The sequence below is a fragment of the Clarias gariepinus genome, chromosome 1 (assembly GCF_024256425.1).
Source record: "Clarias gariepinus isolate MV-2021 ecotype Netherlands chromosome 1, CGAR_prim_01v2, whole genome shotgun sequence".
In the NCBI taxonomy this organism is placed as follows: domain Eukaryota; kingdom Metazoa; phylum Chordata; class Actinopteri; order Siluriformes; family Clariidae; genus Clarias; species Clarias gariepinus.
The window spans coordinates 9,976,331-10,048,419 of NC_071100.1; the positions used below are offsets into that span (position 1 = coordinate 9,976,331).

At 39.3% G+C, this 72,089-nt stretch overlaps 3 protein-coding genes across 4 annotated transcripts; 1 reads left to right on the forward strand and 2 right to left on the reverse strand.

The window, feature by feature from the left end:
* Positions 1–10,220: 10,220 nt before the first annotated feature.
* ube3c (ubiquitin protein ligase E3C) lies at positions 10,221–40,111 on the reverse strand. 2 transcript variants are annotated; one of them, XM_053496588.1, is made up of 24 exons: positions 39,992–40,111; positions 38,646–38,752; positions 38,517–38,570; positions 38,354–38,428; positions 37,880–38,026; positions 37,075–37,190; positions 36,810–36,967; positions 36,517–36,670; positions 35,239–35,459; positions 34,945–35,096; positions 34,657–34,820; positions 29,672–29,758; positions 29,430–29,587; positions 29,066–29,292; positions 27,222–27,326; positions 26,329–26,416; positions 23,920–24,017; positions 23,679–23,811; positions 21,209–21,456; positions 15,775–15,987; positions 14,781–14,969; positions 13,693–13,759; positions 12,853–12,983; positions 10,221–10,645 (listed from the first exon to the last, which is right to left on the reverse strand). In XM_053496588.1, exons 2-24 carry the CDS (start codon positions 38,709–38,711, stop codon positions 10,475–10,477), a joined length of 3,222 nt encoding a protein of 1,073 aa, XP_053352563.1. In that variant the 5' UTR covers positions 38,712–38,752; positions 39,992–40,111; the 3' UTR covers positions 10,221–10,474. The 2 variants fall into 2 exon arrangements, with proteins under 2 accessions (XP_053352563.1, XP_053352560.1); XM_053496585.1 differs by having other exon boundaries at positions 34,657–34,844.
* Positions 40,112–48,997: 8,886 nt separating this feature from the next.
* mnx1 (motor neuron and pancreas homeobox 1) lies at positions 48,998–53,653 on the forward strand. The gene is made up of 3 exons (XM_053504183.1): positions 48,998–49,423; positions 52,579–52,742; positions 53,022–53,653. Exons 1-3 carry the CDS (start codon positions 49,030–49,032, stop codon positions 53,286–53,288), a joined length of 825 nt encoding a protein of 274 aa, XP_053360158.1. The 5' UTR covers positions 48,998–49,029; the 3' UTR covers positions 53,289–53,653.
* A 9,563-nt stretch (positions 53,654–63,216) lies between these two features.
* Positions 63,217–70,874, reverse strand: nom1 (nucleolar protein with MIF4G domain 1). Its single transcript, XM_053497023.1, has 12 exons — positions 69,727–70,874; positions 68,703–68,815; positions 68,482–68,619; positions 68,333–68,390; positions 67,340–67,666; positions 66,979–67,089; positions 66,651–66,815; positions 66,449–66,570; positions 66,231–66,363; positions 66,000–66,131; positions 65,718–65,827; positions 63,217–63,975 (listed from the first exon to the last, which is right to left on the reverse strand). The coding sequence occupies exons 1-12, from the start codon at positions 70,756–70,758 to the stop codon at positions 63,813–63,815; spliced, it is 2,604 nt and encodes an 867-aa protein (XP_053352998.1). The 5' UTR covers positions 70,759–70,874; the 3' UTR covers positions 63,217–63,812.
* Between the last annotated feature and the right edge of the window lie 1,215 nt (positions 70,875–72,089).

The window sequence follows — 72,089 nt, forward strand, 5'->3', positions numbered from 1 at the left end:
AGAATTGAGTATGCAGTTATAGAGGATTGAGCAAAATCCCTGAATAAAAAGAGGATGCAATCTGTTTTTTTAGGAGTATTTTGGGGATTTAATTAGGAATAATACTGACTTATTGTTTTAATACCATGCTCTTAACCCTCATGTTGTGTTCATTTTGGGCTCACAATCATAATGTTCCCAGTCACTTTTGACAGGAGCAATTTATTTCATTATAAATCCTCAATACTACATCTATTCTCATATAATGTTGTATTTGATCTTTTTTTATCAACTTCAGCTCTTGTGATCATTACAATTTTTGAACTTGTATTTGCTGTGTACGCCCTGCAGGCCTTATGAGCTCATACCACTCGTTTTTTAAAAGGAAAAAACATTATATGAAACCTTATTTTCTGTTTATTACAGGGTACTTTAACTGTGGCACAAAAATAACTTTTGTGTTCCTGGTCAAAACTGATTTATTGAAAAGAAAAACCCAAATATACAGAGGGAAAACTTAACTAAATTACAAATATAATGCTTGACCGATCTCATTTCTACTACTCTCCCACTTCCCCTGATTTTCTCACCATCAGCCGGTTTGCCTGTGAACACTTGCATGTTCCAGGTATAACATGTCTGCACATCACATGCTATCCATATCTTTATACTATACTTAGATGGTTTGTTTGGCATATACTGCTTAAATGGGCACTGTCACCTAAAACCGATGAGATGCTCATTAACAGTGATGAGTGAGTGTGTGTGTGTGTGTGTGTGTGTGTGTGTGTGTGTGTGTGTGTGTGTGTGTGTGTGTGTGTGTGTGTGTGTGTGTATGTATCAGCTTAAAGACACCTTCATGTTTAGGTGGGGGATATGAGTGTAAAAATGAGCTTGAACTATATTTTTTACACTAATTGTAGTCTTACCTATTTATTTCCAAAGGCCGGTCATTTTTGACCGGGAACACAATGCATGTATAAACACTCCATAAAACACACACATTTTAATTTAAAAAAGTTATTTTAAAATTCATTTTATGTGTTTAAATGCAAACAAAGTCAATGAGCCTCATGAGAAATTGATCAAATTTACTGCACTTTTTTTGGAAGATTTGACCAGAACACAGCATGAGGGTTAATAATATAGTCTTTTATAGACAATTTTGTTTTTCTGAATAAGTTTGTTTAGCTAAAGCTGGCAAATGTTGCTAATGTAAAGTAATGTAACAGTAGTGGTCCTGGGGTGTAATGGTAAGGACTCTGGCCTGTGAATTGAACAATCCGAACTAAAAATTTCAGTGTGTTTTGATGTGTTTCTTTGGGGGCAGAGGTTTACATGGGTAATGCTCTGAGTTACCTTTTTGCCAAGCTGCCACTGTCGGGCCCTTGACCTGTTCAAAATAAACAGTGAATATAAGTTATTCATGATTTAAAAGTCTTTTTCTTTTAATTATACAGTACTCTCTACCAGTTTTAATCACGTGCTAGTAATGAATACAAACTGGTATCAATTGTAGGAAAGACTACCACAGAGAAACACACATTTAAATTAGCTACACAAAAAAACTGAACATTAGTAAAATGATTTTAAAGGTGCACAGAAACACCACGAATAATGCATGCAGGGCAGAATGAGGCTGATATTCGTTACTGATAATTGTTTGGGAATCACAGACTAAACTGCAGAGTAAGACACAGTGGTATCTGGGCCTAAACACACACTACAGCATGGCAGACTATCTGAGCACGGTGACAGACCCAAAGCATAGAAACACCCTCAGGAGTACAGACTCAGTGAGCAGCGTCTGGGCGTAGAGACGGGGAGACACAGACAGACCTGCTGCCCTGAGAGAAGAGACTGTGCCAGACATTCATGCTCGATAACACAGAGACAGAGCTATAAAGCACCTTTAAATCATGAATTTGGAATCTTGATATGTGGTCCTATATCGCCACCTAGTGGTCATAATGTTGCATGCGCACACTTTCAAAAAACAAAAGAGAAACAAAAGGAGGTAAAAAATTTTAATAAATTTAAAGGTGGTTGTTCTTTGGAGATGTTCCTTTATTTTTATTATGTATAAAACTGAGAAATTATTCAATAAATGTGAAAGGAGAAGAGACAAAAAAACACACCCATACTACACTGGATAGTGAACGTTACTGTCCTACACACAGGTATCAGTTCAAGGGGGTGTATTCCAGAAAGCAGGTTATGTGACATACCCGGGTAAGTTTAAAAGTAAGTTAGTGGATACCCTTAACTTTCGGTTCCAAAAACGGAGGTAACTTTCTGGGTATGTATGTAACCATAGCAACTTACTCTCTGAAGATTACCTGCTCGGTAGTACTGTATTTTGCAAAAGTCACAAACGGCGGGTCTGCCTTAGAACAGAAAACATTCTGTACATACTGTAGCACTTCGTTTTTTAGCATCAGGGCATTTTTTGTACAATGTAGGGCATGTGATGCAGAGCATGTGGGAAAGGCAACTGTATGTCTGGCACTTAAACACTTCTCACACACATGTGTACACTTCCCTGGTCATAAACCTCTGCATGTTATTAGAGGAGTGGCAGGTTTGTCTTTTGTAGTAAAATCGATGACATATTTAATATGTAGTCATACTATTTACATACATGTATTCATCCTGCACACACACACTTGATCCTTCCATATATGACTAGCTATTTCGAGGTTTCCAAATGTAATTGGGTCCATTGATGGCACCCACATTCCTTTTAAAGCTCCTTCAATAAATGAGGGAGACGATGTTAATAGGAAATCAATTCATAGTAGCAATGTTCAGGTAACAACCTAATTTTGTGTCCTTAATTTTTTTTGCCTTGTTAAAATCATTAAACCCATTACTTTTTTTATATGTGAGGCAACTCACATCATTACTAATGATGATGCAAAATGGCCAGGATCTGTGCATGATGCCAGAATTTTCCACAAGTCATCATTATGCCAGACATTTCAGCAGGATATGTTTTGCTCTATACAATGTTTTTTTTTTTTTTTTTTTTTTAATATATTTGTACACTTGAATAATTACAGGACAGTACAATGGTTACTTGCTGGGGGACAGAGGACACCCTTGTCTGCCCTATTTAATGACACCCTACCCTGAACCTGATCCTGGACCACAGACAAGCTTTAACCTGGCTCACAGCCGAACACTGGCCAAGGTGGAGATGACCATAGGGATCCTCAAGTCTAAGTTTTAGGGTCTGCAGTGGGTCAGTGGGCTCTGGGCCAGTCCAGAGAGGGCATGCAACATCATAGTGGCTTGTGTTGTGCTTCACAGCATTGCCACTATAAGAGGTGAGAGCCACCCTCCTTGTATTGAAGAAGTTGGCCCAGAGGAACCTCTACAGATTTTTGCACACAACAGAGATGGAAGACTTTTGAGAGACAGGATGTGTCAAAATTACTTTTATTAAATAGTTTGCACTGGTCTGCTGTGCAGTTCATTTCTTTATTTCCCAAAAAACAATGAAAGAAAAATGAAATAAAATGTGTTTTTTTTTTTATTACAGTGCTTTATATACACACCACTTTTAACATGCAACAGATTAATATATGCACAAGTTCTCACCTTAAGGCGATGCTCCAGTGATTCCTGTTAATATTTCGTTATATTTACTTAAAACTAACTAAGTAAAAAGATTTAACCTTCTGTATGTATTTGTCTACTACATTTTTTAATATGAGAAACAATGTCATGAATGTTCCGATGTAGAAATGGAAACTAGCTTTGCTTGAATCTGGCCGTTCAGTCATTAAACAACAACAGACAACAACAACAACAACAACAACAACAATAATAATAATAATAATAATAATAATAATACCTGCATGGTGCTTGTTGCATTTTGACCACTAGGTGTAGTAATAACTGTCGAATCAAAGTAAGGAAAAAAAAAACATATCAGTCTTATCCTAGGTAGGAGACCAGAAAAACCACTACAGAGGTCCAGAAACGCAATGAGTTCATACACGTTGGAAGTTACCCGAACCTGGGATCTCCCACTGCCCTGTCCCCCATCAACTTCTATTTATCGCAAAAAACCTGTTTGTTCGGTTATTTTCTTTTTTAAAAGATTTAAGTTTATATTTTCCTGCCTTTCATATTCATATAGGCCTATCCATACAAAATAAATAATACTATTAGGGATGTTGAGTGTGGATCTCCTTTAACAACCCCATGAACAGGAGTGTCACATTTACTTTTATGCAACAGTTCTCACTCACTCATTTATCTTCTATACCACTTTATCCTGTATTCAGGGTCACGGGGGCCTGGAGCCAATCCTAGGAGGCTTAGGGGCGCGAGGCGGGCTACACCCTGGACACGGTGCCAATCCATCGCAGGGCACACACACATACGGGCAATTTGGGAACACCAGTTAGCCTAAACTACATGTCTTTGAACTGTGGGAGGAAACCGGAGTAACCGGAGGCACACAGAGACTGGCCAGGTATCAAACCCTGACCCTGGAGGTGCGAAGCGAGAGTCCTAACCACTACACCACCGTGCATATATATGTGTGTGTGTGTGTGTATATGTATGTTTATATGTAGGTATTTCATTTTTGTTTGTTTGTTTGTTTTTAATGAAATGCCTTTTCTTCTCATTGGAAATTATAAAGTAGCAGAGGAGTGATGAGGGGTATATCGGGAGGAGAATGTTAGAGATGGAGCTGCCAGGCAGGAGGAGAAAAGGGGGAACCACGAGGAGGTTTATGGATGTGGTGAGGGAAGGTTGAAGTTACGAAGAATGGAAAAAAATAGACAAATGGTCCACTGTGGTGACCCGCAACGGGAGCAGTCGAAAGCAGAAGAAAATTTTGTTTCTTTAATCTCCACTCTGGTACAGGTTTTAGAGTCATACGTTTAAAAACTACCAAGCAACTGAAACTTTATTCACCTCCTAGAAAAGTTGATTGAGAGGCTAACGTTTGCTCATTAATTTGTAGACTTAAGTGAAGGCAATGTTTCAAGTTAAGTCGTACATTCCTCCTAATTAATTTTCTGACTCGACAATTGTCAAATGTATCCTGAATCCTGAAATGAATGGAATGTTGACGTCCTATGATTCAAAGTGTGAAGTTTATCCAATGTGGAGTGAGTCTGAGTGAGGTTGTACCAGGATGTCCTTACTCATAGAATGTCCCTGTCATGTTATTTGAACAGACCTAACAGCAGTACTGTTCTTGTATAATTTCACAATGGCCAACATTATTTTCTGGAGATAACAACAAAACTTGATCACGATGTTAAACTGCAGGACGAAGTCTATAATAAAGTGTACATCATAGATTAGTTTTAACTTTAATCAGAGCCTGACACCATCTGTACCATACTCTGTAACTGTACCACCGTGATCCTGAGGGGTGATTAGTTACAGTACACTGTCTGTCAACTAGGTGAGGGGCTGAAACAGAGATGACCTGGGACTGGACAGAGTTTGTCCAAGCAAATTTCTTCCGATGAAGGCTCCAGAACTGATAGGATACTACCTGCCTAAGAACGCTTAACGTGTTTATAATATATGAAGTGTTCATTTGAAAAACACCTAGTTCTATTGTCACAAATCAAATTTTTATTGTGCACCCCAGGAAATATCAGTGTGAGGTTGTTTTGATTTAAAAAAAAAAAAAAAAAACTCAACTGATTCATGATTCAGAATTAAAGATTTTATGTTATGTTCACGTTTAAAGATTTATATATGGTAGTCAGTTTACTTTATTTAAAGAATGGCATTTATATGCCTTAGCAGAAGAACACTACAGTATCACCCAAATGTCTGGATTCACAGACAATTTTTTTTTTAATATAAAGGCATAAATTACTACAAAAGCTGAAACTGACAGCATCTAAATTCCAAAACATGTATTAATGTATCAGTACTACTCGTACATCCTCGACTGTATAGTGTATTGTACACTCACAACTTACCTGTGATGCACATCAATGTTCTTTGCACAACCATGTACAATCACACTTAATGTACATATCTGATCTGGTACATTCTCTCTATACTGTGGTCTTTATTTGATCATTGTAGTTATTGATTGTTGTTTAGTACCACAATATTTATGTCTGTACTTTTGAGAGTCACCAACAGCTGGGACCAAATCGCGCTGATTGTTCTGGGCTGATTCTAATAGACATCAGATGACAACAAAGAAAAATGCCAAGTGGTGTTCAGTGTAGTTTTGTTCCATCTTTTATTGGCAAATTTAAAGTCAAATTGGTTCTGAAATGTACAAATTATCCAGTTTTACTGTACATGTCTGTGTAAATAGTCAACATTAGGATTATCTGTTCGTCTATGAACTTGTCGGTCATTTTAAAATGTCCTTTTGTGTCTACAAATGTATGCTACAAGTGTATGTGTATATTTCGTGTAGTTAATTATAGATGGATGCGCTTTCTTAATATTTGTTTGCTTTACTTGCTACCACCTGGAGTAAAAACAAGTTGTTGTAATTTTTTTTTGTTAAATATACACTGACCAGCCGACAGAAAAATGTCACAGATTCCAAGACATCATTGAGCGCCTTTAGCTTTGGTGAATCGATGTGTGGGAATGATTCTTTACAAGATTCTCACAATTCAAGTCCTGAAATACACCCGTTCCATCAGGGAAGAAGAAAACCTCCATAGACATGATACTCTGGTGATTCACTACATTCAGGTGGTCAGCTGACTTCATTTTATTGCCACATAACGTTGCTGAGTCTAGACCTGAGTAACTGAATCAAGATCATAACACTGTCTCCAGAGGCTTGTACAGTGGACACAATGCATGATGGGAGCCTCGCTTTGAGCTTCCCTTCTTATCCTGACGCTCTGGAATAGGCTCAATCTGGACTCATCAGATCACATGATCTTTTTCCATCGCTCCAAAGTCCAATCTTTATGCTTCCTACCAAACCTAAGCCTTTTTTTCTGATTAGTCTTACAAAGTGGTTTTCTATAGCCACCAACCCTGTGAGTTCTCATCATTGTAAAAAACAGCTATGGTTTATACAGTCGTACATCTTTAATAAATGTTAAAGTGATCTCCATTCGTAGACATTTTTAAGCTAAGGGTTCATCGCTATCCTTACAGGTTTTAATAATGTGTCGGACAGCTCTTAACTCAACTCCAGTTATTTCAAATCTCCTTAATTGTTCTCGGTACTTAATACAGGCGAATAATTCAACCCTAATGAAGTGGTGACTTCATTGAAGCGATTTCCCCTTACTGTTCCGCATAAACACCACTGTGGTGAGCAAAACATCTTTCTTTCAGCATTAATGTACGATTACACTCTCCTGAAAGATAAAAAATATATATATACTCCAGTGAAATAACCGGACAACGTGTCAAGCTTAATGAATCCTCCTGGATTAAATGCTTTAATTCTCATTTTCCTGCGTTAAAGAAGTTGACCCGGAGAGCTGTGACGATGCCAGGAAATACCCGGCGTGTGTGTGTGTCTGTGTGTAAGTGCGGCGTGATTCATGGCCGCCAGCATTAGGTTTGTGAGCTGTAATCCATTATAAGGTAACGGGCGCAGATAAATCTCGCCATAATTGAAATCAATCCCTCATAGCAGCGGGACAAGTCGGCTTTTTAAGACCCAATTAGCCCTTTCTGTGCGCCACACGTCTGAGAGAGAGAGAGAGAGAGAGATGATTTGGAGATGCTCCAAGGATGAATAAAGAAATATCCTCAGTTTCTCATCTCACACTCACTTTTTTGCACTAATAGATTTATGAGAAGCACGCGCAGGCTTAATTTGTGTCCTCGCGCCATGTTTCATCACTGGATGTTTCTTTAATTATATGTCAGAGGCCATAAAACTTGGAAACGACTTCTTCAATATATATGTATATACACTGGACGTCCACACACTCCTTTTGAAGTGCACACACAGAAGAAAATAATAATAACAATTAAATCTCACATCTTGATTGCAAATAAAATTCCTCAAAACATATTTAATTTTTTTTTACATACACTCTGATACATAGATATTTTACTCTGTGCTCAGAACATGTTTTTTTTTTTTTTAGTCATTATTATTAACATTATGATAATGATGTAGATCCGTCATGGCACGATGGCTGTTCAGTCACGTCACACAGCGTCAGATTTTTGAGGTGCTTTTATTTATTTTATTTATTTATTTTAAACGAACGTATTGCGGAGTTCACCTCTAGCTGGGATTGTTGACGGGACGGCGGAGTCGATGCTGCGTGTCTGTGGTTTGTGTTTATGCTCCTGCTATAGGTGTAAAGGAGTAAAAGGTAAGAAACGAAGGAAGGAAGGAAGGAAGGAAAAAACAGACACACGCAGTCTTGTGCATTCAGAGAGAAAGAGAGAGAGAGAGAGAGAGAGAGAGAGAGAGAGAGACACCAAAAGCCGAGAAAGAGCAGAGAAATGAACGGACGTGCAAATCGTAATACTTCTTGCGTGGTTTGCGATGGTGTTGATTATTGCACAGGTTTTAGTGCCGACGGTTCAAGAAGACGTGCAGCTTGTTCAGTGCACATGGCCATGCTGAGGCAAAGAAGAAAAAAAAAGTGACCATGTAGAAAGAGAGGAACAAAAAAAAGCTCACACGTTTATATATTTAAAAAAAAAAAAACAATTACATACAATCGAACTAACTTCGGAAAAAGTTATAAACTTTCTAAAACTTGTCACTTGACCACTATTTTACACCGTCTGTCAAATGCTTAACCAGGAGGGATGGACAAATCATGAGGAAATCGAGCAAGCGTTAATGCTGGATGATAAGAATGGTGTGAATAATTCTGGGAAGTTCCTGCTTTAGGAACGATTCTGCGTCCTCGGCAGTCTGTTTGCATGTGGTTGATCTTATTTTATTTATTTATTTTGTTAGCATTTCGCTCAAGTTTGTCACTATTCTCCTTTTTTTGTCATTCTCTACGGCGGATTTATCCTGGACAGGGTCGTGAGAGTCCTGGTGCCTCTGGGGGTATCACTGTAGGCGGGAGTTACCCGGAGGTCACATGGGAAAACGAACCCTCGACCCTGAAAGTGCGCATCAACAGTGTTTGAACACAACGCCAACATGCCGTCATTTTGATCTGTAAAATGATGGAAATGCATCCTTGGTGTAGAGTGCAAGCAGGTGTTGGGTTTAAACCCCTAATCAGTTGGGAAAAAAAAAAAAAAAAAAAAAAACAGAACACAACTGAATCGTTTAAACGTAAACACGTAGTTAAAAATGTGCGCAAGTCTGTAATGTGTTCGTTTAAACGCTCGATGACTAAATATTTTGCTGATTTGTCCATCCCTGATATCACACACACACACACACACACACACACACACATACTCTTACACGCAAGTATTAGTGCTTGAAACCTTCATAGGTCATCACGTAAAGGGAAACTCCAAGCGAAACAATGAAAAAAAAAAACATACTTTTTTTGTTTTTTATGACATCACCTCACCACTTTGCTTGAATACCACATGGCCGTTCTGTTACACCCTTAACGTTAGATGATGAACTGTAGAAGCGCAAATTATCCAGAAGAAGAACGAATGATACCCAGAAGGCACTGCGAGATGACGAAGTGGGTGAAGCTGTGTAGGAATGTACAAGCAAAAAATAAAAAAAGGAAAGAAGGCTAACACTTTTAATCATAGACTCAAAGAGTTCAAATTGTGTTTGACTTGCTAGCAGGTGGCTAGTTATTGAATGTAGCTGTACAGTTTAAAAAATACTACCTGCTAGCTTTAGGAAGGAAAGACACGGGAAGTTTAGGGTCAGTGATTAGCTGGAAATAAAACGCAAATGTATTTAGAAGAGAAATAACAAACAAACAAACAAAAAAAACCCTCCGATGAGCCAATCACGGGCTACGTGGTGCAGAGCCGGTGGTTCTTCACAATCGAAAGCTGGAGTTTTCCCGCTAGCTACGGCGCCACCCTGTTATTAGCAAAGCTGAAAATCCTATCATGACGCGCTGTTGCTTACGCTAAAACTATTAAACCGCGGTAGGTTTATCAGCATAGCTGTGAGATCTTGGAGCGAAGCTAAATCCTCGCGTTAGCGTAAATGACCCCTCGGACTTTATTGACGGAGCTACGGTCACGTGAGGGAGCACCGCGAGCGTCCCCGCTACGTCCCCTTCTCGACCGTCCAGCACCAGCACTACAAAAATAACCTAGCAAAATTCTTTGGTGAGTTATGCATCGCATGTTCGTTTTAATAAGATGTGCAGTGCTCCGAGCGTTCCGGCTATTTCCGTCTCCCTGGACACCTTTTCTGACGTTCTGTCCACGTTCGGGATTGAAATAAAAACAAAAAACATTTCGCTCATAAATCCCATCATCGGGATTTTCAGCATCGCTCGTCCAAACATGTCAAATCGTTTATTTTTTGTTGTTCTTCTTTTTTTTCCATCTTACAGGTGTGAATAAGGACCCGCCCCTTGTCCGGTCACCGAGGCGACGGCTCTCAGCTGAGCTCGAAGCCCGAGGACGACTCGATGGCGTAGAGCAGTTTGTTCCTCATCAGCTGCTCGTCGCAGAACTCGGGCAGTTTGAGGAGGTTCATGCAGGTGCTGGCGGTGGGCAGACGCTCCAGGTCGTTCCCTCCGTTATGGATGCAGAAGGCGGGATAGAGCTCCTGAGGAGGAACCACAGAGGAACCACAGGAGAACCACAGATCAACAACAAGGCGGTGGTGCGGGTAACAGACAAACAGAAAAACAACCGAGGACAATTAAAGGGCAAACAACTGTGTCACGTGATGTACATTCCTTCCTCACACCTTTTGTAACATTTTACTCTTTCTTCCTTTCTGTTTTGCTTTTTTTCCTTCACTGTCTTCTTTCTTTTCCTCCATGTATTTTTTCTTTTTCCCAATGAACCTTTTTTACTTTTTATCTTTTTTGTCATTCCTTCTTTTCACCACCTTATCTTTCTTTGTCCCCGCTTTCCTTTCCTTCTCTCATTTGTTCGCCACTAGTTTCCTTCCCTCATTTCCTTTCTTTCATTTTTGTATTTTTCCTTCAATTCTTTCTTCATCCTTCATTCACTGAAGAAATCAACTCTCTCTTTAACTCACTCTCTTCCTTTCTTTTCCTCTTCCTTTTGTTTCCTGCTTGTTTTTCTCTCCTTTTTTAATTTTTTTCTATCCTTCCATTTCTTCTTTTTATTTGATACTTATTCAAATAGTAATCTAATCCCTTCCTTTTTTATTTTTCCTCTCCTTCCTTCTTTATTCTTCTTTTCTCATTGTACATTTTTTCTTTACTTCCTTGATTCATTCTTTTTATTCCTCTCTTCATTTCCTTTTTCCCTTTTTCATTATTTCTTTCTTCTTTCCTTACTTACTTCCCTAATTCTTTCCTTTCATTCCTTTCCTTTCACTATTTCTTCCTTTTATTATTTCATCTTTATTTCCGACCTTCCTCCTTTTCTTCCTTTGTTTATTCATGTATTTCTTCTGTTCGCCACATGTTGATCAAACACGTGTAGAAGTGAATAATTTTTCAAAAATACGTTAGTTTTTAAAGTCACATGACAGGTTGTTATTTATATCCCGCCCCCTCGACCAGATCGCGGACACGACCGTGTGAGAGTCGCAAATCTCCTCGGGTTGTTAGCCCTATCCACCTCCCCCCCTCCCCTTAATCACCGCGCTTGACGGCTAACAACTACACAGGAGGTCGTCGCCGTCGCCGAGTCCCACACGCCGGGGTTAGAACCCGATTAAAACCCATCTCAGGGTTCTGTTTTAACGGCGCCATTTCCCCAACAATTAGCGTATTAAAGTATCATTGCTTATGGAGGGAGTGTCAGCGCGGGAGCCATCATCTCTCCGAGAAAAGGGTTTCCATCATCGTTTTAAAGCGGCTTCCTCTGACAGGGCCGTTTCTCCCTTAATGAATTCCCGGGTGTTTAACGGCACCTAATTAAGACCGGCATGGCTGGAGAGGAGCGGGAGGTGAGAGGGCAGCACGGCTTGGACCGTCTCTCTCTCTCTCTTCTGCTGCTCGCTCCGTGTGCCAGCTCTCCCTCCATCTTTCTCTCTCCCTGTCGCTCTGTTCCAAAGTCAAATTCATTAAAAAGCCTCTCTTCATTCTTGCCAGGTAAAGTTTAATTTGAGAAAGTTTTCCTCTGCTGTTTATGTCGAGAGCCAGAAGGTGAAGCTACTAACAGGTGAAGTGAGAACACGTTAGAGAGTTTAAAGTCAGAAATTATTATTTAAATAACAATTTATTCATTATTTCCTTCCATTTTTTCTTCACCCTTCCCTTCCTCCCTCTATTCATGTCTTTATTTCATCTCTTCCTGAGCAACACATTCAGGCCTTCAGTGAAGACATTATTCTTAAATTAAAACTATTAAAAATTTAAATAATAAAGAAATTTTTTTTTTAAGTTTGCTTAGTGCCACAGTCGCCGTGTGGGAGTTTTTGAAGCAGAAGGAAGAACATCTGTGAAACCTTTTTTCATATTTAATAAACTTTACATCTTTAAAACATCTGTTTTGGGTGAAATTTTAAGATCTAAAGGCCAATTCTTTTTTCTTATTTCCTTTTGTCTCTTCATTTATTTTTTTCCTTCCTCCCTTTCCTCTGCCCATCTTGACATCTTTTTTCTTTGCCTCATTTTTATTTCTTTCCTTCCTTCCTAGATTTTTCATTTCCATATTTTTTTTCTTTTCATTCCTTTATTTTGTTTAATGTTTAAAATAATTATTCATTATAGTCTCTAAAGAAACCTGTGCTATACACACACAAAAAAACTTATCAGATGAATAAATGTAGTTGATAAATAAACAATTGGTTAAAGAAATAAATGTGTGTGTGTGTGTGTGTAGACTAACTTTGAAGCCCAGCAGAGGAGGACGTGAGCAGCTGGTGACGAACTTGAGCAGCTTGCGTTTCTCCTCCTCACCGAAGCTCTCCACCACCTCCCAGAAGATCTTGATGACAGGGTGTGTGGGAGAGTAGCCTCCTGCACACAGTCACTCAGATCAGTCAGGGGTGAGTGTAAACCGTATCGAAGGGGGTGGGGGGTTGAGGATCTCCAACACTCACCGACAAAATAATAATAATAATAAAAAAACATCTAATGGATAGTAAATCCATGATTGACTGATTAAAGAGACGTGATGTCAAAATCTAGGGACGGGAATCACCAGGGACCAGCTGACATCATCATGACACCACCTGGGTGTTGGTTCCATTTATTTCATTTATATTATAACATTATTATTATTATTATTATTATTTTTGGGGTTATAATATTTGTACTCCTGAGATAATTCTCTCCTGTCCTACATGACGCTGCGCTGCCTGCTAATGTGTGAACAGTTTAAACGGCTCCACCTGTAGGATTACTGAGGAACTGCAACATCCAACAACCTCAAATGAAGACCTCTATGAATATAAAATCATTTAATTTAATAAAATACACAATTCGAAGCCAGCGTAACGATACATGAATGGCCACACCAAAGAATCAGGGTACATAACTGAATTGTTTTTATTCCCCCTCATCTCTTAAAATTAATAAACGTCAATCATTTTTATTTCCTGCAGTGATGATGTGGGAGAAGTCCTCTAAACCATGTCTCAGTCATCAGGAGGGAAAAGCATGGAATCAGTGTTCAGAAGAGTGTGTGTGTGTGTGTGTGTGTGTGTGTGTGTATGTGTGTGTATACCTGAGTAATTGGTGAACTTCTTCAGGTCGTCCAGACAAATAGGCACATGTGCACCGGAGATCAAAACCTAAAACAGAGTATATAACAGGATCACTCAGTGCACACACACACACACACACACACACACACACACACACACACACACACACACACACACACACACAGGGAGGTAAAGTGTCCATGACCGTGTCCACTATAGCAGGACTGCGGGTTTGATCCTGTATGTTGATGTATTTCCTTTTAAAACAGGAAGTCATGAGTAACGATGATTTAAACAGTTACATAATGAACCTCTTTACTTTACAGACACACACACTTTTTTTTCTGAACAATAGCAAACTGCTGTCACACACACCACATTTTTACTCTTCTATATTTTTCAATTTTAAACATTTTAGTTAACTTTGTGCATTCTGTAAATCTTGTGTAATTCATATAATTTTTATATTTCTATTTTTTATTCAATTCTATATTGTAAATTTTTGCACATTTGTAAATTTGAATAATGTTGACAATTTTTTATTAGAAATTCTACTTTAAATTTATTTTCCAGTGCATAAGTTTTGTGTGACAAAATCTGAATTCGAAACATAATTTTTATTAGAAAATAATTTTTTGTGGAGAAAAAAGTATAATAATAATAATAATAATAATAATAAAGATGTAGTAAAACTCCAAGACTATTTCCAACTGCAGAGATACTTAAACACACCTTTATAAAGAGTTTTATTAAAAAACTGCCCTCACTGCTGATCCTCAACTGCATCCTTGACTGTTTTTTTGTTTTTTTTTAATGTTTAATCGTTATATTTCTTTCTATTTATTGTTTTATTACTCATGCTGTCGAGCGTTTACTTTCCTCATACGTCATCCTCTTTAACAGTTCGCTCCATTATATCCGATATTTATCATCTTACCTCATCTCGTTTTAATTAGACCTCCTGTTTTTGTGTGTGCAAGTGTGTGTGTGTGTGTGGGAAAATCATTTTACTTGTTCTCTAAAACCTAGATATAAATTCGGCTGTATTTTCACTGCGTTAGGAAGCAGTGTGTGTGTGTGTGTGTGTTCACACTCGGCTGAGCTTCACCTGTAGCTCCTGCTGGTCAAACATGCAGAGCCACTCGAGGTTGAGCACGTTGGCCAGGCCCTGTCTGAACGCCAGGCAGTGAGCGCGGATCTGTTTGTTCAGCCGGTAATCGGCCACTAAATGGATGTAGGCGATGCGGTTCGCCGTGGTAACCGGGATGTCCTTCCCTCCCGGCTTCAGCTCAACCACCTGGAAAAGCACAGAGAGTGAGGGGGGTGGGGGGTGAATTTATGTGAGAGTGACAGAGGAACTGTTTCATATAGAACAGAAATAACAGCGTCGGATGTCTAATAATCTGGGGGGGCACCTTCACTGGGATCATCACTCACTAAATCCCAAATTTTTTTCTAATTAACAGAAGGTGAAAAAATGTGAGACACAGCATACACACACCCTGAATATCACTAACCAACAACAATTTATTATCACGACTGTTTAGATAGTTGACGTTATTGTGGTTAATACTGATGATATCATTCACATCTCATACAAACTTGAATAATTCTTTTGATTGTGTAAAGCTGCTGTGCGACAATGACAATTATTAAAAACACTTTACAAATAAATTTGAATTGAATGCTTTATAGTTATTATTATTATTATTGTGTTTGTTTTGTTGGGGTGGTTTTGTTTTGTTTGTGTCTACTTTATATGATATTCCTTCATATCCAACATGTTTATAATGTTTATGCATGTTTATAAATTCAGATCTATGTTATTTATTTATAACTTAATTAATGTTTTATAACTGCTTTCCCATTTGACAGAGTAAGGGAGATAAAGAAAGACAAAAAATGAGGGAGAAAAATAGACAGGGAGACACAGAAGAGAGAAACAGAGAAGGTGACAAAAAAAAACAAAGACAGAGTTGAAGAGAGAGAGATAGAGAGAAAGTCAAACCTGATGGACAGAAAAACAAGAAAAACAGAAAAACAAAGAGAGAGAGAGAGAGAGAGAGAGAGAGAGAGAGTGTGTTATTGGTGTGGTATGTAACCTGAGCCTCTCCCAGGTCGTTGTTGACGATGGTGAAGTTCAGACCCAGGTCCTCCACGTCTCCCTCGTAGCTCTTGAGGAACAGGAGGTTGCGGTACATCTCGGGGTCGAGCGAGGACAGGTGATGAATGTCCACATCGGCACTCGTCCCCAGCAGCTTGGACAGAAAGAAACTGGCAAACGGCAGCTCCACCAACATGTTCTCATACAGAGCCTGAGGAATTCGAAGAAGAAGAAGAAGAAGAAGAGGAGGAGGAGGAAGAGAGACACATTAGCGATGTGATGAAGAATGGACATGGACTATATGGACGATATAAGACCAGGAAACCACAAAAACACTTTTATGGTAAACACTTTTTTTTTGGTTATGCAACACTTATAATCGTTCTTGGAAGAAAGAAAAAAAAGAAACAGCTGGTAGTAACCAAGCCCGAGTGTGTGTAGTGTAATTGATCCTAATTAAACAAAAAAAAAAGGGGGGGGGGGCTATTACTTATTACTTAAGTAATGTTTTTAAAAAAAGGTTGAAAGGCCGAGGTTGACTTTGTCTAATGTTACATTTTATTTTTATTTTATCTTAAAACAGTTCAGTCTTGTTTAATGTTTAAATAAAAATTAAATAAAAAAAAAAAAAATCAGGAACAAATACAGTAAGTCCCCAACATCCGCTTTTTTTGTTCGTTTGTAAGTCCAATTTGTCCGCAAGTCCAACAAACATCATCCAGGTACTAAGACACGAACACAATCAACTACACACAGTATATTCCAGTTGAATTCGAGTTAAAACGTATGCCATCTTCTCACCTCTGCTCTGTTCTTTCAACTAATTTTTACTTTAGTCTCCATCGTTATTGCTTACGGACGTCCTGGGAGTTTAGTACTGCATTTTTTGAAGATGCACACTGCAAAAAGTTTGTAACCTGGATGTTCATATGTTGGGGACTTAAGTGTGATGAAGAATTCGGATGTAAGAAGTGGCTTTTTTTTTGTTTGTTTCACTAAACTGTATTGTAAAAGCTTTCTAAAAGCAGAGCTTAAAACTCAGCCTGAGAGTGTTTTCTAAATCGTACCCGCGCAGCACCACACGACCCCCACGGGACTGATGAAGACGTATTCAATTCAATTAGATTCAATGAAGACAATCTACAAACTTCTCTCTATGGACAATTAACAAATCCCAGCAGAACCACGTTCGCTTTTTACAGGATGGACAGACGAATCGTCGATCCCCCCGCGTCAGCCGTGACCTTGACCCGGACCGGGCCCGGTCGTAAACAAGCCGCGGCTAATGCAGTGCGCCGGTGCTAAAAAAGCCCATTTCAGGACATTAAACTATGCAGAGCTCGTATAAAGAATTGCACTCACCCTCCTCGGCCACATCAACTAAATGGATTATAAATTTCCCCAAATCTCCATAATGCACGCATCGAAAACATACAGGCAGCTCGTAAATCAGGGCATTTTTCTAAACACGGGTTAATTGTGGCTGGCTCCTGAAAGGAGGAGGAGGGGGAGGGGGAGGACAAAACATTTTTTATGCAAAAATAATCCACTTAGAGGCAGCTTCAGCCGTCACTCCGGTGTCAAAGCGGGCGCGTACGCTGGCGCACGAGGGGTCCCTGGAAACCCATCAATAACAGCGCTACCGGGAACGAGCGGCGATTAGAACGGTGCACCGTGGCCGGCCGTTCTTCGAGCGGCTGCGTTATTTATCGCTGTTTATCGCTAGAAATTGTGCCAAAATGACTCGGGATGAAAAAAAAAAGAAAAAGATTAACAGCATTGGTGGCTTTTAATACCGGTGAGTGCACCGGCCGGGTAATTAATGCAAATCGCGGCTCCATCAACCGCGGCGACGCTAAAGCGCCTGCCTTCTGGTCGCTGCCAGGTGAATTTGTTAATTTACAGCATTAAGAATCGATGAAAGAAAAAATGAAAGAAAAATACGAGAACGTTTCGAGAACGTCGAGTCCATCAGTCTGCGTGCGACCTTGTCGTTCCTAGAGAAACTTTTCTCTGTTAAAGAATGCGAGTGTAAAGATCTGCAAACTAAGTCGGTATTAAATCTGTGATGTATAACGGCATGAGTGAAAGAGATCGCAATGTGCGGTCCTGCGACTCGTAGTACGATTGTGACTCTTAAACCAGTGTTTCTGGGAGTGATACTGATACGGGCAAACCATAGGTATGTACCTTAGTTTCTCCAAGGTACGCATTCTGTCTTTCTTTTTTATTTTTATTTTAATTAACTATTATAAAAGACGAATACATCGTTGCTTTTCACTACTGTTCGTCCACAATTTTACAAGTTTTCGTATTCGGATGAACCGCTGTCTTCAGTTCTTCATCAGAAGTGACTCTTCGTCCGCGTAGTTCTGATTTCAGGGGACCTAAATTTCCCCACAAATCAAGACAGATAGGGCAAGATCCGGACAACAGTGAGGACACTTTAACACCTCAAAACAAAGTCGACAGTGTGAGGAGAAGTGTGCAGACGTGCATCGTCATGCGAGATGATGTGACGTTTAGTCTTCAGCGCGTCAATAAGCGTCTTATTGTAACGAGCGCCGTTGATCGTATCTTCTGATGCCGTTCCAATATTTCTGGCCCTCGAGAATCCCAGAAAACTTTAAGCGTTGATGAATTATCCAGCTGATGGACGACTTTTTTAGCTTTTTCTCGGTTGGTGATTGAGGATGTTGCTGTTCCACTCTCCTTAGAGCATCGAAATCCAAATTGTGTTAACTGCAGATATACAAACACTTCTGTTTATGCTCTTCGGCACCAGGTGTACACCCACAGACCACCATATAACCGAAATGCGGATCATTTTTAACTCGACTTCATACATAAAACCAGTGAGTGCCTAATGTCCTAAGCGCTATCCGCCCACTTCCACCTACCTGTCCTTTAAAGGTTCTAACATTTTCACCGTAACTTCTGGACAAACTGAGACGAGAGTGTGAAGATGAACTCTGCAGGTCCTCTGTGAGCAGTGTCGCGCCTGGGGTCTGAATATTAGCATAGTCGATTAATCCCAGCAATAAACAAAGTCGTGGGGGCTGAAGAACCTGAACGTCGTGATGATGTTATCATTTAAAACAAAGCGGTAATAAATCAGTGAGTAGTTTCGATGCTTTGCTCGAGTCCATCAAAGCTTAAAAGTGGAGCGTATCGCATTAGCCTCGGGCAACACTAACAGACCTTAATCATGAATTAGTATAATGAATCCTTAATGTGTGTGTGTGCGCATGTGTGTGTGTTTGTTTGATACAGTAACAGTGATGTAATTCTAATCTACATCAGGTGCCTTTCTAAAGGCGCTAAACAAATATCAATAGCGCACTCGTCCTGCCACTCTCTGGCGTATTTATGGAGAGACAAAGAGGGTTAATTGAAAGTCAAATTCTAATTAATCTCCTGGACCTTAATTGCCTGAGCCATTAGCGGCCATGTGAGTGGGGGAGGGGCTCGTTCCTCACTGTAAGAACTAAACAGGGGGATGTGACGTGTCTAATAAACGGGGCAGAGTTGCCTCGTCGGGAAATGTGCGGACGCTCGAGACTGTAAAACAGATCAAAACTCTATTACTGGAAGGACGGGTGCAGGTTATTTACGGTGCTAGCTGATTTAGCTTGGAAAAAACGTGGGCCAGAGTGTGTGTGTGTTTGAGTGTGAGGTCATTTATTTAAGCAGATGATGTTATATGTGAACTCCGAAGGCGAAGGTGCGTTAATGAAACTTTTAAAAAGATCAGGTTTGTAAATCAGAGCGTTCAGACACGTGTGACGGTAACTGGATCGATACAGATCTGATACTCAGCAGCAGACAATCAGGTTGTTTTTCCGCTGTAGAATGATCGGAACTCTGACATTCATCGTTTTGTTCTCGATCCTCTTCAGCAGGAGAACGCTCGAGCCAAGAGCTGGAGTTTTTGTAAAATCTTGTAAAATGAAATATTTATTTCGTACGGTGTGTTCAGACAGCGCTCGGCTTTAGAACAATAATTGAAAATGATCTTTGACCCTCATCAACCGATTGACCTGAGCTCCTAGAACCTGTGTGGGCACGCGGGACGCAGAAAAAAGAAAGGAGGATTAAGGTAATGATTAAGGTTGTAAAAATAAAAAGGAGAGTAAGAATAAAAAGAATGATAAGGGAAAGAAAATTATAGGACAGAACAGGACAAGTTGGACAAGAAGAAATAGCGAGTAGTTTCATTTGTAAAGATGTGATTAAAAAAACAAGTAAAAAAACAGAAGGAAATGAAAAGAGAGGAAGACAAGAAAAGGAAGAGAGAGCAAATGAAGGGAGAGACAGGAAAAGGAGTTGGGAAGAAAGAAAAAAGAAAGAAGAGGAAAAGAAATGAGAGGAAATAAAAGAAAAAATGAAGAGGAAAAGAAAAAAAGGAGAGAAAATGAAAGAATAAATAAAGAAGAGGGAAAGGAGAGAAAATGAAAGGAAAAAAGAAAGAGGAAAAGAAAGAAAAGGAGAGAAAATGAAAGGAAAAAATAAATAAGAGGAAATAAAGAAAAGGGGAGAAACTGAAAGGAAAAAATAAATAAGAAAAAAAAGAAAGAAAAGGAGAGAAAATGAAAGGAAAATAAAGAAGAGGAAAGTAGAGGAAAGGGCAGTGAGCGAAAAAAAAAAAGTACAAATGTTACTTTTGTTTTTTTACATGTTTCATGTTACAAGTTTTGATTTTAAAGGACAGGGCGGGACAGGACAAGAAAATACAGGACAGGAAAGGAATGGACGAAGAGAAGAAAATGAGGAGATGACAGGAAAGGGAAGGCAAGGCAATGACAAATGAGGACGACAAAATCAAAGGAGAGAAAACGAGAGATGGGAGAGGAGGAGGGGAGAGGAAAGAATTCACAGAAGGATGAAAAACCTTTTTTTTTTAAAGCTAAAACAAATAACAGCAGAGAAGAGAAAACAGTAGTGGGCAAAACAGGGCAGGTAGCAGTGACTACTGATCAGAAGGTCCTGGGTTTAGACCCCAGGTCTGATTAAACACTGTGCAAATCTCTCGTGGTGTTGAAAGCCGGTCTAGACTGGAGCTAATCTTAGAGAAGTGATACTGAGCGTTGTTGACTTTTACAATCTATTCATCATCATTTGCTCATTTCTTGGTTTAATAAAAGCCTGAGGATCGAGTCAACACAACCCTGTGCCTTATCACCGGCTCGCTGCGCTCCAGAACGCTGCCTTTATTCCTCCTGTCTGACTCGGGCGCTTAATAATTCATTCAGACCATGTTATTCATGTTAGCCACGTAGCCGAGGACCTGCTGTGACACAAGAGATAACTAAAGGACCAGACAAAAACATTTACTAATACGAGATAAGACGGAGGAGGCCGAGCTCCAGACTCGTATCTTAGCATTTTGTTGAACGAAACTAGTTAAAATGCAGCGTCACACACACACACACCTTGCCGAGTATCCGTCCCAGGAAGTAGTAGTGGCGCGTGAAGTTGTCGCCGATGAGCATCTTGGCCGTGGGACTCGGGAACAGCAGACCCTCGTTGGTGGTCCTGAAGAAGCCCTGGTTGGGGTTGAAGGCCGTCTTGAGCAGCTCGCTGAGGAACTCGCGGAAGATCCCTCCGCCGTCGATGCCGGCCTCGTCCAGGCCGTGAGCGTTCAGCAGGTGCACCCTGATGCGCTTCTTCAGGTCGGGCTCTGAAAAACGACGGCACAACAAGGAAAAAATAAACACAATCATTAGGTTTATTTCCCAACACACACCTAAAAATAATGATGATGATGATGACTGCACTAAAATTAACAACATCAACGACGATAACAACTACAGACCTGCTGCTAAATATCATAACTGCCTTAACATGCAGATGTTTAAGCCACGACCCTTACTGACCCAAACAATTTGCTGAGAAAGTAAGTCAGTAGACGTGTCTTATCTTGGGGGCCAAATCTACGTGCACTTTGTGTTCTTTGTTTGTTTGTTTGTTTGTTTTTTTATTAGGATTTATTGCCATATCAGCTTCTTAGGCTACTTCATGGCAAAATTCATGTTAAATATTAAGCTGGTTTATTCGAACCAATTTTATATTATGTTATAACGTAAGCGATTAAAAGAGTTGTGGGAAAGTAAAAAAGGATATAATAATAATAATAATAATAGATAAAAATAAATATCACATTATAACATGGTCTTGGCCAGAAGGAAAAGATTTTACATTAGATTCTTTAGGTGCACTTTAGATAACAATTATAAAAGTTTTTCTGGTTTTGTCTTGTAGAATATGTTTTTTTTTTTTTTTATCTTGTTCTGGTAGAAATTGTTTTCTTATGGTATTAAAACTTGGGCAGGTCAAAAGTATGTGTTTATGGTTAGAGTAATTCTGCAGCGCTGAGATTTTAGAGCTTTAGAACCTTTAAGAAATACGCATGGGTAATATTTGTATGGTCTATACGGCACCTTGTATATACAACCTGGTCGTGTCTGGATTCAAAGTGGTGATAGCATCTTTTTCCCACCACTGGGTTTATTTTAAATAATGTGTTGTTTTGGTACTTTTCCCATTCTGCTTGCCATTTATTTGATATATATTGATTCATCAGTGGTTTGAGGTCAGAGGGTGGGATTTGGCATACGCTTATTGTTTCTGTAAGGGCTTGTCCTGCTGCCATGTCAGCTTTCCCGTTACTCCACCATGTCCTGGAATCCAGCAGAAGATAATATTGTGATCGGTCTTCTGTAGTTGCTTTGCCTTGATTAATATAATATATCAGTGATTATTGGGTCATCGTAGTCTTCGTTTGCTTGTGGCCTTTATGAACCCCGTAGACGACAAATGCGAAAAGCGAGGGTTTCCATGTTTCAGATTGTGGCTGATTACATTTCAAATTTAAATTAAAATTTTATTTGTCACATACACAGTGACATTAAAAAATAAAAGCTTATACATTAAAAATAAATATGAATAAGGAGAAGAGAAACACGATAATAAATTTAACTAGTAAAATATACTGTACAAATAAGGAAATAGCAAAATATAGAAATCTAGAAGAAAAAATGGAAATTTGTAAGAATTTTTAAATGACTGGGGGTGTGCAAATATGTATAAAAAGTGACTTGTTAAAGTGTCTTATTAAAGTAATTTATTTACTTATAAATTAGTAATTATACAAACAGCCGCGGCTGAAAGTTTTGAAACTGGCACAAATATTTAATTTCCACAAAGTCTGCTGCTTCAGTGTTTTTTTTTTTTTTTTAGATCTTTTTGTCAGATGTTACTCTGGTATAATTACAAGCATTTCAAAGTGACATAAATGTGTCAAAGGCTTTTATTGACAATTACGTCAAGTTCATGCAAAGAGTCCATATTTCCAGTGGGGATCCGCCTTTATCACGACCCCTGCAATTCATCCCTGACATGCTGTCAATCAACATTCAGGTCCACACCCTGACTAATGGCAGTCCATTCTTGCATAATCAGTGCTTGGAGTTTGTATCTTTGATTGTCCACCCACCTCTTGAGGACTGACCCCAAGTTCTTAATGATTAAGGTCTGGAGATTTACCTGACCATGGACTCTAAAATTTCGATGTTTTGTTCCCCGAGCCACTTAGTTATCACCTTTACCTCATGGTGAGGCGGTCTCCCAACCATCCAAGCAGAGTTTGGTAATGAAGTTGCTCTCCATGACACAGGACTGATGGTAGAGCTCAAAATAATTTTTTTCTAATTTGTCTTATTCTCAAAACTTTTGCCAACAGCTGTACTACTTTATAATACTGATCCTAATCGCCCAGAAGGTGTTAGTACACCTGCAAATCACAAGTCTACAGTAATATCAAGGTGCTCCCTCAAATACTTTACTGTTGCTGTAGCAACAGACCACCCGACAGGCCTATGTCTCGCGTTTTTGCTGCGTTACCGTTCTCCGGAGACAGTTTGTCGTAGGCGTCCTCGTAGATGTAATTCCTCCGGATGGTGACGTTGATGTTGTGTAGGAAAGGCCTGCGCCCCTGTACGTCCTGTTTATCAGCGTCGATCAGCCTCTGGAAGACCTACAGCAGAGAGTACGAGCGTGAGAGAACCGTGGAGTAAAGATTTGTTTACTCTTTAAACGTTTGTCCGTCAATAGGAAGAAAACCAAGAGGACTGGGCTTCCTTACCTTAACTCTCTCCTCAAAGGGAACGACAAAGGGCAGCTCGGTGAGGATGGCCAGGTGTCTCTCCTCTGAAACGGACAGCGGCGGAGCCTCCAAGGGAACTGTGGAGAGTTATGCCGTTTAATCATCCGTGTATACTTTTCTTTTTATTCTTAACTTCCTACACAAACATTACGATTTAAATAGGACTTAAAGAAGTTTCCAAATAGTTCATGTGATTTCATTTTGTTAAAAACATAATCAGTTCTGGTTATAGCTTCCATCACTTTTTAAATGTGTGCCAATAATTTTGCAGCAGAGCATATATAAAATGTAATAAAATACATATTTAGGTTTGGTTGGCTGGATTCAGCGTCCGTCTCGGGCGCTGCTCGCTTTTAATTAACTCCTGCGTCCGCGCGGCTGTCTGCTGCGTCCATTACGAGGACGTTTGTTTGGGGATTAAAGCTCGGTCCTGTTTGATGGACACTCGAAGGAGGGGAGGGAGGAAAGGGACAGAAAGTGCCGGAACAGCAGCAAAGAGGCATCATTTGTCTGCCACGCTGCTAATACAGCGCAATTATTCTGCTCAATTAGTCAAGCCCACCTCTCCGTCTCCCCGATCGGGCCATCAACGCGCCATCTCGGAGAGAGAGTTATGGCGCGGCGTGGTCAATGAGCGCGCCGTTCATCACCCGCGCGAACGTCCATTTAGGGAAATGAAAGCGCTCCGGACAAACAGGGGGCCAGATGTGACCTGCCTTAGGCTAATTGAATTTTTAAGCACCTATGCCCAGGAGAACCGCACGAGACGCTGTTATTGGGGAGTTTTTCACACCGAACAAACACAAACGGGCCACTAGGCTAATACACACTCGCGCGGTATATCCACTCAGGGCTGCGTCTCGCTTATCTCAGCTCTATTTATTAGGGGTGCGTCGATACTGAGTGACTCCGCGGTCTAGGTTTGGGTCTGATAGCACGATGTAGATATATAATAACAGCATCACAATACGTAGGGACGGGAAACACCAGGGACATCCCGATACGGTATTATCCCAATACCTACAGGCCGATTTCATTTGTACTGCGATTCAGTTATTATCATGATTTTATAAATATCACGATATTTTATTTCAGATTTTTTAACAATTCTAAACTAATTCAACAATAATTCACCAATACTGCGTGGGGCGCTCTTGGACATTCCAACATGACAGCGATCCAAAGCACAAGGCCAAGTTGAGTCTCCAATGGCTGCAGCAGACCATCACAATGACTGAGCCACTTTGGGGGAATCTCACACGTGTAGTTCATGCAAGACAACCAGCAAGTGTACAGGAACTGGGGGCATTTTATCAATAAGAATGGGCAGCTGTACCACCTGAGAGAATTAACGTACAATTATCACAAAAGACCGCATGCCATCATTGATGCTAAAAGGGGTGTAATAGACACAACAAAATTAGATCTAAAAGGTATGCAAACCTTTTCTTTATTGGCATGTTTTGTTTGATGATTGTGCCCTTCTGGTAGTCCTTACATATGAACTTGAGTCATATGAGAAATTGGTTCAGACGAAAGGGTAGAGACAGGTGCAGAGGTATGGGTAGGGGTAAGGGTAAGGACCTGGGTAGGGGCTGAATTGGGGGCAGAGATAGGGCTAGGGGTACAGGTAGAGACAGGTGTAGTGGCTGGGGTAGGTGTAGGGGTAGGAGTAGGAGCAGAACTAGGGGCAGGGGTAAGTCTAGGGGCAGGGTTGGGGCAGGGGTACGAGTTGGTTTAGGGGCAGTGTTATGGGTAGGTTTAGGTGTAGTGGCAGGGGTATGGGTAAGGGTAATGGCAGGGTTATGGGTAGGGGTATGAGTTGGTTTAGGGGCAGTGTTATGGGTAGGTTTAGGGGTAGTGGCAGGGTTAGGGGCAGGGGTAGGTGTAGTGGCAGGGGGAAGCTCTGTGGTTAAGGTGTTAGACCACTGATTGATGCTGTTGGGCCCTTGAGTGAGGCCCTTAACGCTTTACTGCTCAGATGTAAAATTACATAAAAATGTAAAGGTGTCTGGATAAGAGCATCTGCCAAAATGCCATAGATTAAATAATTCTTTATCAAAGTAAAGGAGACTCTGTGCTACGATCGCTCAAATGATGGACAGATGGACTTTATATCCCTACCAGCATTCATTCATATCAGTATTCATATCCAAACCAGTAGAACATGGTGTTAAGACACGACTCCGTTAATCACTGATGCACCGGTGTTCAAACGAGACAGACTGAGAAGCGAACTAGAGCTCAGCATTAACTCCGAGTTAATTAACTAATTAGCTCCGACTACATCGATAACTCGTCAAGCGTGGTGTTATCAGTAAAGCGGTAAAGCGGTGAATGATGCGGTCGGGACTCGGCGATGACTCTGCGAACACAGCAGGACCTCACCGTCTAACGTGGACTGGAGCGGTAAGATCCGACTCATAAGCCTCGTCCTCCAGTCGTGTCGCGCAGACGGCACGTACAGCTGAGTCACCTGCGGTAAACAGAGGAATAATAAGTCAAAACTTATTTAACTTAGTTATTCAAGTTAACTGAAACATATTGAAATACTTTGGTACGAGGGTGAGTCAAAAATTATCCGCACTCTGGCTGCACAATGTGTTTCAATTAACTTTCATAACAGACGGATACATGGTTGCTTTTCACTACACTTTGTCCACAAGAAAATGCGTTAGCCAGGAATGCGCCGCTGTCTTTAGTTCTTCATCCGCGTCCGCATGGTTCTGATTTCAGGAAACCAGACAGGTGCAAGTCTGATGGAGCGAGATCAGGATTATAGTGAGGACACTTTAATACCGCAAAACAAAGTCGACAGAGTGATGGACGACGTTTAGTCTTAAGTTCTTCAATAAGCGTCTCACTGTAACAAGCGCTGTTGATTGTTAAACCTTTTTTCCTGATAATGTTCCAATACTTCTGGCAGATTAAAACATCATCGGTGAAGGCGTTTACATTTCCGACATTTCTCTAATTTTTAATGATCGCACTACAACATTAGAATATAAAATTTGAACTCGCTTCTTTTTAATTTTAACAACCATGTTACATTTATGAATGTAACAGAAACCTTTACCATATCAGTAAAATTTTTTTTTTTTTAAACGAGCGTGTTCACATTAATATAAAACCCTGTACACCTTGTAGAGCTAAACTAATCGTCGCCTTCTGACCAATCAGAATCCAGATCTCCGGAGTTCTGCCTGTTCACACACAGACACACACACACACATAGACACACACACACATAGACACACACACATAGACACACACACACACACCGTGTCGGCCCTGATGTTGACCTCGTCCGACAGCCAGTGTCCCTCCGGGCAGAACGGCCTCCTGATGTCGCGCGCCTTCAACATCTTCACCAGGTTTGTGATCACCTGAAGAAAGAAAAGGAAAAAAAGAAAAGAAAAAAAAAACAGATTCCAGTATCGCTTTCAAACAATCAGAGCGTGTGTGTGTGTGTGTGTGTGTGTGTGTGTTGTCTGTTCTGTTTAGCAGCAGATTGTCCTCCGTCTGATCGCCTCCTCAATCGAGGCGTAAAGAGATCGAGGCACGATTTATTTGTCTTTCGGATGGAATGGCCGAGTTAAAAGGGCAGCATTAGGGTCATTAGCGGGCGATTGCTGGTGGACGGAGAAGACGGATGAGCTGTCAGGGAGCGACCACACTGATAATTAACCCCACACACACACACGGGATGCACTGGCACTGGTGTTTGCTGTCCTGCCGGCTTTTATTTATAATTAAGTCCACGAGAGAAGAGAAGAAGGAGGCTGATCGATTGGAGAAACACCTGAGATCAGCAAATTACCCATAATGCTCCATGTTGTTGCTCTGTTTGGACTGAATTAAGGAATATTACAGCATGCTGAGGTAATTCTCCTGCTCCTTTGGGAGTTGATTTGATTTTGAACTTAAATTCAGGACAAAAAGCAGCAACGATATTAATACTATCACCCCACACCCCCCCACACCCCCCACCCTGGTGTGTAAACGAGCGCTGGTTAATGATCCTATCAGGTTAAGTGCAGGCCGTAACTGTGCCTCTGCGCTTCCTCCCGAGCCCCGGGCCCCTGCGCCTCTCCAAACACGGCCGCGAGACGTCCTTCCATTAGCGATATTAATACGAGCTTAGTTGATCATTTTCATTCAATTAGCTTCTTTCCATTAAATGGATGGCCGGGACAATAGGGGCGATAAAACACGGCGACGGGACACACGCGCGCCAGGGGCTAACTTTAGCGTGGGCGGGGTCGGCCGGCCGGCCGTAAATCCCGCCCTTCACTTTGGGAAATGCGTTTGTGCTGCTTTCAGCGGCTCGTTTCGGCTGACGAGAGCCAGCTAGTGATCGTCGTCATTATTAATAGAAGAAGAAAAAAAACATTCAGGGAGGAAAAAAAAAACAGGGAGACAGAGAGGGAGACAAGAAGCGAGGCAATCAGAGAGACAGAAAGAAAGAGACAGAATGAAAAAGACTGCCGGACATAAATAAAAAGACAGGTGACAGAGAGAGAGACAGATGGACAAAAGGCAAGAGAGAGAGAGACACAGACAGCTAAAGAGAGACAGAAAAACAGAAAGGGGGAGAGACGGAGAGAATTAAAGACACGGCACACGCAGCCAAACAGCTAGAAATAAAAAGACAAAAAAAAAAAAAAGGAAACGAGCGAGACAGGCAGACAGACAGAAAGACAGTCGGACAGTAAGAGAAAATAAAGAAATAAGAGAGGGGGACATACAACTATAAATAAAAAGACAGAAGACAGAGAGCAAGAGGGAGCCAGAGAGAGAGAGACAGAAAAACAGTGACAGAAGAGAGAGAGAAAGAGACAGACAGACAGAAAGACAGCTAGAGAGAGAGAGACATAAGGAATAAGAGGGACAGCAGGAAAAATTAAAGCAAGAGAGAGAGACAGACAGGCGGACAAACAAACAGAAAAACATGACATCAGGAATGAGAGAGACAGACAGAGAACAAGAGACAGACAGACAGACAGAGAGAGAGACATGTTTATGATGATGTACTGAATGTCAGAGATGATACGCTGTGTGTGTGTGGTGTGTGTGTGGTGTGTGTGTGGTGTGTGTGTGGTGTGTGTGTGGTGTGTGTCCTGACCTTGAAGAGCTGGACCCAGTGTTTCTGCTGGTTCTGGATGCGCTGCTGCACCTGACTGCTGGTCTTGACGCGGACGCTGCGGAAGGCGGCGGCGTACTCCTCCGTGTGTCCACTCTTGGTCTCGGGGTGAGCCAGCTTGATGATCCCCAGACAGGCGTCGCGGAGACACCGAGACAGAGTCACCAGCTCCGGGAGGGAGAACGGCATCATGGACGCCTGCTTCTGACCTGCAAACACACACACACACACACACACACACACAAACACACTTATAAGTGTTCACACAGTGATTCATTTCTGAGAGACAGACAGAGAGACAGACAGAGAGACAGACAGAGAAGACAGACAGAGAGACGCTGGTTACCGTTCATGGCTTCCCCGAAGAACTCGGTGTCGTGGATGGAGATAAGCGAGTGGCTGAACAGAGAGCTGAACAGGTAGAACAGGGGGATGATCTTACTCGAGTCCTCGGGGGACATGGGAAAGCCGCGAGACATCAACTGCAGCAACGGAACCAGAGACCTGACCCCACACACACACACACAGAGTTATTATCGCCCTGTAACTGTGCAGCTCCTCATGAACCACATCAGCACTAACACTCACCCTGTGATCATTTTGGTCCTCATGGACGTGATTAAGTGCCACAGGTGTCTGAGGAAGCGGGCGTTGAAGGCCAAACTGTACAGGAGCCTGGAGAGGACAAGGAGGACATTTCAACATCAAGTTAGCATGTTCCGCTGTGGTTCAAACCAAACCGCGAGTTTATTTTCTGTAAATCTGAGTGATGGATCTATTTATCTATCTGACACAAAGTTTGTGGACGGACAACGACATTCAGACTGAGAAAAAGATTGAGGAGACTGAAGTTCAGTAGCAGACGATTAAATTCAGGAACAGATGAGAACATTCGGTAGCAGACAAAGGGAAAAAACAAAGAAATTACAGTTTAGGGACGGATGTGAAGGAGAAGGAAATTTATGGATAGATGAGGGTATTTGGTAGATGAAAAAAAAACAAATAATAATAATAATAATAATAATAGACATTGGAACAAACAACAATGTGAACAGACGACTAAATTCAGAGACAGATGAGGAAATTTTAGACAGAAAAAGAAAAATTTAGAAACAGAAATTAAATTAAAGTAACCTGAAGCTAAATTTTCTAACAGACAAAAAGTAAACAGATGACATCATTTAGTTATTAAATAAAATATTAAAACACCGACCTGGTTAGTTAACTGTATATACACATTAATATGTAGTTAATATTCACTATTTTATATATAAACTAATATTAACTGTTACATGTCGCATACGATAAAGAAACAATTAAAGAAAAAACAAATCTGATGCCAACGATTGAAGAGCAAAAAAAAAAAAAAACATTATTTTTTTATCTTATTTATTTATTGAAACTGAAACTGTTTTTTAAAAATAGATGTGACAGGTTCGACCGGCAGTGAGGATCAGGATGAACTTTTACTGCACTTACGCTTCACTGAATATATTTACAACGTTCTTTGTGAATGAAAGCTTTAAACTTCAAAGTGCTTCTGTTGTAGATTAGAAACTTGAAAGAAAAGAAAAGCGCGAGCTTCGTATCTGCTTCACGTCTGTTTCCATCAAGCTTTCAGCATCAGTACTTTATTTTCTCTTGAGGAAAAGTGGGCTTGTGTGAACATCTCTAACTAAAAGACTTCACGACCTGCTGATACTGGAAATAATCAACAACCAGGTGCTTGTGTGTGTGCGTGTGTGTGTGTGTGTATGATTTAATACTGATTCATCACTGCAGATTAACACACGTGATTCTCCCTGCGTGCCTTACTCATCATCATCATCATCATCATGGTCTAATCAGCGCTCTTCCTGCCTGTGACGAGCCCCCGGGACCCTAAAGCACTGAACGAGCCCAGAGGGTTCGGAAAGGTGGAAAAACAAACGGTCTCGCTCGGCCGCTCCGTCCTTAAATTAAAGGAGCCGTTAAGCTTTATTAAGGCGCCCATTAGTGAAGCCGCGAAGCCGCTCGGGCTCGTAAAAAGCGGCCGCGGTTTCCTGAGAGGCCCCGTTTAACTCGATGACCTGCGGAGAGACACAATGGCTCGGTGAGAGAGACCCGCGCGGGGACACGGGGCGTGTGAGGAGAGACGCACCGAGTCACGGAGCTGACAGAGAGGTGTGAGAAAACACAGAGAGAAAGGGAGCGAGCACGAGCGATTAACTCAGGAGAAAGGACAATAACCAGAGTGTGTGTGTGTGTGTACACTACGAAAGGCCTAGTTTGCTCCTATTACACAGTCTGATAGCCCTTACACAAAGGGCGACACAAAGAGCTCAATTAGCAGAGAGAGTGAACATTCCAGCCTCCCGCGTTTCTGTTTAATTAACCTTCGAGTTGTGACTGAAAAATATTTCGTAAAATAAACAAAAAAAAATTTTTAATTTTCAGGTTTTAGTTCTAAAATGTTAATCTACATGTTGGCGAAAACAAAACAAACAAACATAATCTCTGTTAGAAGACGAAGCGATCCACGGAAACGACTCCTAAATTAAATTAAATTAAAGTAATAAGACGCTGTTTATGATTCCAGCTGTTGGTAACAGGAGGAGGCGGAGCTTCGGCTTTTTATGGAAGACGACTGTGTATGTGTGTGTGTGTGTGTGTGTGTGTGTGCGCGTGTGTGTGATTGAAATGAGACAAAAAGCCCTAAAGAGCTGATTTACTGCCTGTGAGGACAAAAAAAACCTTTCACTTCAATTACCAAATGAAGTGCTGATAAATACACACACACACACACACACACAGAGTAGTGATGAGAGGGGGGTGAAAAGGACCTTGATGAATGAATGAGCAGTGACCACGCAGGCCTTCTGTTAGAAAAGAGAGAGAGACAGAGAGAGATAGACAGAGAAAGTGAGACAGAGAGAGAAAGAGAGAGACAGAGAAAGAGAGAGAGAGAGACAGAGACAGACAGATAGAGAGAGAGAGACAGAGAGAGGGAGACAGACAGATAGAGAGAGAGAGAGAGAGAGAGAGAGAGAGACTGTTGTTCTGTTTGACAGATTAGATTTGGTGTTGAGACATGTTAACTTATTTTGTACATTTTTAAGGGTTTCCTTTATTGGAATGTAAAGAGCCAAAAAATATTTATCAAAACAAAAATGTATATTTCACTCATTTATTAAAGAAATCCAGTAAACTCACTTCAAATTACTGATTTATTCAAATCTAATGTGATAGCCTTGTTTAAGTGTTTTAGTGAAACTTGTTTGTTTATTTGATCCATCTGCTTACTTATGCAACTCTCCATCCTTACATAAATCCAGACACCTACCCATCACCCCATCCATCCATCTACGAGTCCTATCCATCCATTGATTCATTCATTCATTCACTCACTCACTCATCCAAACATCCATCACGTGAGCTAACTGCCAGAGATTCAGTTAGTGACGAGCGATTCAGGATTCATCGCGGATGAAATAACCTCATCCTTTATACGACTCACAGAGCACAAGTCCTTCTCCTCATTTACTCAGATCAGTTCAAAGTCTTACGTTAGCTTGTTGCTAACATCATAAATAAATACAAACTGATAATTACAGAATTCAGATCTTCTCAGTAGTTGTTAGCTAGTAACTGTAGGGACAGGTAGCTGACCGAGTTCTTCAGAAAACCCCTTCTTCAGGGTCAGAGGACACTGAGAAGAGACTCAGAGGACAATGCAGTCAGAATCCCAAGTGACTCCCTCTTACGCATGAGACTCTGTTCAGTGAGTGATTTGGAGGGATTTAAACCCGATAATGGACCTGGGATTTCTCTTCTCTAGATTTACTGACCCATCAAAATTCTTTTATGCTGCAATTCACGTATCTCCACACTGACTGCAAAATCAATTATTACAAATCCAATTTTCAAAAAACATTCGAGGTGGTAACATGTAGTAGTTCCTCTATCATCCTACAGGTGGGGCGCTCTGAACTATTCACATGTTTACAGGCAGCGCGGCATCATGAGTGGTATTGTTTTGCAGATTTTTTTAGAAATGTAAAATAATAATAATAATAATAATAATAATAATGTTGACTTGAGATATTTATAAAATGGATATTTATAAAAATCCACCTACATATCCATCTATCAATCCAATCATTGATCCATCAAACCTCCCTCTTATCTATTATTCATCCTTCCCGTTCTACTCATTTCACCATCCCGCCACCCACCTGTTTATCTATTTATTTATCTCTGTATGTATCTATCCATGTATCTAATCATGAAATAATATATTCGACCATCTCTCCCTCTATCCACTCATCTATCAGTCCATAAGCCCAGCTTTAAAACTCAATATTTATCCATCCATCCCTTTAAACCTTCTATCCATCCACAACATACAGACCAAAATATAAAATCATAATTTCTATTTATTTACTTATTTCATGTTTTATTTTATGTTCCATAATAAAAACAGGGTTCTTTTTTTTATTCCAAGCAGGGCTGCAACTAACGACTATGTTGATAATTGAATTTATTAATCGGTCAAACTGGACTTCAGACAGAACAATCACTCAGCAGATCTTATTTAGCCATCAGCTTTTACATTTAGCTTGAAGCTGTTTTTTTGCATGTGGTAACCAACAACAACAAAAAATAATAATAAAGACGAATACCTCATTAAAAATATGTATTTTAATGAACTTTCCTGAGGAAAAATGATCTAAAACGAAGGAAAAGCAAAGCAGCAGCTAGAACGTTAAGAGAACTGAGATCGAGTCTGAAATGGTGAAGGGGTTGGGGGCGGGGTCAAGTGAAGTGAGGTGTAAGGAGTGTAAGAGTGAGGTGGGAGAAGGACACGCACCTGAGGAGAATTTGGATAATTAGTGTGTGTGTGTGTGTGTGTGTCACTGTGTTCCACAGCGTGTAAGTGAGAGAGATTAAACCTGCTGCACCTCTAATTTAAAATATAAGCATAACTACATAGATAATAAACTGTAAGCGTGTGTTGTCCTTTCTGAAAACCAAACGTGAAGACGGTGACGACTTTATTTCTGATTGTTAGAAATATTTTAAAAGTAAATTTAGGACTTAAAAAAAAAAACTTTCTTAAATATTTTCAGTATCAGATTAGACTCTTTAACCACATAACCATTTTAACATATCTGGGTGCCAATAATTCTGAAACTAAGAAGCAGAGACACTAAATCGATCGTAAATGACAGGAGAGGCTGCGATCAGCTCCCCTCCGACTCTTGTAAAACTGTCTCTGAAATAAATCTGAGCAGGAGAGCCGATCATTCCCTATAGACATCCCATAATAACAAAAACCTCCTGGAGAGAAAGACAGGAAAAAACAGTCCCGTCCCGATACAACGATATCACGATACCTCTGTGCTGTTCGACTTAAACTGCGATTCTACACCATCATGACTTTATAAACATTTAGACTCGATATCTGTTACAGTTTTAAACCTTTAAACTAAAACATTTAACGATGAACTAAATGTAGTCCGGTCCTTTAAAACCTTAAACCCAACTTCACAGACTGTGTGTGTGTGTGTGTGTGTGTGTGTGTGTGCGCTGACCTGACTCTGGGCACCATCACGCGGTGCTGCACCATGAGCGTGTGGCAGATGGACGCCATCATGGTGAAGACGTCCTCGCTGGCCGAGTCCCTCCACACCAGGGACAGCAGGGCGTTCGTCTGCTGCTTCGAGTCCAACTTCTGCACGCACAGCTGTGTGACCAACTGCAGAGACAACCTGTTATCATTCTAAACACACACACACACACGTGTAAAATAAATGTAGGATCCAATCCAGGGGAAGTGTGTGAACAGAAATGACGGGGTGTGTGTGTGTGTGTGTGTGTACCTGTACAGAACGAGGGTGTGTGGAGGGATCGTCCTCGTCCTCCGAGTCGCTGTTGGCGTTGGCTCTGGTGAGGCTCTCGCTCCCGGGGAGCAGAGGGAGAAGAGACTGCAGAGCGCTCAGGTACAACTGCAGACCCTCTTCTGATAGAGAGCCTAAAACGCACACACACACACACACACACACACACACACACACACACAGGTCAGTGTACCAGACTACGGTACAGAAATACACCAACAGGGCTTTATTTTGCAGTACACACACACACACACACACACACACACTCGACCTCACCGAGCCCCGTGTCCCCTAACGACAGTACGAAGTATAAGAGCCATGGGGCGTGGCACTGGGCGCGGTCCGACGAGGACACGGTGGCCTGCAGCGAGAACAGGAAGTCGTGGAACGGGAAGCAGAGTCTGGGGTCGGTCAGCGCCGGGACGAAGAAGTGATAGATCTGCTCCGTGAAGGGGGGAGAGATGAAGTCCTCTGTGAAGGCTGAGAACACAGACTGTCTGTGAGGGACAGAGAGAGACACAGTTTATTATTATTATCATTACTATTATCATTATTATAATGCACATATATGTATCTATTTTTTTCCATTTTTATATTTGTTCACGAGTCACTTTATCTTCAACTAAATGTCTGTACGCTTTAATTTTACATACATTTCATTATTACTCTTTCTATATATTTTGGGTTTATTTTGTTGTTGTTGTTGTTTTTATTATCTACTCCTGACTTTTTAAGCATTTGGCAATACAAATGTAAACACTTATCATAACAATAAAGCACCTAGGAATCTTGAGAAAGAGAGAGATGAGATGAGAGAGACAGAAATAGAGAGATAGAAAAAGAGGCAGAGATAAAGAGAGAGAGAGATGAAGACAAACAGAGGTGAGAGAGTAAAAATAAAATGGAGGGAGAGACACAGAGATAAGGAGTAAGACAGTAAGTGAGGGAGTTGAGGAGAGAGGCCAAAAAAAAAGACGGATGAACGAGAACAAAGAAAGAGAAGATGCCAGGAAGAGATAGATACAGAGGCATTGATGAGCGAGAGAGAGAGAGAGAGAGATGAAAAGAAAGAGATGAGGAGAGAGAAAATAAGATAGGGAGGGGAGACAGAAATGGGGGTAAAACACAAAAAAAACAGAAAGTTGGAGTCATAGTCAAGTAGAGAGGGGGAGACAGATGAGGAGAGACAGATGAGGAGAGACAGATGAGGACAGACAGATGAGGACAGAGAGGGAGACAGGTAAAGAGGCATAGATAAAGAGAAAAAGGATAAGACACAGAGATAAGGAAGAGAGGATGTGAGAGAGGGAGTTGAGGAGAGAGTCTAAAAGAAAAAAAAGACAGATGTAGAGACATAGAGAGACAAATAAGAAGGCAAAGACAAAAGAGAGAGAAAGAGAGACATAAAAAAGCAGAGATACAGCGATAAAGAGAGAAAGACAGAGAGGACATGAGATAAGATTGGATTCCATTCGTTCTTTAGTGATATCATTAACAGTGTGTATTTACTGTATCAGTGCGTGTGTGTGTGTGTGTGTGCGCGTGTGTGTCTACCTTGCGCCGGCAGGACAGGAGCTGTAGGTAAAGTGCAGTGGTCTGAGTGTGTGTTCCAGCAGTGTGTGTGCGAGGGGAAGTGAGGGGGCGTCGCTGTAGTCCAGACTGGACGGAAGCTTGTGATTGGCCAAGACGTACAGCATCCTGTAGTAACCTGCAAAGTACACACACACACACACACACACACACACACACACACACATACAGAAAGACGTGAGATCAGGACACCTCATCAGTGTGGAATAAAAACAAAACAGGGCGGGGCAGAGGGGAGGGGGGGGGTGATGCGGTACCTTTCTGAACCATATAGAGCGACACCTGCTCGGTGAGCGCGGCGGCAGCGCTGGCGTCCTGTAGGGGGGGCAGGTACGTCCTCTCTGAGGAGAACACCTCCAGCATGCGCATGGGGACCGCCACGTTCCCGCCGTCATCCTGATACAGCTGCAGCAGTCTGACACACACACACACAAATAAATAGTTGATGGAGATGATCACATGAGCTCACACTGCCACACAAAAAAAAAAAAACATTAGAAAAGTATGCAAAAGTTCTGGCACCTGCAGCAGTGTCCGAGAAGCCTCTTGATTTGGAACACACAGGTGCCTCTATCGGGTCCGGCGAGGAGCTTCACAAACTGGGCGTGGTGCTTCACTACGCTCTGACACAGCGAGATCTGGGACAGGAAACACAACACGAGAGTCAGAGAATCATATACTGTAAGAGACAGGACAACAAGCGGTTATTCTTAGTCTTAAATATTAAATACAGCATGACAGTGACACTAGTGGATTGGTGGACTAACAGACTAATGGACTAGTGGCCCACCGGACTACTGCAGAGGTTCTCAAACTGCCCTACACACTTTAGTGTTTCCCCTTTGCTCTGGCACACACACTTCTAGTCAAAGAAGGCTGTTAATTACCCGAGTAGTTAAATCGGGTGTTCTGGGAGCAGAGAAAACACTCAACTGTCCACAACCAGGATCAGGAACGACTGGCCTACTGGTCTACCAGACCAATGGACCAATGTAAAAGTGGCCTATTGGATAACTGGTCTGCAGAACTGGCCTACTGAACCAATGAGCCATTAACCAAGTGTCCTATTGGACTAATGAACCAATACACAAATGTCCCACTGGCCTACTGGACCAATGGACAAGTGGCCTACCTGTCCAATAAACCAATGGTCAAGTGGCCTACTGGACTATGAGTCACCTGGCCTACCAGGCCAATGAACCAAAGAACCAAGTGTTGTTCTGAACTACTGGACACTAGTGTCATTTTGGCTTTTGTGTTTTGCTTGAAAAGGTAAATTTTACCAAAAAAAATGCTTTATGAACTGAAGTAATGAATAAGTCCTGACCAGCCGGTGTGTATCCTCGCTATGGCGGTAGAAGAAGAGAAGACGGCGGATGAGCAGACTGAGCGGTGCAGGGTCTGGGAGCGTGGATCCGGAGAAACCCTGACACTCGCACAGGCAGCGGTCGAAGTGACTTCGCTGAATGCCATGCTACACACACACACATAAAAACATACATTCGTCTGAAATATTATTAAACACAGCAGAGCCCCGACCTCATCCCAATTTTGTGGGAGTTGTCACAGTAACTTGCTTCCCACTCATTATCATGGCTTTCTATTATATATATATTTTTATAACATTATATTACATTACATTATATTATGTAATATCATATCATATTATATATCATATCATATTTCTCCCTCTACTAAAGCAGACTTTTGGGATTCGTCTCCGGCTCGCATAGCCAGGAGGGCGCATACTTTTCCCCCCATGCATTCAATATTTCCTGGGGAAAAAAAAACTCCCCTGTACCTGTCGTTTCCTCTCCTGGAAGCCTCGTATGTAAGACTGGATGACAACAGCGCTTTTCAGCCTTCTCCTTTCATCCTGTGAGAACAGAAAACAGTGTCAAGTCTATCTCAGTCAGACACGACACGCACCCGGGCCGAGGTCACGGTCACTACAGCGCACAAACCTCTCGCTTGCGCCTCTCCTCCTGCGTGCGGTGAAGCAGTGAAGCTTTCTGCTCCTGGAAACAAAGGACAGGCGTTAAAATGCTGACTGGGTGACAGAGGAGGAGGAAGAGAAGGAAATGTCGGCGTACCTTTTTACTCGCCCCTCCAAGGGACACTTTGGGCGTCCGCTTGAAATCTCCCTCGAAGCTGAACATGGCTACACACTTCCCATCGAGCTGCAGCGCCGAGAAATGACCTGTGTGAAGAGCAGAACGAGAAATAAATGTTAATAAATCATCAACAACAGAAATTCAAAAGAACCAGAACCGCTGAATGCGAATCCGTGTTGAAGTTGTGGAGATTGAATAAAATCACACGGACGCGCAAGGGGATTGGTCGGTAATTATTCACGCTTGTGACATCATTAAATACTGGAAGGACTAATAACTATCAGATCTTAATAATAATCCTGTTGTACTTTACTCTAGACATGCAGTTATCTGCCGATAGAAATGCTGTTTATTTGTTTAATCTTAGCTTGTTATGATTAAAATCTAATCACAATAAATATCATCATTTTAAGAAACTAATTATGAAGCTTGTTTGTTTGTTTGTTTGTTTTTTTTACAAGACAGAACACAGCTTTTTAATTTCAAAACAAGACAGAAGTTTATTTCATAAACACGACAAGATGAAAGCCCATGCAGTCAGTCGATGATTATTTCCCTACGACAGCATGACCCCGAAGGGGGTTTCGACACCATCATCATCTGTGTCAAGCTTACATAATAAATCATAAATCATGTCAGGTTATATCCAGCTGTGATTAATCTCAAGACTATACTGTATAGTCCATTCTGAACACTAATACTAATCTTTATTTTAGTCTAGATCTCAGGATTCTCAGGACTTGTATTACATGAATGTATTTAGTTAAATTAGCTAAGTAGAAACAAACAGCTTAAAATAATAAAGATACACAGTTACTACAACTACAATTAAGCTGGACAGATAATATTCCATATTTTAAATCAGCTATAAATCCCAGGGAATAAACAAAACAAGAAACTGTGTTAACCAGCACCCTGCACGACGCCGTGTCCCTAATAGCGCCGTCCTGAAAGCCAAGTGCACTAGATGGCGTGTACGAACATTCGTTACTTCCTTCCCTAAGCAGTGCGCGCGGACCGGAGTGAAACACAGCCGCCTAGTTTAGCTACCAAGCTAGGTAGCAAATGACTCAGCGTTTCTAGCACCCTAAAATCACTTATATAACCCCAGTGTGGTCTGTGGGGCAGAAAATACTCCAGTGTTTTCCCTCAAAAACACAAGATGTACAGATTATCACCATTAAGCCGCCATTTTAATTCGTAAATCAGCGCATTAGCTTAGCCAGCGCTAACGCGTTCGGATACTGGTTTCTGTTCAGACTATTTTCTGGTTGTTTGTTTGTTTTTAAACATGTGCAAACAATTTAACAAATTCCATCTGTTACCTGTTTTACTGAAGAGCCGCTCAGGAGGTGAAAATTAAACGAAAATGAAAGAAAAACTCTGCTCTGTGCGGCTCTTCTCCCCCTTCTCCCAGCTGGTAGCTTCCAGAAACACAACAGAAGCGTTGTCCCGCCCACCCGACAAAATACTCACACGCGATTGGATGATTTCTGAGATTGCGAGAGCCTATTGGCTGGTTACGTTGAGTGATTGGTAAAATGTCAAAAGCACTTCCGGCATGAAGTTTTGAGTCATGTAGTGTGTATGTGTGTGTGTGTGTGTGTGTTATTACTACTAGTAGTACTACAAAGAAGAAGAGCCACAAAAAAAAAAAAAGAAAAATATATATAATAAATTATAATAATTATAATAAAACATGTTTTTAATGAGTCACTAGAAAGGTCCAATCAGTCATTTTTCCAAGAAGAATAGCACTTTTAGTTCAGGTTCCATCCAATGTCCAAACCCCAGGCGCAAGAAAGGGCATCCGGTGTAAAACCTGTGCAAAAACCAGAATAGCTTCTTTAGGTGGCACAGTGGTTCAGTGGTCCACATTTGATTCCGACCTCTGGGTTCTGTTTGCATGTTCTCCCTGTGCTTGGTGGGTTTCCTGCTACAGTCCAAAGACATGCAGATTATGCTAACTGGTGTTCACAAATTGCCTGTAGCATGTGAATGTTGACCGGTGGTCCCACCACGGTTGTAAAATGGGAATAAATACAATGGTCACCATTGACCTCCACGGTCTCTAGACTACAGAGGTTCCTATATGGATATATATACATACCTATATACATACCGATGTCTAATATTGAGTAGGTTTTGATGTTCCCAAATTGTCTGTAGTGTGTGAATGAGTGTGTGCCCTGTGATTGGTTGTCCAAAATGTACTCGCCTAGTGCCCAAAGTTTCCCCATGTACACAGAATGAGCTCCAGGCTTCCTGCGATCCTGTATAGAGTAAGCAGTATAGACAATTAATGAATAAATATCTTTCTTAACAGTTTTGGAGACACAACTTAATACTCATTCATTTAATTTAGCATCTAAACCAGCTTATTCACTCACTTCAAAAGGATATACCATTTTTCCCTGTATACAGGGTCGTGGGGGGCTTGGAGCCTATCACTGAAGACTTAGGATGGGATGCCAATCCATCACAGGGCACACACATATGCACACATATGTATGCACACAAACACAAACCCGGAACCTGGAAGTACAAGTCAAAACCACTATGCCACTGTGATGCCAAACCAGCTCTCTAATAATTACTTTTCCTGTACTGAATATCATGAAAATCGTATGGAATTATTTTCCCAAAACAGCATGAACCTAACTGTTTTATTCCTCTTATTCCACAGCAATTAGGCAGCAAATTGCTTTAAATTAATGTTGTGGAACACCCACAAAACAAGTTAGTTCACATCCTCATTTATAAACAGTCATTTCCTTGAAACCCTCTCTTTTTTACATTTAGGCATTTGGCAGACACCCTTATCCAGAGCGGCTTACATTTTTATCTCATTATACATCTGAGCAGTTAAGGGTTTAAGGGCCTTGCTCAAGAGCCCAACAAGGAAAACCTGGTGGTCATTGGATTTGAACCTGGGACCTTCCTATATTATGGAAATGTGTATGAAATGTGAGAAAATGTGTAAGAAAGCAATAAATATGAAGCATACAAATAATGTCCTCTAATACACATGACAAATTCAAAAACTAAATTGCCAAACCCCAAAACAAAATAACAAATCCAAAAAAACAAAATAAAAACAATATACAGGGAAACAAATTGGGCCAAGAGTAGCTCAATCAGTTATGGCTGTGGGTTACTGTTGTACTGAGGTTCAAGCCCCTGCACCACCAGACTTCCACTGTTGAGCCTTTGAGCAAAGCCCTAAACCCTATTTTCCCCTGGGGTGCTGTATCCTGACCTCAGCTTTCTAACTGAGATGTGTGAAAAAAAAAAAATCAGTTCACTGTGCTTTAAGGTACATGTGACAAATAATTGAATTATTAAATGGCAAAAACAAAATAACAAATTCCAGAAACAAAAAACCAAATCAGAAAATCTGTAGTTCATAAAAAACTCAAGCTTTAAAAGAGACGCAGAAGAAAACAGCTATGCCAGGGTCAGTGGAGTGGATTTTGATTTTGGAAATGTTATTTTGTTTTCAGTTTTGTTTTGATTTTATTTTGGTTTCAGTTTTGTCATTTTGTTTTTGGTTTTGTTACCTTGTATCAGTTTTGTTATTTTGTTTCCAGTTTTGTTATTTTGTCAGTTTGTTTGTTTGCAGGCCTCCTAAAGATATCCGAAAGTCACTGGAGACTCCTTCAACAGATGTTGCAAACAACATCTTCTTACAAAAAAAGTGGAAATAAAGTGTCTCAGATAGCCATTTTAAGAGTATTGTAACAAAAAGAAATAGTTTTCTGCTACATGTGCTGCGATAAGGGCAGGAACGTGAGCTTCTGAGCAGGTTTTGGATGTCATTGACATATTAGTGAAAAAAAATGCATGTGATGACATGGCATAACAAGTTTAGTGAATTGAAGAGGACCAAGTACTGAGTTTTGTGGGACACCTGCAGAGAAACTGCAAGAAGCAGACATAGATTTCCTCTATGTCAAATTACACGATTGACCCATACAGGTACAGTAAGTGTAACAGAATTATACACATAGATTAGAATGACATTAGTATAATAACACAAAATATTTTGTTAGACAACGAATGACTTTCTGGAATTTTCTTAGGGAACAATAAAGTATCCATCCATCCATCCATCCATCCATCCATCCATCTATCTATCTATCTATCTATCTATCTATCCGTTTGTCTGTCTGTCTATCTACCTATCTATATGTTTCAATCTGACTGTTGTTTTATTGTTTAATTAGGCATGTTCATTTATAATATTCCTAGCGTATGTTAATATATCAAGTTTACAAAACCATCAGTTGCACCTCTGCAGGGTGTATTACACTAATGATTGCTGCCAGAGATATACTTATGCTACCCTCTGTATAGATCAGATCAGGTGTAATTATAGGTCTGTTCTGTGTGGTAATCCAAACTATCTCACCCTGACTTGTTAGTCTTACAAATGAATGCTGTAAACCAAAATTATTATCTCTTTTAACATATATATGTGTGTAAGGCATGCCAACCCATCACATGGCCCATGGCACATTTGGCAATTTATAATCAGCCAATCAGCCTATAAGGCATGTCTAGTTTAGTCTGTGAGAGGAAATGAGACTCCCTTGGGAAAACCCACCAAGCACAAGCAAAACATGCAAACTACACACACAAAGATAAAATAATAGTGAGTTCCAAACCCCCAACCCTAGAGGTGTGAAACGACAGTGCGACCCACCATACCCACCCACAAGGTCAAAACTGTCAAATGCAATGCCCCCATATTCACTAGGACATAAAAAGTGCCCCCCCCCAACACTATCTAGATTGGATGAACGTATGTCTCTGTTTAGTGAAACACACCTCAGAGAAATGGAGACATATGGCGCATGTTTTAGAGAAATGAACTCCTAAAAAAATTATGAAGGCTCAAATCGAAGCTGGCCAAGAACCCTAAATAACCTGTCCACATCAGCCATCCCGGGCTAATTAAATGGGTTAAAATGATTATGAGTCCCAAATGTGTTTCCGAGCTGTGCTGCAGGTTTGTGCCAGTGTAATTAAATGCAGTATTTATTGCAATAAAAGAGACAGCGCGAGCTTCCCCCTTTAAATTGTCTTTTCATAATGAACACATTTAGCTCAGATAATTCAGATCTAAACTATTTCCATTCGTCACTCTGATTTGTACTCCAGTTAATTGGAGAAGTGATTATCTATCCAGAGCTCTGAAGGAGGGTTTTTCCCCCCTCCTCCTTTTTGCCTCCTCCTGGGAGGTCAGCCTCCATCTCAGGGTGGAAATATTCATTTCACTTGATGTCACTTGATGTGATGAAAAAAAAGAGAGAGTGATAAATCTCAGGGATTGGTGCAGGCCAGTGTTAAACGCCTTCATATTTCACCAGCAGCTTTAATCGCAATACTCCAGTGCACACTCCGTTAATGAAATTAAAGCCTGGAGAAGAAATAGAGAGAAGCACAGCCGCAGGGTAATGCCGGACATGCCCAGGGATTTTATAACACAAATAAAACCAGAGAGATGCTGATTAAAAACAAATAAATAACTAAAAACAACAACATGGGGAAAAAAGCACATATCATGATGCAAGGACTGGTATGAAACAAAATACATTAACAGGTGATAAATTGAAAATACATCACTTTTAAAAGTAAAATGCATATACATATTATATATAAATGTATACTCCTCGATTGTTAATCTGAACTCCATGTAGTACTACTACTACATTTACAGCATTTGGCAGACACCCTTATCCAGAGCAACTTACTTTTTATCTTAGTATATTTCTGAAAATTTGAGAATTAAGGGCCTTGCTCAAGGGCCCAACAGTGGCAAATTGGCATTGGATGTTTTTGAACCTGGGTCCTTCTGTCCTCCTGAGTCCACTGCCTTAATCACTGAGCTACCCCTGTGATGTTAATAATACAAACATGAATATAAAATAAATATTGAAATATTTTTTATCAGAATTAGATATTTCTAAATCTAATAAAAATATTTCAATATTTTTTTTATATTCATATTTGTATTAATAGAATATTTCCAATTCTATTAGAATTAGAAATGCTGATTTAATTTTGCTTACATTTTTATTTTAGTATCTTTATTAAAGTTAATACCCTTATTTAAACATCACTTTAATAACACTATAAAATAAAAAAAAATATGTATATATAATAACCCTACAAGAAAAAATGTATCTGGACATAAAGCCCAATTAAAAAAAAACAATAAAACAACAATGCAATAACTACTTGTCTAAAATCAATATTTAAAAAACTGCATAAGAATATAATTACGTAAAGATAGAGATATCATTCAGAACTATGTAAATACTTAATATAAAAAGTACAGACTGTTAGTCCAAAATAGGAAAACAAAAATACAGAAATTACCTGAGTGGTTTAATCTATTAATAAAATCTGTGAATTATTATTATTATTATTATTATTATTATATTAGCCAATTGTTTGTTTGTTTTTTGTTTGTTTGTTTTTTTGTTTGTTTTTTGCTTTCGGATTTTCGGATCTTGCTATTGCAAAATTCCTTTCTTTATTCATTTATAAATTTAAACCGATATGTTTTTAAAAGTGTCGGAAACCTTAAGACCTTTTGTCACTTTGCAAAACCTGTTTAAAACGATTGATACACAGCGTCAGTGTTTGCATCCTTATCACCTGTTATTAAACTTTGACAATTAAGAACGAATAAATATTTCAATCAACTAATTAAAAAGAACAGTGATGAACGGTACAGTAGTGTGTACTCTGTTTAACCTAATAATGTTCACGGGACGTGGCAACAATTTTCACAACAAGTCACGCCTTTTTTTTGTTTGTTTTTAAATCTGTTGCTTTTTGTAATATTTTTTGTGAATGGGCGGATAAGATCAGCAGCGATTTTCAGTCCATTCTGTCAGTTTTATCACTGGGATAGACATAAGGTTCTAACGTTCGAGATTTTTAATGTTTAAAATTACATGGAAACATTTCACCGCGCGTTTAGAAATGGCAAAGTTCTTGTATAAATAAGAAAAATCAACAAAAAAAATAATTCATAGCCTATTTATGTTTAATTCTTACTTATATGATGATGATGATGATGATGATGATGGTTATTATTATTATGATTATTATTATTACTATTTTAGTCGTATTTTGCTTTGTTTTATGAAGCTTAGGATTTTCAGTTTCGAACAAGCCTGTATACCTGAACAGAATGACTTTAATTATAATTAGTAGTCGATAGGAATACCTCTATAAATCATGTTTAAGCAGCATAGTGTGAACATTAACTAAGCAGAAACCTTTTTTTTACTACCATGTTTTAAAATATAAAGAGAAAGAGTTTCCACTAAAAATAGGAAATGAATAAAAAACGGCACATTAAAGGAAAGTGTAAGAGTTTTAATTTATTTTAAGTTTTAATTAATAAAGACAATATCAAGACGCGCGTGATATTTAGGTTTAGATATTGTATTTTTTCACAATGTTTAACCTGAAAAATTCGAATGTGAGCTAGATATCAGCTTTTTGTTTGTTAGCTGGAAACTGTTGCTTTGCATTGGTTTTGTTTTTCCACGTTATTGTTCCATAAAATGTAGCCAACCTTAAACATAACGTCGATCAATAATTTAATCAATGAATCAATCAATCTGCAGCTTTATTGTTCCCACTGGGAAACCCGCAGCACAAGCACAGGATCCATACAATTACAAGCACAGAACATAACCTTTGAAACGGAATATTTCAACATATTTTATAAACACAGAAAACAAATACTTTCATTGGTTTTGAGAGAAATCACAACCAATAACTACACTCTTTTACTTAAAGCTGGTTATGTGTTAATGGCATGAAGGAAAGCACAGGAAGGAAATCAGAAACAGAAAGGAGAAGTCTCTGTGGGATTTAGTGATTCCCATTGAGCTAATAAACAGAGAGAGAGAGAGAGAGAAGCTCATCAGCCTGATTGAGAGGCAGGTGAAGGGCAAACTCACTGTCACTCATTCTCTATCTCTCTTTCTTTCTTTCACTCTTTCACTCCATTAGCCTTCACAGGCTAATTAGAGAGGGAAAAACATCAATCTACTCCTCCATCACCCCATCTGTCCATCCCTCCATCTTTCCCTTTATGTAGTCTAAATTTCACTCCTGCATTGCTGCAATTCTCATCTAACACCCTATCGCTTTATCTCTCTATCCTTCCTCTATCACTACATCTCTCCATCATTACACTTCTTGAAACTTCCTTTCATCACTACATTCCTCATTACTATTACATTACTCTATTCCCATCACTGCACTTCTGCAACTCTCACCATCACTATACTTCTCCAGCACTCTATTCTTTTATTCCAGTATTCCTCTATGATTACACATCACTCCATCCCTTGATCATTACGGCCCTCCATAACTCCATCTCTTCATCAACCTATTCCCAATCATTTCAACACGCATGTTCCCATCACCTGTCCTCTTTTATCTAATACTTTATATCTACTTTATCCCTCCATCAGTGCCATTAGTCAAGTCCTCCCTGACATCAACCCTTAATCACTTCATCATTAAATCTCACTATCATATAATCCTTTCCTCCTCCCTCCATCAACACCCACCTCTCTATTATTTCAATACTCAATATGTCTATCTCTCTGTATACAGAGCCATGATTAGCCCAAGAAGAAAATCTGATCATTTAATTACACTTTATTTGTACTAATCAGACACAATCTGACATAAAAATTTTTTTTATTTTAGACTCTATCCTTAAATATTATTACATACATTTATTCAGATAATATAATGTAAACTTTATTTATCCAGAAAACAAATCCAAGGCAGTGAAAAAATAAGAAGAGGCAAAATTGACAGACAGACGGATGAATGGATGGATGGTATGGATAGATAGATAGATAGATAGATAGATAGATAGATAGATAGATAGATAGATAGATAGATAGATAGATGTTTGTCATAATCGAAGGAGTCACTTAGTTAAAAAAAACATTTTGTCTAACTGTCGGTGCAGTAGAAGTAAAGCTTAAATCAGTATTAAAAAGCATAAAATAAAAATAAACAAATTTAAAACATATTACATTTTAAACTCAATGTATAAAAAAAATTGTTGAACTTTATTAGTGCCATTAGTACCTTTAGAAAGAAAAAATACATTTTCTTTGTATGTTATTTGAGTTTTCTTATATATTCCCTTTGTTTTGGAAAAGTTATACACGGCGACACAATGTGGTTAGCCCAGTGGCCCCTCAAGGGTTCAACTTCTGTAGAGTTAGATTTTTAACATTAAATTTACAAAAATGTAAATTTCAATTTTTTTTTTAAATATATAATTTTCAAGTATTTCAAAAAGTCCAGTATAAAGGGTTAAATGGAGTGAGTGTACTAAGTGTAGTGTTTCAGTGTTGTAAGTGCAGTGGGTGGTCTGTTGACAGCCTGCATGCCTTCCTGAGACAAGATAAAAGAAGAAGAATGGAGTGTGTGGGATTCACTGCACTTTAAACCAAACACACAGATATGTTCATAATATTATACATAATGCACTGTTAATGTAATGTTAGAAAGACTAAATACAAATCAAAATGTAAAAATTCAAAACAAAGAGCCCAGCTAAGTTTTCTCTTTAAAAACCGTTGACTGTAAGATTTAATACGTTTAAACATTCTTTAAATACACGCATTAATACATACATTAAACTGTATTACAGACAGGCGAATGCATTCAGCTTAGACCGTATATATCACATAGTATGAACCAAAACAAACACAAAAATTGCTTCGTTACAACTGTGTAATGTTACCGTATTTTATTTATTCGAAAAGCCTTTTATGCTCAGGTTAAAAAAGTAGTAGAAATATAGCATTAGTTGTAAGAGGAAAACGAGTTGCCAGATTGAATTAAAGTTCTGCTAAAACTACTTAGTGAAATTGTGAAAAGAAAAATCTGATTTTTCAACTTCTCAGCAGGAGCAGGATTAACCATTTATTTATTTACACGAAATGTTCAGAAAAACTATTACTGTTTATTTCTATGCAATTTTGTTTAAAATATATTTAATATGTACATGTTAATTTTTTTAAGTAATGTTTTTTTTTTTTTAGATTTTAAAATTGCAATAAAAATAACTAAAGTAAAAGAGATAAAGTCAATCTGGCAACTCTGCACTTCAGCAAAGGCTGAACCCATTGCGCGTAGGCGGGTCGTGATCAACCAATCCGACATCACTGCCACAAACTTCACAGCCTAGATTACAACGCTATAAGGAGAGGAAGCAGCTCACACACACGTCAACACACCCGCACGCGCGCGCACACACACATGTGAGTCCAGAGGACGGCTGGAGATCCGTCTGGGCCACATGGAGAAATCCAAAAACTTTCGCATCGACGCCATTCTGGCCGTGGAGCCTCCGAAATCTCAGACTTCACCCCTGGCTCTGGTCACCTCACTGTCGAGTTCATCATCTTCCTCCACATTATCGTCATCCTCGGGCAGGAGAAGCGTCCCGGGTTCGGATCTTCTGAACTCTCCTTCAGCCATGTTGGGACTCCATCCTCCGAGCAGCGCTCTTTACCACCCGCACATGTTCTCCTATCCCCTGGGACAGCCGCCTGTACTCTCTTACCCCTACCCTCCTCTTCCTCACCACGATGAGCCCCTCAAGCTGCCCCCTGGATCCCTGCAGCTCGATCACTGGCTGAGGATCTCCACCGCGGGACTCGCTCTCCCCAAACTTCAGACTGACTTCAACCGTGAGTACCTGCCACATTGTAACACTTTTGATCAAATCTATCTATTAAAACATTATGTTTATAATTCCACAAAAGTATTTTCACAGCGTCAATCATTTCCACGAACTAAAACGTGATTCCAGCTTTTGCACAGATCTGCTAATACAATGCCGATATTACTGCATTCCTCATTATGCATTCCTATTTCATAAATGTAACATAAACCAACTGTTGTTTACTTTTGCTTTTTATTTTAGTTATGGAGTTTACATATTGTACTGAAGAGGGGAAGTTTGTGCTTAATTTAATTATGTAAATCTAGGAATTATTTTTTAACATATTTTTAAGGAACAAAAATGACCCTAAAATAATTAAACATTCAACAAATATTCGTCAAATCGATAACCTCATTAATTGAGAAATGTTAGAAATTATTGAAAAAAGGCACAATAGGCTAAATTTAACATAATGCGCATTTAAATAAATAAATAAATAAATAAATAAATACAAATTGCTCAACAAATTGAGGTGCCATAATTAATTATTTTGAATAAAGTGAAAGGCGACTTATTGGCATTTTTACACAACCATTTAGTGACACCAAAACTGATTAAATTATATTTCCCTTCTAAACAAAAACAAATCCCATTAATATTCTTTATTCAGTTTCATCAAGAACATGCGTTAATCAAGCAAGTAGTAAACTAAAAGAGAACGAAAAAACTAGAAAACTGGTACTGATAGGGAACTAGAAATGCTTCTCCAGTGGCATCACGCCAGAGAACATTTTCTATTATTAATATTTCCTGACTAAACACGACTAAAGTGCTGCTTTTTAATAAACTAAATAAAATAAATCGTTTAACTGACGGCAGAAAAAACAACTCGTTTTGGTTCCGTTAAAACATCAAGGTCATTGTTGTTTAATAAATTTCAATGCCTACGATTATCCAATAATAATAATAATAATAATAATAACAACGCAAATGTCATATGGTTATATTTTTTTATTACATTTACAATTTTAATTGACGCGTTAAATTGACGCTGATTTAATTTCCTTGCATTTGTTTTCCTTCACTGCTATTGGTTATTGTTATTGAAATATTTAAAGATATTCTCATTTCATTACCTTTAAATACAGTATTAACAAAAGACAATATCAATAAACAGCAAAAACATGCAGCAAGACATAAAACACAATAAATGAAACAAGTAAACAACAAAGCAATAAATACTTGATTAAATTCAACATTTTAATTTTTTTTAATAAGAATTACGTAAAAATAAAGATCACATATTTTCCTTTTTTATTTAATAGCTGACGAGTGTGTTAAATATGTATACATAGATATATTTCCCCCCACATATTCTGCACAATACACTTAATACATGCATTACATACTGTACATGTGTAAACGCAGAATTAAGACCTGTTGGTGTTTTGGTTGCCTTTTGTGCTTTATGTAGAGTAATCTAACGGTTTTCATTATCTAGTAGCAAAAATGTTCGGTAAAAGAATGATTGTCGTGAGACTGGAGTGCGGAAGTCTTCTCCTTCCATCTCCTTCTCCATCTTTCGTTTTTCAGACAGGGGGTAAAATGGTCAGATAATGGACAGAGGGGGGAAAAGTGTCGGTCCGGTGAGAAAACCACAAACCGGTCCAAGTGTTTACACACCGAACACAAGCGTGTCTGTGTGTCGGGTTTACTGAGAGCCGAGCGCGAACACACACACACACACACACACACACACACAAACAAGATAGGGTGCAGATGTTAGGGGGGGAAATCAGAAGTTGTAAGGAAATTTTGCTTTTAATAACATGTTGTTGTAAGTATCGCTCACAACCAAACAGTTAATTTACTGTATCGTTCAGACTAATTAAAACACGTTAAACAGAGTGGAGACTGTATCAAGTAACAGAACAGAAGAAATCACTGTGTGTCTGGACACACAATACCATAAACGATTTGGATCTAATTTGCAATTTTTAAAGCTAATATTTTCCGCAAATCTTTAAAAAAAAAAGCTAAATTAGGCAGTTATTTTTATAATTAGGATTAAATACATTGCCGCACCGATTTGAGTATATAGAACCTTCCACGGCCTGTTCAACACACACACACACACACACACACACACAGCCGACATGACTAAGTCAATAAGACTTACAGCCTCAGTGTAAAGAAAATATCTAAACTCACAACATCTGACCACTGTTAGGGAAGAAAATATTTAATTTACACGATTTTGTTTTGTATAACGTTTGCAACAAAAAAAAAGACACGCGAACTCTCTCTCTCTCTCTCTCTCTCTCTCTCTCTCACACACACACACACACACACACACACACACACAAGAAAACGACAGCTAAGCTTTGAATTTGTAAAAAAATACGCAAATAAATTTTACAGTTACAGTAGATGCATAAACTAGATAGATAGATAGATAGATAGATAATCACAAATATCTCTCTCGCAAAATAATTCAGACCTGGTCAAATTGATCTTTAATGATGATCCATCTTTTTATTTAAAGCAACCATTTTTATTGCGAATAGACATTTTACATTATTCTCCGTGTTTCGTTTTTTTTTTTACAGGTCTCTCTCTCTCTCTCTCTTTCTCTCTCTCTCATTCTCTCTCTCTCTCTCTTTTGCTACATTGACAGTGTCCACTCGAGTTGCATGGACCCCACAAAGCCTGTTTAAAGGCTTATGATATATTTTTTCAGATGAAATCCATCCGATTATCACCTGATCACACACTTCAATAGAAGAGATTAGACATAATAAAAATCTGACCTTTTGTACAAAGCGGTGATAAAGAACAGTTTAACATATTTGCATAAATTTAAATAGAGACCCAGAAATAGTGCAGAATCTTGAATATTAAATATAATCTATTGAACATTTACCATTTACTCTCTTTGTGTAAAATCCAAAAACCTCCTGTTTATTCCCAATTTGAAATATATTTAAGAAAATAAAAACAAAATATGAGCTAAATCTCTTGTTTTTGATATATTTTTGAATCATATCTTTTTTATTTTGGATATTTATTTTTTATTTATTTATTTATTAATGTACATGTAGATAGATAGATAGATAGATAGATAGATAGAAATGCTTATCCAGTTTGTTGAATTTCTGTATGTTTTATGTGTGTGTACAGCTCAGGGACATCAGTCCACACTGCTGGGGAAATGTCGGAGGCCGAGAACCGCCTTCACCAGTCAGCAGCTCCTGGAGCTGGAGCATCAGTTTAAACTCAATAAATATCTGTCCAGACCCAAACGCTTCGAGGTGGCCACAAGCCTCATGCTCACCGAAACCCAGGTATTCATCCAACCTCCTTCTCCTGTGTATGTGTGTGTGTGCATGCCTGTCTGCCTGCTTGTGTGTCTCTGTTTGTATCTGTGTTTCTGTGTTTCTGTGTATGTTCTATATGCTGTTGAAAAGATAAACATTAATTTTTTATGTGTTATGTGGATATCATACTACTACTAATACTAATACAAAAACAAACAAACAAACAAGCAAACAACAAAAACAACAACAGCAACAACAACAACAATAATAATAATCTTTGTATTTCTCTACTCCTTTCCATTCCAGGTAAAAATCTGGTTTCAGAACAGACGCATGAAGTGGAAGCGCAGCAAAAAAGCAAAAGAACAAGAAGCAGCCCAAGAAGCTGCTGAGAAACACAAAGGAGCCAAAGAGAAAGAGAAGAGCGACCAGCCTGATTCAGCTAAAGGCAGCAACAGACTGAGAGACTTCAGGGACAGTGATGATGAGGACGATGAAGCAGACTCATACATGTGTAATTCCTCTGAGTTCTCCTCGGAGGACGAGAGAACCCACATGAGCCCTCAACCCTGAGACCCGAAGCGTTCCATATCCATCACAGAGCGCTCCCTTAGGGGAAAACCTGCATGTGTGTTTTCCCGTACCGCAGTGTGTCGTCCTGCTTTCCAGGGACTGATGCAATAGATACACGCCCAAGGAGACTGAGACATGGACTGAATCCTAACTCGCGCCTGTTCTGAACATTTACTGCACTACGTATGGTGTAGGTGTAGGAGCCATTACTCTATGTCGTTCTGTTTTTAATCATGTTAGGTGTACGCATATTGGAAATACCCATAAGAAAGTGTTTAGAAAGGCTCTTTAAATTGATGCTATATAAGAAAGAAAAAAAAAACCCTGTGTGGTAGAAAAGGCTATGTTTGAAATGCTTAAAATGGCTGAAGAATCATCTCAGAACGTTTTTAGAGAACGCAGAATAGATCATAAGTAAATGCTCTTTTGCTCATTAAGTCCCAAATTGTATTGGTCATATAGAGCTCTAGATAAGGTCTAAAAACCATCACCTTATGTTTTTACTCCCCTGGCTAGGGGCTGAATCTCAAATAAAAATATAGTGTAGTACATAGGGAAGCTTGGATTTAAAGAGAAGTACATAAACCTTTTCCAGGCAATTGTTTCATCAAGTGCACAAATTCTCAAAAAGAAATAAGGAATAATTTGATTTATACTAATTAATCAGCAGGAATTAATATCTAATCTCAATAGATTTTTCATAAGTTGTTTTAGGGCAAAATTAAAAAAATGTCTCCTGTGTTAAAGATATAGTGCATTACATAAAACCTTAGTGCACTTGAGGGAGAGAAAGAGAAAGAGAGAGAGAAAGAGAGAGAGAGAGTAGGCAAGCATTTGGGGTACAACCAATATTAAATCGATTAACTGTTTAATAGATTTGCCAAACAGTCTAAACATAGGGACCGCAGGAATGGGTACGAAGCATGTAATTGTTATTTTTTTTCATATATTACAAATGATGCAACAGAAATTCATAAAAATCATTGTTTTTCATTGTATTTATGTTTCATCACTAGACCCTCCCCTTTCTAAAACATCTGTGTTGTGTAAAAAAACAAAAAACAATATCCATGTCAAAGTGTTTATGTGTGCAAATGTGTTTATTTTTCTATATTGTATTTATAAAAAAATAGCTTTACAATTGCATGTAAGCTAAATAAATGCAAATAAATTGTTCTTTTTTTTTTCTAAAATGTTTTGTCTGGCTGAGATGCAGCATTTAAAACTTACACAACATGAACTCCTTCTATCAATGAAGTCTTGTGTTGTTCAGCAGACAGAACCTCGACCAGTGCTGTGCTCTAAGGAGTGTGTGCTGTGTGTGACCTGGCCGGGTCATGGGAATCGCTGTATATAGAGCTCACGAATCCGTGCAAATGTGTGGCTGAAACATTTCGCACCACCGCAGCAATGCAGGGGCAATAATAAAACCTCTGAGCGGCTTCTCATCCGTCAGCACACTGCGCAGCTCAGAGCATAAAACAGTTCTTTATTTATAGCCCGAATTAAAATAATAATAATAATAATAATAATAACAATAATCCTTCTAGAGCGAGAACATACTGGAAACATTTATAATGCACTACATACATGTTTAGAAATATACCAGCATATTTAATAAACACTATTTTTATGCAAGTAATATAAAGCTTAATATTAAATAAGTTCAAACAGTGCATTTATTATTAATATGATAATGAATGGGACTCATACTGTACCTAGTGCATTTCATTATTATGTTTTCTATTTCATTATTGTTATATAATTATTGTATTTCTTATGCCTTTCATCCCTAATTATTTCTACATAATGAGACAAAGTGAGCTCAGTAGTGTGTGAACAGACCTGCACTTCATAATAGGATGTGGAACACTGTTGTTTCATAGAGATATAAAAATAAGACTTTTTTATTTTTTTACCTTGTGCACTATGTACGATGTAGTGTAGCATTGTGTAAAGAGTCCAATTAAAACCCCAAACAAGTTCCATATTTGATACAGTGCACTACAAAGGGTGGGCAAACCTTTAGTTTCATAGAGTTCAGATAGTTCTCCAAGGCTTCTGGCTCTCATTTTCAGCCCAGTCCCTGTAACTAAGAGCAATGTAGTTTGTTTGTTAAGACACACAGTGACCTATAAATCATTCAAGCATAGAAACCCATTTATCTTAAGGCATGAACCAGTGAGAAACAGGTGCAGATGATGATCAGGCCGGTGATTAGTAACTGCTGATGCTTAATGCTGAGAGGTTGGAACAGACGAGAGGGGAAATGAGGTCGGTGCTGAGGTTGTAACCTGAGGTTGTAACATAAACAACCAATCTTTAAATTGTATCCTTAGACACACTGTAGCCTGTCACATTAAGGCATTTGTTTAATAACCTTTATCTTTTAATTAATTTACCATGAAGAAATGTGAGATGGATTAATATTTTTGCACAGTAACATATTTAAGTACAGTGTATAGCTGAATTCCAAATATGTTATTAATTGGACCGGGTACAACATGTAGTGTGTGAAATCCTATTATTTATTCAGCTATAGTGGACCGAATATAAGAAAATTGAACCTCAAACAAGAGGACTCTACAATGTGTGCAATGACATTATTTTACACAGTTGGTCTTATATTGCATACACATTATTATTATTATTATTATTATTATTATTATTACAGTGACATACTAAAGTATTATAACATTAAACATCAAACAGTTGATAATATTTAGATTTAGGTTTGTCAGTGTGTGATTAAAAAACCTTTGTAACACCAAAATCATATGGTGGCAAAAAGAGTCCAGGTTTGTAGTCTGTGTATAAAAATGAAAATAAACAAAACAAAAAGAATGTATTATTTCTGTTTTGGGGTAAAATTTCCTGTACTACTGTATTGTTAGATGTAAACTTTCCCATCTTAGCTGGAAATACTCAGCAGCATCATTTTCATTAATCTACCCTGGAAGGACAGCAGATAAATGATCCTCGATTAAGAGCTCTGGAGGACTCTTTCACTTAAGACGAACGTGAAAAGAAAATGATGAACAGGAGAAGGCGGTGGCTCTGCGGTCCGAGACGGCCGCTCACTTTAATGGGACTTCCAAGTCAATTTCTCAGCAGATAGAGCATTTCCTCTTCTATTAATCCAAGCTAATAAACCCAGTGATCTATCTGCTCCTTTTTTTTGCCAAGAAGCTCTCCTTAGACTCAATTAGAGCCAATTTAAATATAATCACCACCCTGTGTCTTCAGCGGCATGCGGCTGGAGAGAAACGATCCGGTCGGACGTTAAGTGCCTCTAATTTTGTCCTGAGCTAATTGGGGGAGATTGCTTTATGGCACTCGTCTCCGTTGCGCATACAGAGCATGACTTAAGAGCGTTGGCTGACTTTGATCCTCAGGCTTAGGGGAGGAATTTCCATGCCCGAGTAATCAGCCTGCTGGACCACTTTCACACTGTATTACTTTAGCATTTTCAAAACGGTTTCTTCATAGCCATCAGCTCGAATAAAATCAATCTGTAAAGCTGGTGAATCCACCAGCCTAGAACACTAAGCTATGACATTCCAGGGAAGTTGACATTGCTTTCATTTTCGATTAGAGAATCGCTATCTTCATCAAACATGTTATTTATTCAACATCCTTAATGCATGATTTATTATATATGGTACTCCTTTGAACCTCAAAAGTGTTAATGCCTTAATTATGGTGCAATCAGAGAATGTGCACATTTAAAATAAATGAAGATTATATATTTATCATATCTTCATTGTAGTCTGTCAAGCCCTGGGCTAAATGGGATAAAACATTACTAAATACTTTAGCACATAATGACGTAATGCAGGGTGGAATAGAACGAAATGACAGAGAGTAAAATGGAATGTAATATAACGTGGGGGGCGTTAACATGCTGTAACAAGGTGGAATAGTTTAATAGACTGTAATATGACGGTTATAAACAAAGTGCAACACAACAGAGTGTAACATAACCGAATACAATATAAAAGATTGTAACAAATCATAGCAACATAATAACATAATCATAGAGTGTACCATAGCAGAGAATATCAAAGTGTTACAAAACAATAAGCAACACAATATAACAATGGAGTGTAACATAACAAAGGGTAACAATGTATATAAAAAAAACAATCTAACATAAAGAGCAACAAAATGCCAACAAAATCATAAGATGTGTGTAAGAAAGTTGTAATATGACAGAGTGTACGACAACAAAGAGTACCACAAGTACCACAGCAGTATAACCAGGTGGAAGAGTGTGACATACAGTAACAGGGAGGAATTATGTAACATAAAAGTATTCTGAAATTCTAACATAACAGAGTGTAACGAACAAGGAAGAATAGTCTAATGTAAGTAACAAGGTGTAACATAACTGAGTGCAACAAAATAGGACATAACAGAGTGGGACAGCAGGTGGTAAATTACTGAGGAGATCAAAAAGACACAACAGGGTGGACTTTGTAAGGTGGAAGAGTGAATTCAAAGAACAATAGGACTGACATATTAACAACATGGAACATAAAAGGGTGCAATAGAACAGATATTATAGAACAAGGTTCAATAGGACAAAATCAAAGTGAAAGTCTAACATTATACATTACAGTTCTCTCATGGACAGAAATCATCAGTATATACATACAGTATCTAACAAATAGGGAGTGTCATTAATATGAGGCAAGTTAGACACCTTTCTAATCTAAAGGAAATTCATTTCTCTAAGTACATACAGGACAATCAGCATTACGCAGGTCCCAGCTGGTCCTGCTTATTGATCTGAAGCCCAATTTCCCCACAAAAATCAGAGGTTTGCCCGGCTACAGATAAGAGTCCAAAAAGACAGAACAGGAGGAAACATTAACTCAGTTACTAAAAGGACAACAGGTGAGCAGTAAATTACTGATTCTGCTTTGTGTTTGCACAGATTTGGTTCTGTGGTGCAGAGCTCCTGATATTACAATCCAAGAGTCCAAGAGTAAGTAAGAAGTAAAAAAATAAATAAATAAATATATGCATTTATTGAAATGCTGTAGTCCTTAAAACTCAGAACATTTTAGTTATTTTTGCTTTGCTGTTTTTTTTAATAAACATATATAAGGCTGAGGACTGTGCAGTATAGAGTGACATCCTCTTTTTTCAGCACAACCTACTATAGGCGATATGATCAACTGAATTTTACAAACATGACTAACCAAAAATTACAAAATTCAATTTTTTCAATTCAATTTTATTTATATAGCGCTTCACAAAAATGAAAGAAATTTCAGTTTATCTCTGTCCTTTGCGCTTTGGTTTCTCGAGAAGCTGGAAAATAATCAAACAACTTCCAACTCTATAAATACGGGACAGTCATAGACTTCTATACTTATACACTTATCCTTTCTATACACAAAGGATTAATCATATTCCAATATTGACTATACCTGGCAGGACCAGGCGGGTCAAAGCAAATGTTTCGCTTACTTATTTCATTTTTTTTTTTTTTACCTTGGATTCAAAAAAGTACATTTTGAAAATGATTTAAAATAAGATCATTTTGAAAGAAATTGCAAGAACAATAAAGAAATAAAGAAAGCATAGAGAAAACATGCCATAATAAATCACTGTAATAAGTGTTCAGTTAAAACTTGTGCTTTAAAGGTAAATTGTCTTAATTGAGAGCCCTTAGTAAATGTAACGCTCTGGATAAGAGTGTCTGCCAATGCCTAAATGTAAATTTATTGCTTTGTTTATGTCCAAAGTAATACAATGAGTTGTCTTCAACTGAACTGTTTAATAACGTATAACTATGAAATGAAAAATGCTTAAAAAAAATAATAAATTGCTGAAATCCAACGGCACTAAAACAAGTATTTCAATGTGGTGTAAAATATGCATTGACCATGCTTCTTTTCTTTTCCCCCTGCAAACACCAGACATTGACCAGACAGTGAACTTTTCCTGACCCCCTTCTCTTACCTTCACCGTACACTAATCGAGATTACAGCAAGACGCATTTAAAGACTCTGATTGTTCATTAATATTAGCTTATGATTAGGCTTCTTTTTTTTTCTTTTAAAAGAGACTGATAACAGTAACTTGTTTGGATTTTGGACTCATAGACACTTTGAAAGTTTTGTTTATGGTAGTGACTGAATCTGATACATCTAAAGTACAATTTGTATCTAATTCCTACAAACACACACTCTATCTGATAGCTGATCGGTTATCAGCCACATTTCCTTCCTATTACAGGGTCAGAAAGAGGTCACCGACAGTTAAAGGTGTGATCCACACACACACACAGAGTCACGTAGATAAACACATACCCAGTCCCACAGCACTCTGTCTCTCTCTCTCTCTCTGGTCACCTGTGTGTATCTTAGTGGGCTGGCCTGCTGTTACTGTGTTTCCGTTCACACACGGTGACAATGTTGGCTTTGTCAGAGACGCGGAAATGTGGCCCATCTGCGCGAGATGGCCTGCGAGTCGGTGAGAAAAACAAAGATGCGTCACTGTGAAGCCGTTTGATCTCCTGACACCTCTGATTAAGCCTGATCAATTGAGCAACAACAACAACTAACCACAAAACACAGCATATAACACAGTGTGTATAACAGTGTGTGAGCCTCGGTGTGTATGACAAATCACTGCATGTTCGTCTTTCAGTAATCAGCCATGTAAATAACACATTTATAAAAATCTTAAGATTTCCAGACGAAAGTGGTGAAGGACATCTCTCTGAGACACCATGAGGACAAAACCTGAAGAGGATCTTCAGTCTGATTGTGTTTAAAAGTCCTGGCATAAACACAGTACAGTCTTTAAGATTACAGCAGCAGCTCTTCTACAAAAATCTACAGAATCCGGCTAAAACTAAATGATGAACTAAAGATACGTTCGGGTAATGTTAGGCATTTTTGGAATGTGCAAAAGAAGCTCTTCTGACTTACAAGGATGTGAAAAGCAAGGGTGTGGACACATCAGGTAGTGTAAATAAGGGTTTAAAGGGTCGAAGATATTTTTCACAATTGATGTGTACATGCACAGAACAAATTCAACATTAGTGACTATTGTATGCTAATGCGAGTCATTGAGTGAATATGGTTTATTAATAAAGCCTTTTTAAAACATTGCTGTTCCAACTTGCACTTTAGTTTAAGTTCAAGACATAGAACTATTAGTTAGTTACAGGATAATCACAAATGCACTCAAAAGCAACTCAAGGTATCTAGGCATGGAGTCATGGACAAGATGATGTGCTGAAGTTCAAACCGAGCTTTGGAATAAAGAAGAAAGGTGATTTAACTGATGTTGTATGTGGCAAAGTTGTTGGTACCAGATTGGCTAGTCTGAGTATCTCAGAAACTGCTCATCTACTGGGATTTTCACATACAACCTACAGAGGTTTACAGAGAATGGTCCAAAAAAGATAAAATGTCCAGTGACTGTCAGTTCTCTGCATGAAAAATCTAATGTCAGAGGAGAATGGCCAGACTGGTTTAAGCTGATAGTAACAGCTATGAACAGAACACTAAGGCGACATCTTGCATGGGCTCACCAAATTTGGACAATAGAAGACTGGAAAAACATCACCTGGTCTAAAGAGTCTTAATTTCTGCTGTGACATTCAGATGGTAGGGTCAGAACATGAAAGCATAGATCCATACTGTCTTGTATCATTGGTTCAGGGTGGTGGTGTGATTGTCTAGGGGCGACTTTCATGGCACAATTTGGGCCCCTTAATACCAATCGAGTATGGTTTAAAAGCTGCAGCCTACCTGAGTATTGTTGCAGAACATGTCCATGCATTTATAAGCACAGGATAACACGCATCATCTCAGAAATCATCTCAAACTGGTTTCTTGAACATGACAATGTACTCAAACGTCCTACTTAGTCCGTAGATGTCAATCCAATAGAGCGGCTTTGGGATGTGTGTGGAACATAAAATTTGCACATTATGGATGTGCAGCCGACAAATCTCACTGCTACTGTATTTAAAGCACCTATACCACAGCGCTGCTGTATTCCCAATTCTGATTGGTCACAAGTTGATGATTAATTTTCTCTCAAAGCATCTCGGGCAGTAAATCCAGCTGTTAGCTGATTTACATCTGCATATTAATGCACTTGTTCTAACATCGTCGCCAAAGCAACAGATTATTTATAGAGATTTGTACAGCAGACGCACCACGTAAAGCATCTATAAGTAACTGTGAACATGCTTAAGGTTTCTGTGGGCACAAGTTTAGTTATGTATTGTGTAAGGAGTCTTCAGTGCAAGTGTTTTGTAACAGTATGAGGTAAAGCCCACGATTCAAAATTTAGTTATTGTAAATGGACCACTATGTGAAAAATAATTCAGAGAAGAAAAATGAACTAATCATCCAAACAACAACAACAACAACAACAATAATAATAATAATAATAAGGGGAACATGTAAAACAAATGAACAAATGAAAAAACTGAAATAAAAGAAAATAAAGTGACAAATTAATTTACAGAAAAAAGAAATGCAGATAAAGGAAAAAAAAGAAAATAAATCATAATAATATACACATACTGTAATATGTATGTCCCTCACATTAATAAATAAATAAATAAATAAATAAATACAAAATTAAATAAGCAGGCATATGAACAACATAAATAAATTTAAATCTATTGGAAACCATTAAAAAATTCTGAGACTAAATGATTTGTACAACAGGGTGTTGTTTCGTTAAAACTGTTTGTTTTTATGTTAAAAAACAAGCACTAGTACAGTCACTGGAGACAACATGGCCGCCAATGGAAGTTAAACACCTCCTCAGCGCTCTTGACCCCGGATGACCCGCTCGCGCGCTCTGACCGTTACGCGCCCGCGCCGATGCTAATGTTGCTAATTAATCAGGCGCTGGCCTCGAATGTAGCGGCGAGTCTCTGCTATGCGACGGCGTCACTCGCGTCCGGGAGCTGAGCGGCTATATTTCACCCGTGAACACACACACATTCTCTCTTTTTCCTTCAACATATAGTCTAAACCAGTTAAAAAGGGGATAAAATTACGATTTTGTGGGTCAATGTTAGCAGACCGCACGCGTGTGGGGTTTTTACCTCAGACACACACGACCTCAATTTCACCCTGAATAATAATTTCAGTCACACACACACTGCTCAGAAATCACCCTCAGTCTCATTTGTTCCTCTAAATATTTCAATATTAGCCTGTGTTAACCCAGGAGATAGACTTTAGCTGTTAAGATTTCTGACATACATTTATGTATTACTGTATACTTAAAAAGCAAACAAATAAACTTATTAGAAATATTGGCTTTGTTGCCTCATGATAACTGATTTCCCTATAGCAGGGTGTATACATTACACTGAAAACCTTTTAACACTGTTTTTAAGCATATTTATCTCCTAAGATTCTTTTCATATACATTAAATTAAATTTATAATTAATAAATAACAAAAAAATAAGTTCCTAGTACTTTATTGCACAGCACTTTGAGCTTCTAAGTGTCTAAAGTGTTATATACTGCAAAAAAATAATAATCAGTGAAAATAGATTTCTTCTAATCAAATTGATCTACCATTTCTTATAAGATTACAAAAATTGTAAAAATTACTGATTATAAGATTATTAACACTACTTCTAGACATTTTTATGGTTAAACATTTCATATTGTCAGATATGTTTTTCTATTAATATCTGCCAAAGAAATTAAGACAATTTAAAGCCTAAGAAGTACAATGGGTATAGAAATAGATTTAACAAATAAAATTAAAAAAAAAAATAAAATTCCCACTTCAGAAATGTCAAATTATTGAATTGCGATAATCAATTAAGGAGATTTGATATTAATGGAATTGGGTTATGGATGGAACCCTGATGGAATGGCCATATTCCAGGACTCAAGGTATGAAAATGTAGTTCTGGTAACATGAGCAACTGATTTCATTGTCACACATGAATTCACCACCACACTGTGTGATGTAACCAAAGCGAATGGTGGTCAATAAAACTTTGGCCATGCAGTCTATCTGATTCATTGTAGTCCTATAATAAGAAGTAACAGAGTTTTGAAATTTCATTCAATAAATGTTCACTTGAGAAGATGTTTCTTCTTTTTCTCTCTTCTTCAAACATCCTTCTTTCTTGTGTTATAAAACAATAATGCTCTAAAATTCACACAAACATCATAGAAACCTCATTTCTATAAAACAGCTGTTGCAGATTTTATTGAAAAGGTCATAAAGTTTGCACAAGTCTGTCTTGTAATTTTTTTTAACTTATACACTTTTTCTTTATCAACAACAACGAAATATTTCAGAATGTATGTTTGTAAAATCCAGGATCGTCACATAAAGAATATTTAATGTTGTCAATTCAACAAACTTTTTTTTGCTTCTTTGCACAGCTAAGGTTAAACATTGTCTTAAGTCTTTTAGTCTATTGGCCATGTTATTTGGGTTGGAGAGCCACCTGCTGGACAAATTCTGTTGCATCACTAAAACTGTTCTGGAATATAAACTGGGCTCTAGAGTTTGAGTTTGGCGTCCCGTGCCTCCATGGCCTTGATGGCGACCTCAGCCCTCTCTGTGAGCATCTTTCCCTCCGTCTGAGCACCTCGAAGCAGGAAGTGCTGGATGAAGAGCTTTAATCCTTCGCGTAGCATTCCCAGCTTAGGAATTCCAGAAATCCTGATCACAGAAAACACACAAACACTCAACATTTACTGATATGGTTTTCCTGAAGCACTTTTATTAGCACTCAATAATACACAGGTGGTGAGTGCTAACAGGGACCAACATGTTTTAAGGACGTGTTTCAAAAATGTCTGGATAAAAAAAATATAATGTATGTTTTCTGATTAAGAAAAAGGCAAGCTCTTGGCACAATGTTGCGGTATAAAAAGAATAAAACACTTTGTGATGTGCTGTAATGGGACATCAAACTATCAATGATTATTTTCCTATAACAGTACAACATGATGGTTTTATTTCTTATTTAGTTCAAAAAAAGACAAAGGTATAAAAAAAATTACATCACTGAGAGTTTATCAGTTTAGACCAAATCAATTACTGCAATCTATTGTACTCAGCTCTATTGACCGATAAGACAGAAAAGTGCAACAGTAAGGGCATTTACTCAGAATCTGGGAACTTCCTGCTTGTCAGAGTTTTCTAACAAACATGATGTCATACCAATATGGTGGCACACAGTCAATAGAGTCAAATGGAATACCTTCTGCATTATTTTCTACTAGTTTTGAGGGAGATGTAGCTTTTCCTTTGTGAAAAGGAGTTTTAAGAGCTAAAGTTTTGATCTGCAACATGATTTAGTTTACACTGGGCAAATGCTCACATCCAGAGCGAAATACATGAACTGCTTCAAAGTTTCCATTATTGAGTTTATCCTTACATTGATTGCACTAGACTGGTTTAGACTAGATTTCAGCTCAAATTTGTTACAAAATTTAATCTCTTTACTCATCAATAATCACACAGAAATAATTAACATAGATCTTATTATTATGTTTATCCAATTCAGAGACTACGCATCCAAACATGACCCTGCTCAGTATATGCATAATTTTCAAAAGCAAAGAAATAAATCTTTCCATAACTCTGATGGCAAATTAAGATGAAAGAGCACCCTGGTCATTTTTTCCCCCGTTTTTGTCTGGTTCATTTGTTAACACAATTATGAATTACAACATTCTGATAATGGGTCAGGGGTAGCTTAGTGGTAATAGCATTGGACCAGTCAACAGAAGGTCTCAGGTTCAAACCCCAGCATCACCAAGATGTCCCTGTTGAGCCCCTAAACAAGTTCCTTACCTCTCACCTGCTCAGATGCATAATGAGATAAACATGTAAGTGCTACAGGGTTAACTTACTAAATGCCATAAATGTAAATGGATGTTGTTTGTATTAGTGGCTCGAACAATCACTATATGAAGTGATGATTTAAAAACTGCAAATCATTTTTCTCTGATTTCGCAAGTTTTTTCATATACCATGTCAAGAAATTTTCTTTGTTTTTACTAAACAGAACAACTCTCTAGTTTTATTGTCAGTGTTTCAGAATTGTCTGAGCAGGAGTTTTTCAGTGTGATCTGGCAACCCTGGCTGCAAACTAATCCAAAAGATTATTTAGAAGTCATGACTGCTACAAAGAGCTGTTTTGTTGGACTCTTAAGGAAAAGCAAAGACAAAAGTGGAAAATGGAAATTAATCTGACCTCACACACTATATGGCAATTGATATGTACGGTAGAATCAAGATGCGGTGGAACAAGATGCAATATTAAAGCGATTCAGGCAACCACAGAGAGATTAAAGTAATTTCATACTATATAAAGTCATACAGTTATAGTCTTATAGCCTCTGATGTCTGAATATGTCTGATTAAGTGGCCTTTTATGTGGACTAGAAACTCACCGGCTGAAAATCTGAACCAGATCCTCTTCCTGAGTCTGCTGTAGGAGTTTAGAGAGAATCTGCCTCAAAAATTTAACTTTAGGCTTATCGAGTTCTCCAAACTCTATGGCCTGTGAGAGAGAGATAGAAGAGCAAACATGGGTAACAAGTCATTTATATTTAATGATTTAAAATGAATTTTAAAAATCCAATTAAGTACAACAATAATAATAATAGCATAAAGGAAAATCAGTCATGTCTCTTTGAACTATGACCAGGGAATGCTGGGTAATCTCATCCTACCTTGAGGATGGAGAGCGAAAGTGAATTCTTGGTTAGGAGGTGCGTGACCATCAGGACGAGGTTTGTAAAGGAACTGCTCGATAGGGTTGCGAGTTCTTTAAACTTATCCCACAGACAGAACTGGAAAGTCATCTGGAGGAAGAAAAAAAAAAAAAAGAAAGATATGAGAACACAGTCAACAAGATGAAATAAAGTCCTGGTGTGGGGATGTGAACCGATCGCTCGTGTTACCTGAAAGCGCCGGTCATGTGTACAAAACTTCTCAGATAAAACCGCGTAGAAGGCGTTGAAGGTTTTCTCCTGGAGACAGCAGTCGAGGAGGACGTGGACGATATCTCGCTCCTGCTGACCTTTCAGACCAAGTCTGGAGAAAAGAAGGAGGGACTGATTAATCCAGTCCTCGAGATGTCTAAAAGATTACAGCGATTAACAAGCAGTGTGCTACGGACCTGAGGAGCTTCTCGAAGGCGTCCAGGTAATCCTCGCTGGTCATGATGACGCAGAAGATGTTCCTCCTGACGTCCGTGTTCATGCGCTGTTTGCGTGCCAGCTCAAGCACTTTGGCACTAAACTAAGAGCGATACCGGTATCAGAGGATATCTAATAGCAGACTGAGATGAACACAGCAACAAACATCATAATAGCCCTCACCTGCTCCCCTTTAACAGGCTGCGCCGCCGGTTTGTCCTCGTTAATCATGGGCGCTCCGCTCCAGGACGAGCCGACGATCCACCAGCGACCGACGCTCTGTGCTTCCAGAAGATTCTCCAAAGAAACCCTGAGCTTCACGTCAGTGCCACTCGCCCGGTTTTGGATCTACACAACGTGATAAAAACACATAACAAGGAATAAATCATTTCAGGACATGATGTGACTGGAAACTCATCAACAACAGAGGTTTCCTCCACGTTTTTATTGGTTTTTATTAAAGGTATAGTAATGATGTGTTGGACTTCCTCAAGTTGCGAACATGTCTCACCAAAGTGCGTTGCACCTTTCTTAGTCTCTCCACCGGCTCGGGGTCATAACCCGGAATCTTCCGCATGTCGTTGTTCTTTAGCGCCAGCATCGTCTCCAACATGAACCGCACCTGAGGGAGAGAGAGACAGGGAGAAAGTGAGATAAAAATACTGTACCCACATTTATAACTGTTTATAATCCCTCAGCTCTAAATTAACCTCATCTATTCATAACAGTAACCCAGTGTAAGGATCTATACAATGACAGAAACTTCAAAGCACTCTTGTGTCGCTCTAGATGAGTGTGTCCGCCAACGCCTAATTGTAAATGCTTAAGCTGCGCTTGTGAAATCACAGCCGCCATACGTTCCCGCTCCTTACTCTGGTCTGGTCGCTGAGGCACGCTCCCTCCACGCCAGCTTTGCGCTGGGCCTCAGAGATCAGCTCCTTCAGGCCCAGAGGGTCGTCCTTTCTCAGGGAAAAGCCCACGTTCCTCAGCAGCAGCAGCATCAGCTCCACGTCCTGTGGCTCGAACGCCGTCAGCAGCCGCTTCAGTATGTCGAACAGCAGCAGCGAGTGCACCACCTGGAAGTTGTACAGGTGAGCCACCATGGAGACCAGGTTCGAGCTCTCTTTACCCGCCACGGAGCTGTCTTGCCATGTCTTGTCGAAACGCCGCACCACTGTCTCGAGAAAGTGAGCGCCCACCTGGAAGACAGACAGGAAGTCTAGCTCTGAGTACGGATGGTAGCCGCCGTGGACAATTATCATGATTGCTAGATTAGAGTGCACCTTCTGTAGGTTTAAAGCGGAACTGCAGCATTTTTTACAACCTCAAATGCAAATATATAGAGGTAGTCCTTGACTTATGAACGAGTTTTGCTCTGGTAGCATGTTCATAAGTCGGATTTGTCCTTAAATCCTACAAACTGAGTTTTACATGCCTTTGACACAATTAGACAATGTAAAGCATACCAATCCACATGACTAAATCTCTGCACCCCTTTCCCCACACTGCCAACATGTGGCCAAAAACCGTAACCAAGCCTTAGGAAGTAAATTCCAAATGTCTAATGTAACAGTGTTGTCTCTGTGCCTTTAAATGTTGAGGAAAATCCTGAACGCCAATTTGTCTTAGAGCTGTTTTCCACTGTATTGGACTTTGTACTTTCCACTATATTGAACTTTGTTTTGTTGAGGATTTTCCAAAATTAGGATTATTCCCCATCAGGACAGCTTGACAGGACAGACATTTTCTATCATCGTGCTCCCGGACTGATTAATTGAAACCGGCGAGGCTGACTCATTTCTCCCACATATAATCTCAAAACTAATGATATAAAAAAAATACCTCCTGCTATAAAAGCTCATTACCTCCAGTCCGACTGTGTGATGCAGGACACCGACTAACAGCATGTGCTCCATCAGCAGCCTGAGTGGAAATGAAAAAGGCAACAATAAACATCCACTTCTCATTATTATTATTTTTTTTACCGCAGAATGTATGTACGACATAAAGCTACCTGTCGGGCATGAGTGCCGGCGTGACGCAGGCGGCCATCAGGATCTCGGTCAGCGCGTCGTTCATGTCCTTCCTGCTGTTGCTCATGTACATCTCCTCCACCTGCCCGCTGATGGAGCCCATGTTGGGTTCACTCAACCTGCGGGTCACAAACCGAGTCCATGAGTCATGTGACTGATAAGTGCGTCCTGCTAGGATAATGGATCATGGATCGAGACGTACCTGTTTATTAGACCTTTCAGGTTGCGTTTTAGTCGCTCCAGCTCGGCTTTGCGCTTGCTGTCGGCGACTTCACGCAGGTGAGGAGGGACATATTTACCTGCCGCATCGCCGCTCTGGATAAACACAGCGGATGTTAGAGAGATAAAATACAGGCGTAACAGTTTATAGATTTTATTTCATTTAAACATATATTGTGTTACAATTAAAAATTCAATTATTTGCCACATGTACCTTACAGTACAGTGAAATTACAATTTTATTTTTCACATATCCCAGTTAGGAAGCTGGGGTCAGAGCACAGGGTGAGCCAGGATACAGCGCCCCCTAGAGGAGATAGGGCTCAACAGAGGCAACTTAGCTGAGAAAGGGCATGAACCTGCTGATGAGTCACATAGTAGCTTATAATAATTTACTTTAACATAATCTACTAATGCGCTACTTGTTTAATGTAAAAACACACCTGCACCAACAGATATAAATTAGAAAACTAAACTGAATATTTTTACTGGGATTAGTTCATATTTTTACTTTAGCTGAAATAACAGTGCTGATGTGGTATAAGTGAATTTTAACGCGCTGGAGTGGTTTTAAGACAAAACTTCTAAATATTCATCCAATCTACTTTTTCCATTTCTCATTTTTTTTTCTTGAAAATAAAAAAAAGAATGATTAATGTACACTACGGACATAAAAGGACACAATTAAGCAAATGTGTTTCTTTTTATCTGATAGAAATGTACATGTGTCTGCATGTTTACAAAACACAAAAAAATCAATAAAGCATGGATCAGGAAGTAAGACGAAGCATGAAGTATTATGAAAAACGATGTTATATGATCCTATCTGAAAATTCTTTGTTTTTTTTCACCTAGGTGAGACACCTTTTAGCAGCGAAACCACGTTTTGGCCGTTTGACCTTACAACCCTACATTTCTATAAAACAGGTACCTATGGTGGTCATTAATAAAAGGAGATTGAAGAGTGTTAGAAATAAAAGAGAGAGAGAGAGCTCATATTCACTTACAGATACATTTTCTTGGGAATTTTCTTCCTCTTTTTCATTAAGATCATCATCTTCTTCTGATGCATTTTCCCCCTCTTCTCCTTCTTCCTCATGTTCTTCAATCTCCTCACTGTCCTCCTCGTCTCCTTCTCCATCTTCTTTCTCCTCTTCTACATCATCTCCCTCCTCATCACCACTGTGTCCTTCCTCCCTCTCCTCTTCTACATCATCTCCCTCCTCATCCTCGTCTCCCTCCTCATCCTCGTCTCCCGCCTCATCCTCGTCTCCCTCCTCATCCTCGTCTCCCTCCTCATCCTCGTCTCCCTCCTCATCCTCGTCTCCCTCCTCATCCTCCTCCAGCTTGCTCTTCTTCTTCTTCCTCTCCTCCTTCACTCCGAGCTCATCCTGCCCGTCGTCCTCGTCGCTGTGGTATAACCCCGCCTCTCCGGGCTCCAGGATGCCCAGGATGTAGTCGAGGCCGTCGGTGATGAAGGACTGCGGGAGGCTTTTCTTGTTTCTCCTCTTGTGGAGGCCGAGTCTCTTCTCCAGCCTCCTGATCTCTCGGTCCTCCTCCTCGTTGGCCTCCATCAGAGCTTTCCTCCTCACAGCCTGCACCCTGGCTCTCTTCTCAGGAGGCGGAGACGCTGAGGTTTCCTGGAAACGCACTTTCCTCTTGGGCTTGTCGTCTTGCTCAGGGTTCGACTGCGGTTTGACTGATGATTTGATGGCTGATGATGATTTGATGGCTGATGATGATGATGATGATGATGATGAAGGAGCGCTCTCTGGACCAGACTCTACACTCTGCACACTCTCCTCTACACTCGGCTTGTCCTTCACCTTCTTCTTCCTCTTCTTCATCTTCCTCTTCTCCCTGCGCATTTCCTTTCGGCTCTTCCTCTTGGCCAGGATCCCAGTGTAGCTGTGGGACTCCTGTCCATCCTGTCCCCCTTCATTCTCCACAAACTTCTGGACTGACACCATGAACTTGTGCAGTTTGTCCTCGGGCTGCCTCCCTCTTCCGCCGCCTCTCCGACTGAATTTCGGCTTCATATTCAAGATTTTAAAAGATTTAAACGCGCAAAATAAATTCTGTTAGTGTTTTCATAAGGAAACACTGAGCAAGTGAGACCAAAACACGGCACGCGCATGGAACACAGAGGCCGCCATCTTTGTTTTTTCTTCTACGTCCGCTTCCGGCTGTATGGGCCGGGATTCATGTTTAACACTGCCATCTGCTGGACAGACCTGTAACTGCTGTAACGGACCAAAATACTCTTTTGATGGACAGATGAAAGAGAAAGAACTGTCACTCATTTATTTAAAAAAAGTATTTGTTTAAATGATTTACAATGTGAAGACAGAGATTTGAATGAAAAATAATAGAAGCACATGCACCTGTATTATAATAATAATAATAATAATAATAATAATAATAATAATAATATAAATATAAATATAAATATAAATATAAATAATAAATATAATAAATATAAATATATATATATAACAATGTTTGATTCATTCACACACACATATTGATATATATATATATATATATATATATATAATCAAACATTATTTTAAGAAATTAAAAAACAAACAAACAAACAAATAAACAAACACTCATTATCCATACCACCTTAGAGAGCCTATATCTTAGGAACCTATATCTCAGGTACACTATGGACAGGATGCCAATCCATCACAGGGCACACACACACACACACACACACACACACACACACACACACACACACACACACACTACGGCAACTAGGAAACACCGATTAGTCTAACCTGCATTTCTGGACTATTAAACTATAGTTACACTATAAACCATAGCTCTGAGTTCTACTTCTACCATGTTTTTTTTCAATCACAAGCATTCATGATTTTTTCCTTTTCTCCTAGAATATATTTTCAACATGCTTAACAATCATGGAAGCATTAATTTGGGGAGGAACCACATATCAGTGGAATGAGCGGGTGTCCACATACTTTTGGCCACATCGTATAGCTATGGCTTATTCCAAACTCAATATTGTTTTGGAATTGTACAATTTGTGAGACACAAGGGTTTGAGGTTGTGTGAGGTCAGGAGTAGGTCATTGGTTAAGGCATTGGACTGCTGATCAGAAGGTCCCTGGTTCAAACCACATTGGCACTGTTGGGCCCTTTTGCAAGGCCCTTAACCCACAGATGTGTTTCCTGTGAGAGATCTGTGAAGATGTGTAGCCCATCATTGGGGTTAGAAGAAAGTCTTCCATTCTCCTTTTTAAGGGAACTATGGAACCTGGTTTATTCCTAGCAGGAATACATACAATGGCCTCCATGGTCACGAGTTGGATACAAAGGTTCCTAGATGAATAGATGTCTTATAG

Excerpts from the sequence above, each read along its gene's own strand:
- ube3c (XM_053496585.1), bottom strand. The coding sequence starts at position 38,711 with ATGTTCAGCTTCGAGGGAGATTTCAAGCGGACGCCCAAAGTGTCCCTT. Across the intron at positions 15,988-21,208 it reads TGGGACGGATACTCGGCAAG|GCTCTGTATGAGAACATGTT; the intron begins GTGTGTGTGTGT and ends CGAATTCCTCAG. Across the intron at positions 12,984-13,692 it reads GAAGTTCACCAATTACTCAG|GAGGCTACTCTCCCACACAC; the intron begins GTATACACACAC and ends GACTGTGTGCAG.
- mnx1 (XM_053504183.1), top strand. The coding sequence starts at position 49,030 with ATGGAGAAATCCAAAAACTTTCGCATCGACGCCATTCTGGCCGTGGAG. Across the intron at positions 49,424-52,578 it reads ACTTCAGACTGACTTCAACC|CTCAGGGACATCAGTCCACA; the intron begins GTGAGTACCTGC and ends GTGTGTGTACAG. Across the intron at positions 52,743-53,021 it reads TCATGCTCACCGAAACCCAG|GTAAAAATCTGGTTTCAGAA; the intron begins GTATTCATCCAA and ends TTTCCATTCCAG.
- nom1 (XM_053497023.1), bottom strand. The coding sequence starts at position 70,758 with ATGAAGCCGAAATTCAGTCGGAGAGGCGGCGGAAGAGGGAGGCAGCCC. Across the intron at positions 66,571-66,650 it reads AGCCTGTTAAAGGGGAGCAG|TTTAGTGCCAAAGTGCTTGA; the intron begins GTGAGGGCTATT and ends TATCGCTCTTAG. Across the intron at positions 63,976-65,717 it reads CTGGTTCAGATTTTCAGCCG|GATTTCTGGAATTCCTAAGC; the intron begins GTGAGTTTCTAG and ends TTCTGTGATCAG.